This window comes from Moschus berezovskii, chromosome 4 (assembly GCF_049115385.1).
Source record: "Moschus berezovskii isolate FMDL1 chromosome 4, NW_MosBer_1.0, whole genome shotgun sequence".
In the NCBI taxonomy this organism is placed as follows: domain Eukaryota; kingdom Metazoa; phylum Chordata; class Mammalia; order Artiodactyla; family Moschidae; genus Moschus; species Moschus berezovskii.
The window spans coordinates 83,834,420-83,906,508 of NC_142463.1; the positions used below are offsets into that span (position 1 = coordinate 83,834,420).

Genomic DNA, 72,089 nt, shown 5'->3' on the forward strand with positions numbered 1-72,089 from the left:
TTACAGTAATTTTGCAGGATATAAAATCAACAAACAGAAATCCCTTGCATTCCTATACACTAATAATGAGAAAACAGAGAAATTAAGGAAACTATTCCATTCACTGTTGCAACGAAAAGAATTAAATACTTAGGAATATATCTACCTAAGGAAACAAAAGACTTGTACATAGAAAACTATAAAACACTACTGAAAGCAATCAAAGAGGACACTTATAGATGGAGAAATATACCATGTTCATGGATTGGAAGAATAAATATTGTAAAAATGAGTATACCACCCAAAGTAATTTATACATTCAATGCAATCCCTATCAAGCTACCAATGATCTTTTTCACAGAACTAGAACAAATAATCTCACAGTTTGTATGGAAATACAAAAAACCTCGAATAGCCAAAGCAATCTTGAGGAAGAAGAATGAAACTGGGGGAATCAACCTGCCGGACTTCAGGCTCTACTACAAAGCCACAGTCATCAAGACAGTATGGTACTGGCATAAAGACAGAAATATAGATCAATGGAACAAAATAGAAAGCCCAGAGATAAATCCACGCATCTATGGACACCTCATCTTTGACAAAGGAGGCAAGAATATAAAATGGAGAAAAGACAGTCTCTTTAACAAGTGGTGCTGGGAAAACTAGTCAGCCACTTGTAAAAGAATGAAACTAGAACACTTCCTGACACCATACACCAAAATAAACTCAAAATGGATTAGAGAGCTAAATGTAAGACCAGAAACTATAAAACTCCTAGAGGAGAACGTAGGCAAAACACTCTCCGACATAAATCACAGCAGGATCCTCCATGACCCACCTCCCAGAATATTGTAAATAAAAGCAAAAATAAACAAATGGGACCTAATTAAAATCAAAAGCTTCTGCACAGCAAAGGAAACTATAAGTAAGGTGAAAAGACAGCCTTCAGAATGGGAGAAAATAATAGCAAATGAAGCAACTGATAAAGGATTAATCTCCAAATTATACAAGCAGCTCCTGCAGCTCAATTCCAGAAAAATAAACGACCCAATCAAAAAATGGGCCAAAGAACTAAACAGACATTTCTCCAAAGAAGACATAAAGATGGCTAACAAACACATGAAAAAATGCTCAACATCCCTCATAATCAGAGAGATGCAAATCAAAACCACAATGAGATACCATTTCACACCAGTCAGAATGGCTGCTATCCAAAAGTCTACATGCAATAAATGCTGGAGAGGATGTGGAGAGAAAGGAACCCTCTTACACTGTTGGTGGGAATGCAAACTAGTACAGCCACTATGGAGAACAGTGTGGAGATTCCTCCAAAAATTGGAAATAGAACTGCCATATGATCCAGCAATCGCACTTCTGGGCATACACACCGAGGAAACCAGAATTGAAAGAGACACGTGTACTACAATGTTCATTGCAGCACTGTTTATAATAGCCAGGACATGGAAGCAACCTAGATGTCCATCTGCAGACGAATGGATAAGAAAGCTTTGGTACATATACACAATGGAGTATTATTCAGCCATTAAAAAGAATACATTTGAATCAGTTCTAATGACGTGGATGAAACTGCAGCCTATTATACAGAGTGAAGTAAGCCAGAAAGAAAAACACCAATACAGTATACTAACGCATATATATGGAATTTAGAAAGATGCAAATGATAACCCTGTATACGAGACAGCAAAAGAGACACAGATGTATAGAACAGTCTATGGGACTCTATGGGAGAGGGTGAGGGTGGGATGATTTGGGAGAATGGCATTGAAACACGTATGTTGTCATATGTGAAACGAATCACTAGTTCAGGGTCAATGCATGTTATAGGATGCTCGGGGCTGGCATGCGGGGATGACCCAGAGGGAGGATAAAGCGAGGAGGGAGGTGGGAGGGGGGTTGAGGAGGGGGAACTTATGTAAACCCGGGGCGAATTCATATCAATGTATGGCAAAACCAACCAATATAATATTGTAAAATAATTTGCCTCCAATAAAAAATAAATTAATTACCAAAAAAAAAAAGGAAGCTATGACAAAATACCTTAAACCAGGCAGCTTAATTTAACAACATTTGTTTTCACACATCACATATTTAAGAGCAAAGGAAAATGAATATGGTCAATTCACTGACTACCAATGAATCAGCTTTGATATTTGCAATCCTACAAAAATTTAACCAAATCACATCCAATAGTATATTAAAGAAAAAGATAAAATATAATTTGGAGATTCATTTTAAATGGAAGTTGCAACTGAACGTTGCTAATATTGAATACTTGATCATGACACATTACATGTTTTTATGATCCAAACTTCCCATAATGAACTAGATGTTATATGGCCAACCAAGATACTGAGGTAAATGTATGCAAGGTACAGTATCATGTGGAAGATACAAAAGTTATGAACAGATAGCTTATAATGTACTTGCTCCAAGTGCATTACTAACTCTCCCTCACTCAAGCAAGAAAGCAAGCAGAAAATATATTTGAACCTAGTCCCATAGATTGCAATATCATATACGAGAAGTGCATTGCATCATTATATCTCCAATCAAGGTAACAGGTATCCTCCTACTGGAAAACACTTTAAATGGTACATCTAGACACCCAGTCTATGGCAAGGAGAAATTATCGTAGGACATCGATACCTGTGTTCACTGTAGCAAGATGTTCAGACATTTAGAAATAATCAAGTTGGAAGAGTTAGAATATAAAGAAGGCTGAGGGCTGAAGAATTAGTGCTTTTGAGCTGTGGTGTTGGAGAAGACTCTTGAGAGTCCCTTGGACTGCAAGGAGATCCAACCAGTCCTTCCTAAAGGAAGTTAATTCATTGGAAGGACTGATGCTGAAGCTCCAAAACTTTGGGCACCTGATGGTAAGAGCTGACTCATTAGAAAAGACCCTGATGCTGGGAAAGATTGAAGGCAGGAGGAGAAAGGGATGACAGAGGAAGAGATAGTTGGATGGCATCGCCAACTCAATGGACATGAGTTTGAGCAAGCTCCGGGAGATGGTGATGTACAGGAAGTGTACAGGAAGTGCTGCAGTCCCTGGGGTTGCAAAGATTTGGGCACTATTGAGCAACTGAACAGCAACAAAGTTGGAAGAGTGGTAAAAAAGTAGATCTAATGGGTCATAGAAATGAGCCTCTCAAAAGTTGCTCCGAATTTAATGGATTTTAATCTAAAACAAACAAAACAAAAAGCAACAAATAAGACAAAAAAAATCTGCCTTGGCATAGCATGCTCTTACTACAGTATTCAGGCAGACAAGATTACCGTTATGTCACTGCACATTTTACTGCAGCTGAATTGCCACCTGATGGCAAAGAGAATGTGGAAGGATAATGGAAGTTTTGTAAACACCAGCAGTGATTGTTAGATATTTATCCACAGTTTTAATATATATGCATTTATGCCAATTTCATTCTCTCCCTGTCTCCTCTATCACTTTATATAAAAGTTATGTGAGTGATAGCTTTATAATATAGGCTTGAGATTGCTGTTATCAAAGAGGAATTGTAAATAAATGGAAGAATGAATCTCACCCAGAAATGAAATTACGAGTTGATATCTTTGAAGGTCTCTCCATTTTATAAGAGGGTAATGATAATCTTTTCATATTTAAGAGATGCATTTGCTCACGTTAGTTAAAGCATGCTGCTGTCTGGAAATGTATGCACAGATATTGAGTAGTTGAACAGGTCAAATATGTTGTGTATGATGAACTGACATGAAGCATCTTTTTAGTGCTCAAGTTGACCTTCTACAAAGAACAGACTGGAAAGTTGAAACTATTTTCCAAATTCCCTTTCATTTGGGTTCACTGATGAGAATTAATTTTTGCCAATTAAACCATCAGGTAGTTCCAAGTTGGATTTCAATTGGCTTCCCCAAATTTCTGTCCAATGAAAGCCAAAGTCAGACTGTTGAATGGCATAAGAGAGAAGGAACCACAGTATTTTTCCTCTCTGTGTGCTTCAGGCTATATCTTTGGCAGCAAATTAACTTTCCCACAGCTACTACTCCAAAATGGAATGTCCATGTGGTTCCTTTTTCGTGTATAGCTCTGGACTCTGATGATGTTTTCTCTTTATTTTGTCTATCGCTGGGAAAAGTAACAGTGCTTTCTTGCCCTTTAATCTTGAGAGTTGGAGAGGGAAATTACTATTCACCCCTGGCATCTAAAAACTGCCTTTATTAAATTCCCTCTCTTTTAAGTTCTGAGACTGGTTTTTGTGTTCCTGGGTAACACTGACTAAAATATTATGGACATTTGAAACAAGATCTTTGAGTTATAGATAGAAGCTCTTACACTAGACTCAGCATTCAATGTCCCAACAAAACTGTATTTGTATCAAGAGTCTGTTGAATTAAATCAGCATTTCATGGGTCTACTCACTGTTTTGTTGATGTTGAGCTGCAGATGTGGCAGTGGCTTCCTGTTGCTAATTTTCAAATATACAGATGGCAGCTAAGGCAACATGTTTTCAAACTTACCGTTTCCAGTGATGATCTGATTTTGAAAACACTTTCTCTTCTTATTTGAAAACAGAAAAAAAAGTAAAACCTAAAATGGACTATTTCCTTGTGCTGAACCCTAATTAATACAACCTGGGTATTTAAAAATATATAATTAAGGTCAGGTTAACATACATTTTACATTACATTTTAAAATAGTTTATATTTTTTCTGATCCATATTGAACTATAATTTTTAAGGAAATTATTGTTTAAATTTTAGATTATTTTCTTATAATATTAAATATTCTTCTCTTAAAAAATAGTTTCTAGCTATTCACAGCCCTTCAAGAGTTTCATAAAGCTTGGATTGATTAAGCAAATAAAAACTAAATCCTTAGTTGAAAGGCAATTTACAGGAGGTATGTTGTCATGAATTTAAAATTATATTGTTAAAACAACTTTTCTCAAGGGTATCCAATAACCTGAAATATCTAACAACACGAATGATTTAAATAAAACTCAATTTCTCTTGGGAAGCTTTTTTTCTCTGTTCTTTGGGATTTCAGAATTAAAATATTAATACACATTACAATATTTTAATTTGTATTTTAATCCAGCAAACATTTCTTTTAATCAGAGTGGTGTTACCAGTAGTACTATGTGATCTGGAAAGCTGAGCTGTATATTTGATCTGAATTAATAAATTTTTAATGCTAATTATTATCCTATCAAGAAGACTGCAAACACGACATAGTATGTATTACTAATAAAAAATAGTGAAGGACAGAGTTACAATGTGTAGAAAATAAAAATGAGGTAAGACATGGTGACTTTGAAGGAAATGGAATTAAGTTCTAAGATTTCTTTATAGGAACATATAAATATATACATATGTATATGTAAGTCTATTTATAGATTTATGAAAGAGAGGTCTATATACAAATGGATAGATATAGATACAAATAATAGCTGTAAATATAGACAAAAAAAGAACAATTCTTTAGTATTCTAGGAGTGTATATTTTATGTAAACTTAATAATGCAAAGCATATATTGACTCCATTGTAATAAGTCATTTGGCATCTTCACAAAAACTGGTAAATTTTAATTACTACAGCAATTAGGAGGATCTTAGAAAACACTTATAATGAGCTGAAGTCATATGTTTTTGTTGTCACCCTGGAGCTTTAAGTCTGCCATATGTTGTCTTTAATAAGTGCTACAGTTGTCTTCTCTATGCAACATACTTATTAAGTTACAGTAGTTTACACAATACATTCAACTGACAAATATATGTTTGAAAAATGCCTGTTTTTCTTTTCTCGTTTTATTTAAAAATACATTCCTCTTCCCTCCACGAAACAAGGATCAAAGGAATATTTAAAGAAAATAATATGGGAAATAAAGTAAGCAAACAAAAACAGCCATATTGAAGTAAGGGCCAGAAAATCTGGAAATTAAAAAGTCTTTCCCTCCGTGGTTTGTGATGTGGGAAATAACATTTAACCCGTTTCAGACTATTTATCACTTTAGTTCAAGTAAATTAATAGAGATGAATTCTTCTTATGTACTTTGAATAGAAGACAACATATAAAATGAAATATAAGTTTAAAGTATTTTAAACTTGCTTTTAAGACAGTTTTGAAATCAGACATTAATAAATTACATGATGCCTCTGATGGTCAAGAGAAATATCAGGAACATCCCTTATAATAGAACTCCAGAAGCTATGGAGAAAAAGGATGACACACCCTATTCCTTTTGTTTTCAAATTCTTCTGCCTAGGACATCTATCGGAGAAGGCAATGGCAAGCCACTCCAGTACTCTTGCCTAGGAAATCCCACGACGGAGGAGCCTGGTAGGCTGCAGTCCATGGGGTTGCGAAGAATCAGACAGGACAGAGCGACTTCACTTTCACTTTTCACTTTCATGCATTGGAGAAGGAAATGGCAACCCACTCCAGTGTTCTTGCCTGGAGAATCCCAGGGAAGGGGGAGCCTAGTGGGGTGCCGTCTATGGGGTCGCAGAGTCGGACACGACTGAAGCGACTTAGCAGCAGCAGCAGCAGGACATCTATATCTCTCCTTGCTTTTGCACTTACCCTAGGGCCTGGGATGGGTGCTAAGTTGTTTCAGTAGTGTCCAACTCTGTACGACCCTACCGACTGCAGCCTGCCAGGCTCCTCTGTCCATGGGATTCTCCAGGCAAAAATACTGGAGTGGGTTGCCATTTTCTCCTCCAGGGGATCTTCCAGCCCCAGGGATCAAACTTGTATCTTTTACATCTCCTGCATTGGCAGTCGCGTTCCTTACCACTAGCGCCACCTGGGAAGCCCATTCCAGGGCCTACCTAGATAGTAACAAAAGGAAAGAGTAAGTGGGGGATTCATTTAGAACCACTCTTGATAAAGAGTTCAAGAGTAAGCTTTAGTTTTCTTTAGGTATCAGTGACCATTTTGTGTGTGAACTGACTTGCTCAGGATCCTATTTTTCTAAAATTCTCTGAATTGTGTGGAAACAGAAGCTCCCTTCTAGTCAGAGTGAATGAAACTAAAGCCTTTAAGGAATAAATAATATATAACTGCATTTAAATTAATATGAGCCACGTCCTCTATCTAATTCTCTCCCCCAAGCCACCACGACAAAGATGAGTAAGGCAGAATTTTCCTCTGAAATTTTATGCAATTTTGTAGTTTTTCTTTAAAAACTGTTAGGATGAACTCCATCTTGAATTATTTCCGTTTTCTTTTCCTAACGCTCTTATGCATTAAAAATATCCCTCTACCTTTCAGAGATTTTAATGGACTAGTTACAATTTTTTGCCTTTCCAAGGCATCCTGAGCTTCCCTTATAGCTCAGTCAGTAAAGAATGCCAGAAACCTGGGTTCAATTCCTGGGTCGATAGAGGTTATGGCTCATATTAATTTAAATGTAATTCCATATTATTTATTCTTTAATGGCTTTAGTTTCATTCAGTCTGATTAGAAAGGAGCTTCTGGTATGTAATATATGTAATATGAATTACATTTAAATTAATATGCTTCCAGTATACACATAAGGATGTGCTATGTCTGAGATCTTTTTCTAACTATACCACTGCCCTGTTTGTATTCAGTACCTACATCCTATATATTTCTGGGCACTGAATTTCTCATGTTGCTGAACTCTGATCAGCATCATTAATATCATATTTTTGTGTGGAGTGCAGGAGAGTAACAGAGTATATACCAGGAAAGTTGTACATCGGTCTGCAAAATCATAAAATGTTGGAGAGTTTCTTTCCTCAGGGATCACCTCCTGACTGTGAGGTAAAACTGTTTTATCTAGGCAATTCTGATGCCATGTTTAGTCTGAAAAAGACAGTCACAAAACTATTCCCAAAACTGCAAGCCTTGGCAGGCAGTCTTGTATTCCATCGGTGTGATCTAGATCATAATTTTTTTAAATAATCAGGCATTGATCATTTCATTTATACTGAAATAAATAACTTTTCTCTGACACGTTTTTTATTATTTCATCCTTTTGAACACCATCAGGGAGTTAATAAGTTTTCAAAAACAACTAGTTTTAGCAGTAAAAAATCATATTTTTAAGATAACATAATTACCAAATTATATTTTAAAACATTGCAAAAGTTTTGTGCATCTGAAATTAACAATGAATTCCCATATATTATAAACTTCCAAAAAGTAATTTCCTGAAAAATTATCTTTCAATTTTAAAAGAATTATTTATCTTTAATGAAAACTTAATTTTTCCATTTTTTCCTAGGCTCATTGTTATCCAGAAGGAATGTCTGTATATGTCTAGTTAAATATTCTCATTAAATGCTATCATTTTCTAAGAGATTGTTTCATATACAAAACTGCTCTCGTACACTCAAAAAATGTTAAATTATACTAAAATTCATGAGAATATATCCTTAGAAATATAATTTGACAAAACAATATAATTTTAAAACAAAAGCAAACTTCAATATTTCTAAATAATATAATTTCATTTGAAAGGGCTTATCTTAAGGAGAGAAGAACTTTGAAGAAAGAATTTGGCTTTGAATATTTCAAGATCAGTGACACATTTTTGAGAGAGGTATTGTTGATTTTCACTTTCGGCACTCCTCAGATGTGGCAATAGATGGTTGCCAATTATACTCATTAGGTGTATTAAACCCAAAACTAATTTAGGAAACCACCAATTAAAAAAAAAATAAAGCTAACAACAATTACAGAAGTGTGACATTGGAAGAGAAAAGACAGTTTGGATAGATTCATGCCTATACCAAAGTCTAAAATATTAAAGACAAATTGTTTAACTTGTAAAACAAACTGGCTAGAATTTTATAAAAAAGAATTATAAATTTATATCCCAGTGGGAAATCATACACTGGTATTCATTCACCTGTATCAAAATTTTTAATATAAAAAAATATAAGAATTAGATGTAAAATTAGTATATATTAATCTTGAATGGTAAGTTTGTAGCTATGATATTAAAGATAAAACTTGAAATATAATAATTTTATTACATGGAAATTAAGTTCTAAAATCACATTTTGCAAGCTTAAAAGCACTATAAACTAAAACTACAAAGCAAAAACTTTTTCCATGCCCTAGTGACAGTTTTCATATACTTATTTAATATGTAAAGGTAATGGAAATATATATTAGAAAATGAAAATAGTCTTGATCCAATAAAATAATGCTTTAGACAAGTTATAAAATAAGCTTTTAACATAACCTTTTATGTTAAAAGGTTGTTACATATATTGGTAAAATACTCAAATTTGCCAATAATAAAACAATTGCAAACTAAATGGCAAGAGCAAAACAGTTTTCACTTTGCAAAACTTTATAGTAAAAACCAATACTAATAACCAATGCAAGTGACTGTATGTGGAAATAGACTGCTTGTAAAGTTTTATAAAATACAATCTTTGTAGGAAAAAAGATATCTATATCCTTAAAACTTTTCTTGCTTTTAATCCTAAATATATCTCTTGCAGAAAAACCTATCAAAATGGAGAAGTGTAAAATCAGCAGTATTATATGCAGAGTACATCATGAGGAAAGCTGGGCTGGAAAAAGCACAAGCTGGAATCAAGATTGCTGGGAGAAATATCAATAACCTCAGATATGCAGATGACACTACCCTTATGGCAGAAACTGAAGAGGAACTCAAAAGCCTCTTGATGAAAGTGAAAGAGGAGAGTGAAAAGGTTGGCTTGAAGCTCAACATTCAGAAAACAAAGATCGTGGCATCTGGTCCCATCACTTCATGGGAAATAGATGGAAAAACAGTGGAGACAGTGTCAGACTTTATTTTTTTGGGCTCCAAAATCACTGCAGATGCTGATTGCAGCCATGAAATTAAAAGACGCTTACTCCTTGGAAGGAAAGTTATGACCAACCTTGATAATATATTAAAAAGCAGAGACATTACTTTGCCAACCAAGGTCCATCTAGTCAAGGCTATGGTTTTTCCCGTGGTCATGTATGGATGTGAGAGTTGGACTGTGAAGAAAGCTGATCGCCGAAGAATCGATGCTTTTGAACTGTGGTGTTGGAGAAGACTCTTGAGAGTCCCTTGTACTGCAAGGAGATCCAACCGGTCCATTCTAGAGGAGATCAGTCCTGGGTGTTCATTGGAAGGACTGATGCTAAAGCTGAAGCTCCAATACTTTGGCCACCTCATGCGACGAGTTGACTCACTGGAAAAGATTCTGATGCTAGGAAAGGTTGGGGGCGGGAGGAGAAGGGGACGACGGAGAATGAGATGGCTGGATGGCATCACCGACTCTGTGGACATGAGTTTGAGTGAACTCCGGGAGTTGGTGATGGACAGGGAGGCCTGGCGTGCTGTGATTCATGGGGTCGCGGAGAGTCGGACACGACTGAGCGACTGAACTGAACTGATTCTAAAGGGAAGATTTTAGACATGATTTTATTCCCCAATTGCTGAGAACTTTGATGACTATCTAGTGACTCTTTGTGATCCCTTGGACTGTAGCCCACAAGGCTCCTCTGTTCATGGGATTTCCCAGGCAAAAATACTGGAGTGGGTTGTCATTCCTTTCTCCAGGGAATCTTCCCAACCCAGGGATCAAACCCTGTTCTCCTGCATTGCAGGCAGATTCTTTACCATGTGAGCCACCAGGGAAGCCCTATTTTAAAGTCTATACACATTAAGGTAAATGAGACTATGCAGGATTTAAGGAACCTTAAAATTTAATGTATATATTCAGGGAGTATAAGTTATTATATCCAATGAAGCTTACTAAATATGTGTAATAGGTTTCTGTCTCCTAAAAGCATTCAGTTCAGTTCAGTTCAGTCACTCAGCCGTGTCTGACTCCTTGCGACCCCATGAATCACAGCAGGCCAGGCCTCCCTGTCCATCACCAACTCCCAGAGTTCACTCAAACTCATGTCCATTGAGTCGGTGATGCCATCCAGCCATCTCACTCTCTGTCGTCCCTTTCTCCTCCCGCCCCCAATCCCTCCCAGCATCAGAGTCTTTTCCAGTGAGTCAACTAGTCGCATGAGGTGGCCAAAGTATTGGAGTTTCCAGCTTTAGCATCAGTCCTTTCAATGAACACCCAGGACTGATCTCCTTTAGAATGGACTGGTTGGATCTCCTTGAAGTTCAAGGGACTCTCAAGAGTCTTCTCCAGCACCACAGTTCAAAAGCATCAATTCTTCGGTGATCAGCCTTCTTCATAGTCCAACTCTCACATCCATACATGACCACTGGAAAAACCATAGCCTTGACTAAACGGACCTTTGTTGACAAAGTAATGTCTCTGCTTTTTAATATACTATCTAGGCTGGTCATAACTTTCCTTCAAAGGAGTAAGCGATTTTAATTTCATGGCTGCAATCAGCATCTGCAGTGATTTTGGAGCCCAAAAAAATAAAGTCTGACACTGTTTCCACTGTTTCCCCATCAATTTCCCATGAAGTGATGTGACCAGATGCCATGATCTTTGTTTTCTGAATGTTGAGCTTCAAGCCAACCTTTTCACTCTCTTCTTTCACTTTCATCAAGAGGCTTTTGAGTTCCTCTTCAGTTTCTGCCATAAGGGTAGTGTCATCTGCATATCTGAGGTTATTGATATTTCTCCCGGCAATCTTGATTCCAGCTTGTGCTTCTTCCAACCCAGCGTTCCTCATCATGTACTCTGCATATAAGTTAAATAAGCAAGGTGACAATATACAGCCTTGACGTACTCCTCCTATTTGGCACCAGTCTGTTGTTCCATGTCCAGTTCTAACTGTTGCTTCCTGACCTGCATACAGGTTTCTCAAGAGGCAGGTCAGGTGGTCTGGCATTCCCATCTCTTTCAGAATTTTCCACAGTTTATTGTGATCCACACAGTCAAAGACTTTGGCATAGTCAATGAAAGAGAAATAGATGTTTTTCTGGAACTCTCTTGCTTTCTCCATGATCCAGCGGATGTTTGCGATTTGATCTCTGGTGCCTCTGCCTTTTCTAAAACCTGCTTGAACATTGGAAGTTCACACTTCATATATTGCTGAAGCCTGACTTGGAGAATTTTGAGCATGACTTTACTAGCATGTGAGATGAGTGCAATTGTGCGGTAGTTTGAGCATTCTTTGGCATTACTTTTCTTTGGGATTGGAATGAAGACTGACCTTTTCCAGTCCTGTGGCCACTGCTGAGTTTTCCAAATTTGCTGGCATATTGAGTGCAGCACTTTCACAGCATCATCTTTAGGGGAATGTTAATATTATTAAAATAACCTCTGGTCCAGTCCATCAAGTTATAGTTGGGCTTGTTTGGCTTCTTTTTTTTGTTTTTGTCTCTTACCATCTCTGAGGTTCTGTGTTGCTATATGTGATATTCAGTTTCCAATATGGTCCCTAATAATTTCAACATTCCCACCCACACTTCCCTCTCTTGCTGAACTGCAATTAGTAAGAAACAACGGTGTGTGGCTTCTCATGTTACGTCATGAAAGATATATGACTTCCATCTTACTCTTTGTCTGTGGTCACTTTCTCTTGGAATAGCCACTGCCATGTTATGAGGACATTCAATCAGCCCTGTGGAGAAGTCCAGGTTAAGGAGAAACTGATCTTTCTGACAATAATTAGCCCTGACTTGGGCTTCCCCGATGGCTCAGTGGGTAAAGAATCTGTCTGCAATGCAGGAGACCCAGGAGATGCAGGTTCGATCCCTGGGTAGGGAAGATCCCCTGGAGAAGGAAATGGCAACTCACTCCAGTACTCTTGCCTGAAAAATCCCAGGAACATAGGAGCCTGGCAGGCTAAAGTCCTCGGGGTCACGAAGAGTCGGACATGACTGAGCATTGGAGTCAGAGAGAGCCCCAACTTGCCAGGTGTACAAGGGAGTCACCTTGCAAGTTAATGCTCCAGTCTCATGCAAGTCTTCACATGATTGGAGCCCAAGATGATATTTTAACTGCCACTTCAGGAGAAGTCCTAAACCAGAACTCTAAGCCACTTCTAGATGCTTGACACCATGAAAAAGTATGATACAATAAGTATAGGAAGTTCTCATATTTCTGGTTCCAATATGCACATTCACCAGTTACCATTGTTTCGTTAAATAACACTAGCTCCCTGATGATACTATTCAAATTATATAATACATTAACTATGAGTAAATATGGAACACACAAACCTGAACACACAAGCTCTTCTTTCCATAAATCTCTATGTAAATATACATGGTGCTATCATTTTCAGTGAGTAATCATGTCACTTTTTCCAAATCTGTCACTGATCGGTCACTGTACATTTGTTGCTCAGTTCATTCACAAACTACAAAGTGTGTAGTTGTGTTGCTACTATGTGTCCTAGTGATAAACCCAGACATCAGCTTATGAAAATGGAACTGATCAAAAGAGGGAACTGATGGGACTCCCTTGGTGGTCCAGTGGTTAAGACTCCATGCTTCCACTGCAGAGAGCACAGGTTTGATTTCTGGTCTGGGAACTAAGATCTTGCATGGCATGTGTTGAGACCAAAAAAAGAAAGAGGGAATTGGCCAACAAAGATGAAAAATACAGCAAATAAAAAATGTAAATATTTTGTTGCACTGCACAAATAACTGCAGGATTCAGATCAAGTATAAATGTAGTTTTAGAAGAAATTTCAGAAGAGCCCACATTTACTTTAATGACTTTGTCACAGTTTTGAAGGCCTTAATTTTTTTTCTTGAACATTTGTCTTGTCAATGAAGTCTCATAAAATAACTGAGTATACATGAGAGCAAAGGAGACACAATGTGTGCCTGCCATTTCTTGCTTAATCATTTGCAGATAGTTTTTGCATAGAACAGTATGCAAAACATACTGTATCCCATACATGCAAAACAACAGCATCCCATTTGTACAGAATTATGGTAAACCCTCTAGGTGTGGGAGGTCAAATGAAGCACAGGCATATCTCATTTTATGGTGCATCACTTTATTGTGCTCTCTATTCTTTTTTTTTTCTAAATTGCAGTCCTACACTGCATAAATCTTTTGGTACCATCTCCCATAGCATTTGCTAACTTTATGTCTCTGTGCTACATTTTGGTAATTTTTGCAATATTTCAAACTTTGTTTATTATATTTGTATGGTGACCTTTGATCAGTGACATTACCATTATAATTATTTTGGGGCATCATGAACCACACCTAAATAAAACAACAAACAATCTTATAAACGTTATGTGTTCTCCCCTCTCCCCTCTCCTCAGTCCTCCCTATTCTGTGAGACAAAACAATACTAAAATTAGGCCAGTTAATAATCTTACAACAACTTCTGTGTGTTCAAGGGAAAGCAAGAGTCACACTTCTCTCACTTTAAGTCAAAAGCTAGAAATAATTGTTTCATGAGAAAGGCCAAATGTTAGGTGACTTGCACCAAACAGTTAACCAAGTTGTGATTTCAAAGGAAAAGTTATTGAAGGAAAGTAAAAGTGCTCCACCAGTAAATATACAAATGATAAGAGACTGAGAGTCTGATTGTTGATATAAAGAAAAGTTTGAGTTGTCAAGACAGAAGATCAAACCAGCCAGAACATTCCCTTACACCAAAACTTAATTCAAAGAAAGGTCCTAAATCTCTTCAATTCTATAAAGGCTGAGATAGGTGAGGAAGCTGCAGAAGGAAAGATTAAAGCTAGCAGAGGGTGGTTCATGATGTTTAAGGGAAAACACCACCTCCATAACATAAAAATGCAAAGTGAAGCAGCAAGTGCTGATGTAGAAGCTGCAGCAAGTTATTCAGAAGATCTAATTAAGATAATCAATTAATTACATAAAACAACAGAGTTTCGGTGTAGACGAAACAGTCTTCTATTGGGAGAAGATGCCATCTTGGACTTCTGTAGCAATAAGAAGTCAATGCCTGGCTTCAAAAGACAGGCTGATTCTTATTAGGGGCTAATACAACTGGCGACTATAAGTTGAAACTAGTACTCATTTACCATTCTGACAATCCTAAGGCCCTTAAGAATTATGCTAAACCTACTCTGCCGATGCTCTATAAATGAACAAGGAAGCCTGAATGACAGAACATCTATTTACAAACTGTTTACTTAATATTTTAAGCCCTCTGGGAAAAAGATTTCTTTCAAAATATTACTGCTCAAGGACCGTGTACTCTGCCATCCAAAAGTTCTGATGAAGATGTACACAATTAAGGTTATTTTCATGTCTGCTGGCACAATATCCATTCTGTAGTCCATGGATTGAGGAGTAAATTTCAACTTTCAAGTCTTATTATTTCAGAAATACAAGTCATAAGACTATAGCTGAAAGGCTATGGTTTTTCCCGTGGTCATGTATGGATGTGAGAGTTGGACTGTGAAGAAAGCTGATCGCCGAAGAATTGATGCTTTTGAACTGTGGTGCTGGAGAAGACTCTTGAGAGTCCCTTGGACTGCAGGGAGATCCAACCAGTCCATTCTAGAGAAGATCAATCCTGGGTGTTCACTGGAAGGACTGATGCTAAAACTGAAACTCCAGTACTTCAGACATCTCATGCGACAAGCTGACTCACTGAAAAAGAGTCTGATGCTGGGAGGGATTGGGGGTGGGAGGAGACGGGGACGACAGAGACTGAGATGGCTGGATGGCATCACCCACTCGATGGACATGAGTTTGAGTGAACTCCGGGAGTTGGTGATGGACCGGGAGGCCTGGCGTGCTGTGATTCATGGGGTCGCAAAGAGTCGGACACAATTGAGCGACTGAACTGACTGACTGACTGATAGCTGCCAGATATAGTGAACCTTCTGATGGTGTCAGGAAAAATAAGTTGAAAATATCCTGAAAGCTATTCACATTGTAAATACAATTAAGAACATATGTGAGTCACTGGAAGAGAGCAAACAGTGTTTACAGGAATTTGGAAGAAGTTAATTTCAATCCTCAGGAATTACTTTTAGGGATTCAAGACTTCAGTGGAAAAAGTAAGGACAGCTGTGGTAGAAATAGCAAGAGAACTGGAATTACAAGTGGAACACGAAGATGTGACTGAATTGTTGCATCTCATGATAAAACTACCCACTCCAGTGTTCTTGCCTGGAGAATCCCAGGGGCAGTGGAGCCTGGTGGGCTGCCATCTATGGGGTCACACAGAGTCGGACACGACTGAAGCGACTTAGCAGAAGCAACAGCAGCAGCATGATAAAACTTAAATGAATGAGGAGTTGCTTCTCATGAGCAAAGAAAGTGGTGTATTGAAATGCAGTCAATACTTGGTGAAGATGCTGTGAAGACTGTTTAAAGTACAACAAACTATTTAAAACATTGCATACACTCAATTGATAAAGCAGTGACAGGTTTGAGAGGATTGATTCCAGTTTTGAAAGATGTCCTATTGTGGGTAAAACACTTTTAAACAGTGTTGCATGCTACAGGTATATTACTGGTGAAGAAACAACTGATGTGGCAAGTTGTATTGTTGTCTTACTGAAGAAACTGCCACAGTCACCCCAACATTTATTAAACATGAATAAGTTTTGTGAAGTATTCTACTCTTCTAGTAGGAATAAAATACATATGCATATATTAGCTATGAAATATGGACTGTACAATTTCTGTTATTCCTCATACACACGAAATGCCCTTACATTTGCTTTTAAAACTGGTATTGAACAAAATAAATATGAACAGTACAATTCATGTTAATAATTAAAATTTTAATTTTCTTTACTTAGAACTATGTTAATTAGCAACACAATAATGTGATAAGTTGAGACAGAAAAAGAAAAGAAAACACAATAAATTAATAACTTCAATATAGATTTTTCCCTCTTTTTTAAAACACATCCTTTCCCCCAACATCCCTGCACAGAAATGATGTAGCTGGACCTGATTGAAGATATAGTTACATAGTTAAAGAATGCAATGAAGTCTAGGATATATAGACTGTTTGGGTAGTCTCATGCCTCAGAAAAACTAGAGATACAATTTTAATTAAGAAATAGCATTCACCTGCTGTCTAGCACTTCTGTCAATCCCTGGTGGCACCTGGCTGGTGAAGAATTAGCCGGTGCATGTGTGCAGGCCGTGGGATTCGGTGTCCTCAGAGCACCTTGTCCACAAGGCCCTGTGTGTGTGTTGATGGGGGTGGAAGGGGGTGCCTGGCAGGGTGAGCTTACTCCTAGTACCAGTATCTGCCCCTCCTGACACTGTGAGGCAGCTTGCAAGGAGCCTAGGGCAGGTTGTATAGGGGGCAAGACAGCTTCGCTGAGGTAAAACAGGATGGCCAGGGTGGGCACTCACCTCTAGCGGCTCAAACTGGACCCCAGTCTGATAAAATGTATGCTGACCCCAAAGCCCTGCAGCTCAGGGTTGAACAGACTGTGACCCCTGCCATTGGAGGTCCACAGCCCTGGGGACCAGCCCCTTCCATCTCGCTCCACAGTCCATCTAGCGTCATCTGCCAGTCACAGGGCAGTGAATTCTAGAGGTAGGAACCTGAGGATTCCATCACTTCCCACAACTGGAGTAGCATCACAAATGCAGCCAGATGTCTGCTACCCAATCATGGCCTGAGGGCCAGGGTACAAATACGCTGGGCAGGCACCATCTAACCATCAGCTTCTCTGTTCCCTGTCATTCACGATAGCCCCAAGCTAGGTTCTGCGCCCCCATCCACTCACCAGACAGGTCCCCGGAGTCCAGTCACATCCGTCATCATCAAACCCTCAAGGACTACCAGCAGTCCCTGCACACCAGCTGCCGTTTTCACTGACTTGTGACCTCATCTTGGCTCCCCACCCGGTCACCACCCCTCCATGTTCAGGGCTCCTTACTGCACCTCCCCCACCCTCAAGTCCCATTTCATTTCTCTGAAGCCTCCTGTTTTCGATGGTCTCAAGCCGGGTGGCACTGCCCACTCTGGCCTTACCTATGAGGCCCCTACAGCTTCCCCAATTTAGGGCTCGTCGCCTGTCTGCAGCCCAAAGCTCTCAAGCCAGACAAGCGTTTCCTGTACCACGCACAGAAAGCCAAGTGGCCAATGACTGAAAACACCTTATTTTTACAAAACCAGCAATGCAGAGTAGGGGAAAGTGTACAGGGACGTGCAAAAAGGAGTAGGGAGATGGGAACAGAGGCCTGGACTTACCTGGAACCACCTCCAGATGACTGCTGTTGGGCCAGGGTGGAGAGAGTGTGCGCTGCGCAGCACCTCGCCGAGCAGTGGAGGAGGAGCAACCTGCGCCAGTGCTGGAGTCCACGCCCTAATGCATGCTGGGAGCCTGCAGGTGAACCTGCACCAACACCCCACCACCGTCGGTAGGTGGCTCTCTGCAAAGACACCCAGGAAGGAGGGAGGGATATATTTTTAGCGTAGATCATTGATACAGAGCTAGACCTGTGGGGCTCCTGGGCATAAAAACCTTGCTGTGATCCCCATTTCTTTGATTATAGGAAACTGGCTTCTTTCAGCCTCCTTGACCTGCTATAAGTTCCAACCAGCAGGTTCAAGCAGTTGTTAATTAGGGAAGGGAGGGGATGAGAGAAGAGAGAAAGAGAGTCTAGAGAAACAATGGCCCTGGTTTCCCATCAAGGGAACTATATCTTTGAGCTGTTTTGCAGATACTAAAGCTCCCACCAGGTGAGAGAAGTTACAGGCCAGCTGGAACCTGAAAGTTGATAATGCTGACTCCCACTTACCTCACCACCAACCAGTCAGAAAAATGTCCAGGAGCTGATCCTGCCCTCTTTGAATCATTAATATAAAACTTCTCACTACCTCTCTCTGTTGGGACACACAATTTTGAGGGCACTAGTCCATTGTGGCCCCCTTTGCCTGGCAAAGCAACCAAGCTATTCTTTTCTGCTTCACCCCAAAACTCTGTTTCCAAGATTTAATTCAGTGTTGGATACTGAAGCCAAATTCAGCTTCAATCATTAAAGAGCAGTAGTTCAGTTCAGTCACACAGTCATGTCCAACTCTTTGTGACCCCATGGACTACAGTACCCCAGGCTTCCCTTTCCATCACCAACTCCCAGAGTTTACTCAAACTCATGTCCATTGAATCGGTGATATCATCCAACCATCTCACCCTCTGTCAGATTCATTCTAAAAAGTCATGTGCTCACCACGAGATTTCTCTTATAATTTTCCCTGAAAATAGAATATTAAAGTTTTGTAATTGGACAGATGGAATAGTATCACAATGCTACCATGCTAATATACACTGTTTCCTCTTCCAGTGGAAGCAGGCTATTGTAAATCCACAGGTAAGTGGGATGCATAAGGAATAGTTGGACTTCCACACACATTGTTCTATGAGTGCAGTTTTGTTTATAGATTGTATAAATAGAGAATCTCAGCTGCATCATTCAAACTAAATGCTAAAGACTTTTTCTAACCCACTTCCTCCATTCAGGCAAGTATTAGAGTCACCCTAAATCAAGTGTCACACTTCCTTTCATCTTTTTTTCCTTAAAAATCAGTTTTCACACATACAAAAATTTCCAGAAATTCACTGGGATTTATGCTCAGGTGCTATTTTCCAGGTATTTCCATTTTTAAACAATTGAGGTTGGTCTCAACTGAGAAAAGAAAAGAAAGAAAGAAATGCATTCAGGAAATGGCAAACAAAATGTTCAAAGAAATGAGTGTCTTATACAAGTATTCACATATACACACATGTATTAGGTGAGAAAATTTCATATTTATTGAATACAGAATTTTTACCTTCTTTATACTATAGCGTCATTTAAATTATTCTTTTAGCCTAATATCGTAAGAGACATTCCAATTCCCAAAGCTTTGACATCTGTGCTCTTTGCAAACCTTTGCCCAATGTTTTTATTAACTCAATTTAATGGAACCTTTTCTATGGTGACCTTAAGAATTTAATAACTTCTCAATGCAAGGACAATACCACCTGCAGGTTCCACTGGGATTAAACCGTGGTAGTTCAATATGTCTGCTGGAACACACTGAAGACAGAAAGGAGTGGGGGAAGCAGCCACACAAATCAGTCACTTCCCTCTAACCAACAAGTACTGCTACTATTCATGATGGTCAGTCCCAGACACATGTAGAAAATGTCTCCAGTTGCTAAGGCAATACGCAGCTCCCTTGCAGCTCTTAACTAATATTAATCTAACTTTGATCATGTCAGATAGGCTAGGATCTTCAATTCCAAAGTGTCTCTATTCCTGACAGACACTGTGCATATCTTATAGATACGATCAATATGTTATTAGTCAACAACCTGACGCTAGCCCATGAATTAATCCCTTTCTGTCAACCTGACAGTTTCTAGTCTTTCGTAACCTCATCCTCTCAGAATGGATGGGACCCAGCTTAATCCAATTAAAATAAAATTAAACTTTTTTTCTGTGGTAATCTCCATCTATGTTAATTCAAATCTCTGAGGACAGCTGCTCCAAGCAAATAATTTTATGCTTGACCTTTTATGTGCAACATTAAAGTAGCTTTTAGATGTATGCACAGGACATCAATAAGCTGTCTCCTTTCACCCTCCCTTAACATCTTAGTAGTGCTGGAAAAAAATTCAACTGAACACTAAGGATTGCTAAATGACAGTGATATATTTATTTGGGTTGAAAAAAGGGCTCTATCACTTCAGCTTTGTGTATAGTATACACGGTACCTTTGTCTTTTTGAAAAGTAAATTAATAATAAGTGGTGATAGTACTATGGGCAGTATGTGGTTTGAAGAGCAAAAATGTAATATGCAAAACAAATCATTTATATTCCTTGTCCTTATGTGACACTATCTGCTAAGAAATACAGCACTGATTGGAAAGATCAACTTTTCCTAAATTGAGGCATTAACATTAGGCATTCTATCATTTGACCAATGTAAAGATTATATTAGGATAGTGTTGCAAGCTTTATTCTTAAGAACGCAGAAAGCTCAGCTTTAAACCTCAGTGACTATCATATTTTAAAGACTGCAGATCTAGTAATCCCCAGGCCAACATTTGAAAGGAGTTTGTCTCCTGGGCAAAATTATTTCCATTTAATATCCCTTCCTTCCTCTTCTAGTGCACCCTACTCTCAACCCTTAGCTGACTTTGGTTTCCATCTAACCTCTTTTAAGGCATTTAGGGAAATCTTGCTTTCCTTTCCAGAATAACCTGTTCTGAGGGAAAGATAAATGACAAGTCATTTCCACTTCTGTGTGAGTTTAAAAATACATTGCCTCCTCCAGCTCTGTGAGAATAAGAGTCTTTGACCCTGCTACTGAGAAGTGAAATATTGATAAGGAAGCAATGAAAATAGTTTTACTTCAACAAACTCTGGATATTAGTTTTTGTTCACAAGTGATTATTGCATAGGAAGCAAAAAGATTCTAAAAATTGAAAATGGTCTAAAAAAAGATTCTAAAAATTGAAGACTAATGAAATAGTAATTCATTTTGCAGTTTCTATCACCTGAAAAATCCATGTGTGTGTATATATATATATACACACACACATATCAGTTCAGTTGCTCAGTCATGTCCAACTCTTTGCGACCCATATATATATATATATATATACATATATATTAATATATATAACCTATATGTTTAGTAGAAAGTGTTTTGATAAGATAGAAAATATCTATATACTTTGGCTATCTACATTTTTGTAAATGACATTTGCTATTGTTTATTCTGCTTGAAATTCTTTGGGATGCTCAAATATTAAAAATTTTCTCATCAGTTCTGGATTATTCTGTCATTTCCCCTGTAGACAGAGAATTCCCCCATCCTCTAACTTTTTTCTTCAAAATTCCATGTGTGTTAAGGATTTACAATTTTTCAAGTCCCTTAGTTTATTTTTCACTTTTTTCTATCTCCTTTTTGCCTCTAGACACTCTACATGTGCTTCTACTATGTGCAGAGGATCTCTACAAGAAAATGCATCCTGTGCTGGGGCTCAGAGGCCCCAGGTTCAGCTTTTGGGGGGGTCAGAGGGTAGAGCTATGCTCAGGGAAGCAGGTCCAGGACATTTGCTGCCCTCCCAGCTATCCCATACATGGACACTTTTTCATGACATTTTATTTCTTATATTTTATCTTTAAAACAGCTACTTTGTTTCTTCAAACAGAGTAAACACACTTATTTCCAATAAACTGCAATATATTAATTTTGTGTGTATTTGCTGCCTGCTGTTTCTGCTGGTTAACTCTCATGGCTTTTTGCTTCCTTGTGTGCTTTGTGATTCTAGAGCTCATGGGCCTGTGAGATTTACTTTTTGATTGCTGTAGGAAGGAATGAATCTTTAATAAAGAATTATTTCTGTTCCTCCAGAAATGAATTTGTGTTTCACCAGGTTTCAACCACAAATTCAAATGAGTCGTAAAATTATGAATCACCAGCAAAGACTTTCCCCATTCCTCCAAAGGCCAGTTAAGACACATTTTTTGTTCCTCTGTTATGTATGTCCAGTGTACTTCTACTTCATATTTAAGAAGATAATGTAACATGTAGGTTCCAGCTAAATGTAAATTGTTTCCTATTAGATTCCCCACAAATCTGCCTAGCCCAAGACTTTCCATGCTGCTGCTGCTGCGTCACTTCAGTCGTGTCCGACTCTGTGTGACCCCATAGACAGAAACCCACCAGGGTCCCCCGTCCCTGGGATTCTCCAGGCAAGAACACTGGAGTGGGTTGCCATTTCCTTCTCCAATGTGTGAAAGTGAAAAGTGAAAGTGAAGTCGCTCAGTCGTGTCCGACCCTTAGCGACCCCACGGACTGCAGCCTACCAGGCTCCTCCATCCATGGGATTTTCTAGGCAAGAGTACTGGAGTGGCTTGCCATTGCCTTCTCCGAAGACTTTCCATAGTCCTCTAAAATCACAACTCCTTAAGTATAGAATTGATCTCAGCTAATCTGTAGCAAACTCAAGTTTATTTCCAGGAATGCTTGGAGCCTTGGTATGTCTCTTGGTCAAAACTTGACTAATTTGTACTGAATAATGATTAGTGTATTCTTGTGCTAGGATTTGAGACAAACCAGAAGGCAAGTTCCACCAGCTTATCAGGAGTGTTTATAGAAAAATGAACAGGTTGATAGTTTGCACTTCATTTCTGTTCTCTTGCATTCCACTATTTAACACAGTAATACAGGGGAGTTTTTGCTACACTAACAGAAGAATATAAAAAGACCTCCTCCTTCAATGAGATAAAGATGCCCCTAAGACCTAGGGGACGACAGAAGATGAGATGGTTGGATGGCATCACCGACTCAATGAACATGAGTTTGAGTAAACTCCGGGAGCTGGCAATGGACAGGGAGGCTCGGCGTGCTGCAGTCCATGGGGTAGCAAAGAGTCGGACATGACTGAGTGACTGAACTGAACTGAACTGAAGACCTAGGTACAGTCTGTCTCCCCATCATGTAGTGACTAACAATCTGATGACAAACTGTGAATTATGTAACTAAGAAAGGATCTGGGAGCTGTATATGTAAGTCTTGGACCTGTCTGATATTTGCCTGTGCTTTTCTTTCTCCTGCTGTACCGTATATTTTACCTTAGTGAGTATATATCCCATGGAGTATTATAAGTCCTTTCAATCACCTGACCCTGCATAATTGCTGCTCAACCATTTGGCAGTACCCTCAGGGCAAAGCCTTCAGAACATTCTCACCTCCTGCTCAAGTCCCAGGATTCCCGCTGTCTTTGTTTTTATCCTCCTAGAATTTCATATTTTCTTGCCAGATCAGCTTTCCATTTTTAAATATTTTAAAAATATTTTATTGAGCGGTTTTAGTTGCTTTCAGTGAGTAGGTCATTTAGGATGTCTGATATGTCATGCTGACAGAAATGTAAGTCAGTGAAAATTCATATAGAGAGAAACTGTAACTAAAGGAGGCACCACCTAGTATTTCCTCATCAGAATATTAAGAATTGCTTTGACTGAAATAAATTGCCAAATGCTCATTTTGCATACCACTATTACCATCACTATTATATACACATGCACACACACACAACTACTTAGCATTATGTATGTAGGTATGCAATTTATGTATAGAATAAATTAATAATTTTAAATGTTGTGGAATTTACAATGTTTCCAAAATATTTTTCAACTTCGTTGGTGTAGTGGAATAATCCATTATTAGTATGCTTTCAATTCAGTTCAGTTCAGTCGCTCAGTCATGACCGACTCTTTGCGACCCCATGAATCACAGCATGCCAGGCCTCCCTGTCCATCACCAACTCCCAGAGTTCACTCAAACTCATGTCCATCGAGTCGGTGATGCCATCCAGCCATCTCACTCTCTGTCGTCCCCTTCTCCTCCCGCCCCCAATCCCTCCCAGCATCAGACTCTTTTCCAGTGAGTCAACTCTTCACATGAGGTGGCCAAAGTATTGGAGTTTCAGCTTTAGCATCAGTCCTTCCAATGAACACCCAGGATTGATCTCCTTTAGAATGGACTGGTTGGATCTCCTTGCAGTCCAAGGGACTCTCAAGAGTCTTCTCCAGCACCAGCTTTCTTAACAGTCCAACTCTCACATCCATACATGACCACTGGAAAAACCATAGCCTTGACTAGACAGATCTTTGTTGGCAAAGTAATGTCTCTGCTTTTTAATATACTATCTAGGTTGGTCATAACTTTCCTTCCAAGGAGTAAGCGTCTTTTAATTTCATGGCTGCAATCAGCATCCACAGTGATTTTGGAGCCCAAAAAAAACAAAGTCTGACACTGTTTCCACTGTTTCCCCATCTATTTCCCATGAGTGATGGGACCAGATGCCATGATCTTAGTTTTCTGAATGCTGAGCTTCAAGCCAAACTTTAACCTAAATATTATCCCATAGAAAATGACAACTTACCATGAAAGAGACTAAGCCTTGTACATAATTTTCATCCTAACGTGAATGAATGAATATATCATCTTTTTATTGATTACAGTTTATAATGAGAAAGGAAGGGGGAAATGGGTTCATTGGTAACCTGGAAGAAGTCTTATGGGAACAGAGATGTATGCTGGTTCAGAAAAGGAGAAATAAGAAGAATCTAGGGAACAAAAGGCAAAGTTGGTCACACGTGCTTAGTTCTGGGCCAAAATCTTCTGACAACCCATGAAGATGTGCTGTAGTTTCACCTAAAAAGCTTCAGTTGGCTAGGTTGTATCTATTTCACAACGTAAAGGAAAGAGATACCTCACTGCTTTATGTGTCTACCCACTTGGCTTCCTTTTAATTGGTACCTGCCCCCTGTCTGAGTGGTGGGTGGCAGAGCCTCAGTGAGTGTTCTGCAGCTGAGCACCTATGTTGAGTCAGCCTCCTTCAAAAAGATTCTAAGCTTAATTTTTGAGCTTTGGAGATTTTAGTTGGTTTCATTTGTAGAAAATCTACAAATAAACCTTTCACCTGAAAAAAGATGAAAGACATTTCACATAGAGAAATCATCCAGGGACCCAAACAAGGAGACAGCTGGAGATAGACTATTTAAAAATCTGTTCTGCTCGTTCTGATAACTTAAAAGAAGGATAAAAATGTCTGTAAAGAGCTGAGAGGGGGAAATAAGGCACACAGTTTAGTGGCTTCCTTCCATTGGCTTTTTGTCCTTCTAGTTAGCTGAAGAGGTTATTTTCTTCTACAAGAAACACACTGCTGTGATTTTTTTTTTTTTAGTAAATAATAATGTTTCAAGAGCAATAGTCAATCCTTAATTGAATGACTCGTAAAATACTAGATCTGTCAAAATATTTTTTAGGGTTCAGATGAAACTAGACAACATTTTAATTTAAAATAGAAAACAATTAACACCCTTGTTTCCAGTTAAAGTTTAATGCTGAAATGGGAATGAAGGTTATCTATCAGTGGATATTTACAAGTGACAGTTACTTTAAACTATTCTTATAACTTCAGTAAACAAAAGTCAATACTTATAACAATAATAACAGCTTTCCTCCCCTCGTTTTTAGGAGATGGGTAGTAGAAGGCTTAGGAACATAAGAAGATTTTATGTTCAGATTTGTTCCCATTCCCCCATAACAGTCTATAACTATAAAGTACACACTCTCTGGAGCCAAAATATTCACATTATCTGCCTACTAGCTCTGCAATGACAACCAAAGTATTTAAACTTTATAAGCCTCATATTCTGTATCTGTGAAATGGAGAATTCACAGAGTTCTTGTACTAATACATAGTTGAATAAATGAGTTTATGTAAAATAACTACAGTGATTAACCAAAGTTAATCCTAAATATTAGTACTAAGTATTAGCAATAATTATCACTAAATATTGGAAAGCTCTTTATTAACTTTTGATCAATTGATAAAGAAGATCAGGAAGAACATAAAAAATTTGATTTTGTAAACATAAACCTTTAGATAAAAGAAAATTTCATTTTCTGACCATGGGAAATTAAGGACAACCTCTTGAACTACTGGGGAAAATAGGCAATTTTCGTATTTTGTTTCCACAGGTAGTAAAAATATGTATTTTATTACTTACCCAGATTGAGATGCTGAGGAAAAATAATACTGTAACTGTAACGGGAAAGTGGTAGAACATGGTGACTATATTGTAAGGATTCAAATGCATAACAATGAAAATTCATAAGGTCATCACTACTTGTTTCTATTGTTAGACTTATTTTTTAAACCACACAGATCTAGAAAACATTTTTTTTCTTATTTTAAAAGGTATCATAAATTATAGTTGTGCAGTGTCTGTTTTATACTAAATGCCCATTAAGTGACAAAGTTATCATTTTTTTATTATCATCCTTGTCATTATTACTATTATTAGTACAAATTGTATTTGAAAACCCAGATCTTGTTTATTTTTTGAAATAACACTTAAATAAGAAATCAAAGTAATAAGAAGTAAAACACACAGTAATGGCCACCCACAGAATACTGACATTAAGCAACATTTTGTGCAGCCTTTTACTCCATAGATGAATAAGAATAGACAAAAAGCTCTTTTTCATAAAATAAGTATTGGGTACCTTTATTTTACTTTATTGTTAGCTTGTTTAAACAAACTTTGTGGAATATTTCCAGAAATTCTGTTTTCAAATGTCATCCTCAAAGGTAAAAATAAATCTATTTGTCAGTAAGGATTGTTCCCTTTCCTGTACGTGTATATTACCATCCTTACTGTGAATACTCAGAAAGCCGTAGGCATGCTGCTAGAAAATGTTACAATACACAAGATAGTCCACTCTTTCTGCATTAAACACAAAATTGAATACTTAAATTTAAAGAGAGGAGAAACTACAAATGATGTGTGAGCATATATACATAAGTCTCTCCCTCCATCTGCCCACCTCCAAAAAATAATTTGAAACTACATCAAGGGACTTACCTGGTGGTACAGTGGTAAGACTTTGTGCTCCCAATGCAGGGGGCCTGGGTTCAATCCCTGGTCAGGGAACTAGATCCCACATGCCACAACTAAGACCCAAGCAGCCAAATAAATTTAAAAAAAATTTTTTTTTAAGAAATCATATCAAGCAGTGAGGAGCCAATTATTGCACAATATGTCTTAGCATTAATCACTCTATTTATTATATAACGCTTGTTCAGATGACTTTAAAATGTGAACTTTAAAATTTTTAGAAACATAATTCCTCAACATATATCAAGATGGATTTTAATGCCATTTCTGACCTGCTGTATTTAAGTATAATTTTTATCATATATACTGATAAATTGTTAACTTATCCAACTTGAAAATCTTACTATTAATTTGTTCCTGTTTTCAACAATTCCATTCCTTTCAAAGTATGTACACTTGTTTCTACTCGTGCTGTAATAATAGGATTATATAAACTAAAGGGTAGTTAGCAGTTGGATAGTTGACAAAGATGGCTGAGGAGCCCCTTACAAATGCCATGCTCCATTCCCCTTGTATCAAGAAACCACTGTGAACTCTAAGAGTAACACATTGTACAATCCTCCAGGTCATAAAATAATATATATCTTCCATTTTACATGTAATGTGTCAAACCCTCACTTTTGTAGCATTTTTAGCTGTCATGGTAAATTTAACAGGAGAATGAATGAAAATATGTACACTGAAAACTCTAGGACATTATGAGAGTAATGAAGAAGGCACAAATAACTGGAAAGATATCCATGTTATGGATTGGAAAAATTAATATGTTTAAAATGACCATACTACCCAAAGCAATCTATAGATCCAAGATCATATCTATCAAAATTCTAATGCTTTTTTTTTCCACAGTAAAAGGGAAAAAATCCTAAAATTTGTATGGAACTAAAAAAGACCTCAGTCATCTAAAGCATTTTGGGGAAAAAAGAATTAAGCTAGCAGTATCACACTTCTTGATTTCAAAGTATATTACAAAGTTATAGTATTCAAAACAATATGATATTGGCATAAAAATAGACATATAGACAAACAGAACAGAATCAAGAGCCCAAAAATAAATCTATGCATATACAGTTCACTATTATTTAACAAAGAAGCCAAAAATACTCAGTGGAATAAAGACAGTCTCTTCAATAAATGATGCTAGTAAAATTGGATATTCACACATAAAAAAATTAACTAGACTCCTATCTTGTACCACTCATAAAAATTAACTATAATTGGATTAAAGGCTGAAATGTAAGACCTGAAATCATAAAACTCCTATAAAAAGTGGGGGGAAGATTCATGACACTGGTCTTGGTGAAGAGTTCTTGGAAGTGAGGCCAAGTATACAAGAAACAACAACAAAAACAAAAAAGTGGGACTACATCAAACTAAAAAACTTCTGCACAGAAAAAAATCAGTAAGATGAAAAGGTAACCTATGGAATGGGAAAAAATATTTCAAACCATCTGTCAGATAATATCAAAAATATGAGGAACTCATACACTTCAATATCAAAGACTAAACAATCTGATTTTAAAATGGGCACAGAACCTGAATAAACATTGTTCCAAAAAAGACACACAAGTGGCCAAAATGCATGAACATCACAAGTCACAGCAGGGAAATACAAATCAAAATCATAATGAGAACTACTGCACACTTGTTAGGATGGCTATTATCAAAGAGAAGAGGCAATAAATGCGGGCAATGATATGGTGGAAAGGGAACTTTGTGCATTGTTGGTCGGAATGTAAATTGATTCAGCTTCCATGGAAAACAGCATAGATGTTCCTCAAAAATTAAAAAATAGAGCTACAGTGGGATCAGCAATACTACTTCTGGGAATACATCTGAAGGAAATGAAATTACTATCTTGAAAAGATATGTGCATACCTATGTTCATTGCAGCATTATTCACAATAGCCAAGACGTGGAAACAACCTAAGAAACTATTGATAAACAAATGGATAAAGAAATGTTTGTGCATAATTATAGATATATGTAATATAATATTATATAGCCCTAAAAGAGGAAAATCCTGCCATTTGTGATGTGGATGAAACTTAAAGGTATTACACTAAAAATGAAATAAGTCAGAGATAAACAAGTACTGCATACTCTTACTTATATGTGAAAACATTTTTTTAAATACAGAAACATAATAGACTGATGGTTGCCTGGGGCAGGGCATAGGTAAGGGAAATGGGAAGTTGTTGGTCAAATGGTATGAACTTTCAGTTATAAGTCGAATAAATTCCAGGATCTAATACACAACATGATGGCTAGTTTACAATGTTGTGTTGTATACATAAAATTTATTAAGAGAGTAAATCTCAGATATTCCCGCGGTACACAAAAGTTAACTATATGAGGTTACCTTTGATGTGACTTATGTGTTAACTAACATTATTGTGATAATCACTTCAAAATATATAAGTATATCAAATCATCCACACTGTACACTGTAAACTCATACAATGTTATTTTTTTTAAGTTTATCTCAATAAAGATGAAAAAAAAGGAAGTCAATCTTCACAAAGAGAAATATATTAACTATGATTGAGGTCCTATATAACTAAAGCCCTAGCATTAAAAACTGATGATTAAAAATGCAATCACTGTCCAAATCTTCATCTGGAAGTATGTAACAAGGGTAACTAACATTAGATCACTCAGGTTTTAAATTCTTAAATATAGATTGAAGGTATAATCACATTTTTATGAATTAGACAAATGAGAAGTTAGTTTTAGAGTAGATGAAGTTCAGTGGGCACTCAGATATCTAGAGTTCTCTCCAAGTTCAAAGATAACATACCTATATAAGATTAATTTTGGATCCCCTGGACATCTAATATCCTAATTTCTATGTTTGTGTCACTCAAGGCTTCACTGATGTTAACCTGGTGGGAGATACTATGAGAAATTTAAAATAAGCAGAACTTGAAATAGAAGGAATTAGCACAACCATTTCTTCTATTTCAAGTTCTGCTCATTTTTAATCTAAAATAGAAGGAATTCACACAACCATGGGCTTCCTGGTGGCTTAGATGGTAAAGAATCTGCCTGCAACATGGGAGACCTGGGTTCAATCCCTGGATCGGAAAGTCCCTTGGAGGAGGGCACAGCAATCCACTCCAAAATTCTTGCCTGTAGAATCCTCATGGACAGAGGAGCTTGGCTGGCTACAGTCCCTGGGGTCGCAAAGAGTAGGACATGACTGAGCGACTAAGCACAGTACAACCATAGGTGACTGAGATTCATGAACAGTATTACATGAGTTAGAAAGACAGAATATCAATATCAGGCCTGTAATGGTAAAAATCAGTATAGTCAGGTTCTGACTTTTTAATGTTGAGCTAATGGAGAAGGAAATGGCAACCCACTCCAGTACTGTTGCCTGGAGAATCCCACGGACGGAGGAGCTGGTAGGCTACAGTCCACGGGGTCGCAAAGAGTCAGACACGCCTGAGCGACCTCACTTTTTCACTTAAGTTCACAGTAGTAAATAGCAGGAGTTGTAACAGATGACTATCAGAAGAGGTCAGCAAAGAGCTATCTGGGCTGGAGAAAGCATTCCATTTGAAAAGGGGAGGAGGGAACTATTTTAACATGGATTAAGTTACATGGAAAATGCTATTCTAAACCAGTATCAAATGGCACCCAAGGTGACCTCTAACCTTCTGCATGTTATTTTCTCCTGGTTTCCTCCCAGTCTCTCTGAACATTTCTTCTCGGTTTCCTTCCCTGGGTCTTTTTTTTTCTCCTATTTATTGTTTCGCTGCTAAGTCATGTCCAACTCTTTTGTGACCCCATGGACTGTAGCCTGCCAGATTCCTCTGTCCTTGGGATTTCCTAGCAAAAATATTGGAGTGAGTTGCTTTTTTTCCCCCAGGGGATTTTCCCAACCCAGGGATCAAACTCATGTCTCCTGCATTGGCATGAACTTCTTTACCACTGAGCCCCCTGGGAATACCAATATAGGGATTCAGTTCAGTTCAGTTCAGTTCATTCGCTCAGTCGTGACATTCAGTTCAGTTCAGTTCAGTTCAGTCACTCAGTCGTGTCCGACTCTCTGCGACCCCATGAATCACAGCACGCCAGGCCTCCCTGTCCATCACCAACTCCTGGAGTTCACTCAAACTCACGTCCATAGAGTCGGTGATGCCATCCAGCCATCTCATTCTCGGTCGTCCCCTTCGCCTCCCGCCCCCAACCTTACGCAGCATCAGAGTCTTTTCCAGTGAGTCAACTCATTGCATGAGGTGGCCAAAGTATTGCAGTTTCAGCTTTAGCATCAGTCCTTCCAATGAACACCCAGGATTGATCTCCTTTAGAATGGACTAGTTGGATCTCCTTGCATTCCAAGGGACTCTCAAGAGTCTTCTCCAGCACCACAGTTCAAAAACATCAATTCTTTGGCGATCAGCCTTCTTCATTGTCCAACTCTCACATCCATACATGACCACGGGAAAAACCATAGCCTTGACTAGATGGACCTTGGTTGGCAAAGTAATGTCTCTGCTTTTTAATAGACTATCTAGGTTGGTCATAACTTTTCTTCCAAGGAGTAAGCGTCTTTTAATTTCATGGCTGCAATCAGCATCTGCAGTGATTTTGGAGCCCAAAAAAATAAAGTCTGACACTGTCTCCACTGTTTTTCCATCTATTTCCCATGAAGCGATGGGACCAGATGCCGTGATCTTTGTTTTCTGAATGTTGAGCTTCAAGCCAACCTTTTCACTCTCCTCTTTCACTTTCATCAAGAGGCTTTTGAGTTCCTCTTCACTTTCTGCCATAAGGGTGGTGTCATCTGCATATCTCAGGGTATTGATATTTCTCCCGGCAATCTTGATTCCAGCTTGTGCTTCTTCCAGCCCAGAGTTCCTCATGATGTACTCTGCATAGAAGTTAAATAAGCAAGGTGACAATATACAGCCTTGACGTACTCCTTTTCCTATTTGGAACCAGTCTGTTGTTCCATGTAGAGTTCTGACTGTTTCTTCATGATCTGCATACAGGTTTCTCAAGAGGCAGGTCAGATGGTCTGGTATTCCCATCTCTTTCAGAATTTTCCACAGTTTATTGTGATCCACCCAGTCAAAGGCTTTGGCATCGTCAATGAAGCAGAAATAGATGGTTTTCTGGAACTCTCTCGCTTTCTCCATTTACATTTGGTTAAATCTCATTGACAGGATTTCTGAGAGTGTGATTACAGAGATGGATCACTGGGATCAGTCAGTTCCCTCCCTAGCTGAATCATCAGATTCCCACCATGCTTCTCTCAGGTTGAGGATGCTCAGAAGACACATCATCCACGTGCTCACATAAAGCATGTCCTCCCCTTCCTTCCCACCCCTCCAGACAATAAAATCTGCAAATTAGTTGTGATTTTCTGGTGTTTTCACTGGAAACCATAAGTCTGAGTGGGCTTATTCAATGTGAGGGTCACAATGAGAGAAAGTGGATCGTTTTATTTTTCTGTGTGCACCCCGTAAATATTGATTTTCCAGAGTTCTGGCCTTGGTCTGCCTTATTCCTACTTTTCATCTTCTCCATCTCTTTATTTCAATCTATATCCTTTCATCAACACCACAGTGATAATTATGAACACTATGCCAACAGACCCTCTGTTAGCATGTGAGGCAGCCTTAGTGCCAATGTGCCTTTTCTTGACAGATGGATTTCAAATAGCTATCCCTATGTCTTCAACACAAAAAGGCTTCTTTTTCTCCAGACTTCTACAATCCCATTCTTTAGGGTTAAGAATGTCTTGATCAAACTAATGCCTACTTTTGTTATTTTTTCACATACTCTCAGCAAAGCCACATGTTGCAAACAATAAAAACCAGTCTTTATATATCAAGAATTCACAAACCTCCATCACTAACCATTCTTTCAACACCGAGACTCCAATACTATCTTTCAATCAAACATTTCCAAGGAAAATACAGTTTCTTCTCTTTGCTATTTCCAGCGCACACTTTCTAGTCCTTATCTTGTATTTTCAATATTTGAAAATGCTCACCTTTTATTCCTCAAAATGTTTTTTTTTTAATTTTAATTGGAGGCTAATCACGTTACAATATTGTATTGGTTTTGCCATACATTGACATCCTTTACTATTTTTCAGCTATGGGGTTTGTGTGAGTTGTGTGGTTTCTATATTGATTTGACAATAAATAAACATTGGTTTTCAGGAGGAAGTCAGCTCTCAGTCTTGCTACTTTTTTCCTGCATTCTTTACATAGATGCTGGAAAATCCATGGCTTTAAGAGCTTTCTATATTTGAAGACTCCCCAGATTTGTACTTATATCCACAAATGTGATATCTTCTCTTAGAGATCTCTTGGGCACCTAAAAATAAGCATAAACAAAACAAAAATGTAATCTTTTCCCCTAACCATGATATTTCTTGGGCTGCACCCATAACTAATAGGAACAGAATCAAGTACCCATTTACACAAGCCTGAATATTCATGGAGTCGCAGAGTAGGGCACGACTGAGTGACTGAACTGAACTGAACTGAACTGAATATCAAAACTCATTCTTAATTCTTTCCTCTACCTTACCATCTGTCATCTCCCACAAAAAAGTCAATACCTTTCACTAATTTATCTTCCAAAATACAGATACCTTCTCCCAATGTTCTATGTTGCTGTTAGAATTATTGTCTCTTTCTTAGATTGCTACAATAAAACTTCTAATAATCAGTTCTAGTCTATTTTTGTCTAGTCCACCACAATCTTCTACAGTGTAAGTGTGGTCAGTTCACTGCTGCTACTGCAGCTACTAAGTCACTTCATTCATGTCCAACTCTGTGCAACCCCATAGACGTCAGCCCACCAGGTTCCCCTGTCCCTGGGATTCTCCAGGCAAGAACACTGACGTGGGTTGCCATTTCCTTCTCCAATGCATGAAAGTGAAAAGTGAAGTTCCTCAGTCGTGTCTGACTCTTAGCGACCCCATGGACTGCAGCCTACCAGGCTCCTCCATCCATGGGATTTTCCAGGCAAGAGTACTGGAGTGGGGTGCCATTGCCTTCTCCGGGTCAGTTCACTACTCTATGCATTTCCTTTTAGCTGTTTTCAAAATCTGTGTAGAAATGTCCATTATTCTTAAAGTCTGTTATTTACTCTTCAACTATTGCTCTAGCTAGAACTCTAAGTTCTCTGTCTCCCATGTGCTCTAGCAGTAGAAATAAAATAATTTTAATAAAAATAAAGCCATAATAGCAGCAAATATTTACCAGGCATTTTCTATGTGCCAAATATTGCAGTTTCCTAAATATAGGAAACTCTCTTGTCTCCTGTCTTTGTGCTGGATAGGCTTTCTTTCTAGAATGACTTTGCATTCTGTTTATTCACCAATGCTTGTCCTTCAAACCAGGCACCAATTTTCCCTAAATAAGGTGCCTCTTGTCTGTGCTCTCACAGTATACAATTTACAATGTTTTAAAATCACAAAGATATACTACCAAAACCATGATATGGAATTCAAAATAGTTCCAAAAGTTTTTTTAAAATGTTTTTGTTTTTGAACACACCAAATGCACACTGTAGTTCATGTATGAGAGAAAGTGTGGGTCTGGATGGAAGGGCAGGGAGAGATTGGGCTAGGGTGTACTGAGGAAGGGGAGGCTCAGAGGAAGTCACAATCAGGGTCAAAGCATGGATACCCTGACCGTTTTTCCTGGAAGAAGGCGGATCTAGAGAGAACTCGGTAGTTCTATGAGCCAGCAAAGAAGTCTTAGAATGAAAAACACCTGGGTGCCAGGGGCCCTTTGTCCCAAACTGGGAGTCTGCATCACATTACCTATCAAACCAACCCCAATTTGATTCCTCAGTTAGAGTCACAGTGCAGCAGTGTCTCCCCCAGGGGATCCAGCCAGGTGTGAGGGTTCAGGATCTGTTACAAGTGCTATGAAGGAGCATGCCCTCCCACAGATCAGAAACAGGGAAGTTTGAATGCCTGGGCAGGAAGTCAAATGCTTGCCGAAAGTCCAAAAACCCAGGGCAGCAACACAGGCTTCTGGAGTGGCCCCTAGGTTAAAGATTTAATGAGAAACCATCTGTTTACAAATAATGCAGCCAAAGCATTGTATGTTGCTGCTGCTGCTGCTAAGTCACTTCAGTCGTGTCCGACTCTGTGCGACCCCATAGACGGCAGCCAACCAGGCTCCCCCGTCCCTGGGATTCTCCAGGCAAGAACACTGAGTGGGTCGCCATTTCCTTCTCCAAGCATTGTATACACAACATCATATCATTTCTGGAGTAGGAAATGGCAACCCACTCCAGGGTTTTTTGCCTGAAATTTTCCATTGACAGAGGAGCTTGGTGGGCTAGAGTCCATGGGGTCCCAAGAATCAGATAATGACTAACTTTCATTTTATATCGTTTACATTTGGCACATAAACTTAAAGGCTTTTAAATTAACTGAGACTTAAATATCTAGATAATTAATGAGAAATTGAGGTTTTTTACTTTAGAGACTTGGTCTTAATTATATTCATGGTTGTTTTAGCAATGCAGCAATAAATTCTACACTTAACATTTTCAGTTCAGTTCAGTCGCTCAGTCGTGTCCAACTCTTTGCAACCCCATGGACTGCAGCACACCAGGCCTCCCCGTCCATCACCAACTCCCAGAGTCCACTCAAACTCATGTCCATCGAGTTGGTGATGTCATCCAACCATCTCATCTTCTGTCATCCCTTCCTCCTCCTGCCTTCAATCTTTCCCAGCATCAGGGTCTTTTCCAATGACTCGTTTCTTAGCATCAGGTGGCCAAAGTATCAGAGTTTCAGCTTCAGCATCAGTCCTTCTAATGAATATTAGGGACTGATTTCCTTTAGGACTGACTGGTTGGATCTCCTTACAGTCCAAGGGACTCTTAAGAGTCTTCTCCAACACCACAGTTCAAAAGCATCAATTCTTCGGTGCTCAGCTTTCCTTATAGTCCAACTCTCACATCCATACATGACCACTGGAGAAACCATAGCTTTGACTACATAGACTTATTTTGGCAAAGTAATGTCTCTGCTTTTTAACATGCTGTCTAGATTGGTCATAACTTTTCTTCCAAGGGGCAAGTATCTTTTAATTTCATGGCTTCAGTCACCATCTGAAGTGATTTTTGAGCAACCTAAAATAAAGTTTCCCACTGTTTCCATTGTTTCCCCAACTATTTGCCATGAAGTGATGGGACCAGATGCCATGATCTTAGTTTTCTGAATGTTGAGTTTTAAGCCAACTTTTTCACTCTCCTCTTTCACTTTCATCAAGAGGCTCTTTAGTTTTTCTTCGCTTTCTGCCATAAGGGTGGTGTCATCTGCATAGCTGAGATTATTGATATTTCTCCCAGCAATCTTGATTCCAGCTTGTGCTTCATCCAGGCAAGCATTTCACATGATGTACTCTGTATATAAGTTAAATAAGCAGGGCGACAATATATAGCCTTGAAATACTCCTTTTCGTATTTTCTGTTGTTCTATGTCCAGTTTGAATTGTTGCTTCTAGACCAGTATACATATTTCTCAGGAAGCAGGTCAGGTGGTCTGGTATTCCCATCTCTTGAAGAATTTTCCACAGTCAAAGGCTTTGGCATGTCGATATAGCATAAGTAGATGTTTTTCTGGAACTCTCTTACTTTTTTGATGATCCAATGGATGTTGCAATTTGATATCTGGTTCCTCTGCCTTTTCTAAATCCAGCTTGAACATCTGGAAGATCACTGTTCACATTCTGTTGAAGCCTGGCTTGGAGAATTTTGAGCAGTACTTTGCTAGCATGGAAGATGAGTGCAATTGTGCTATAGTTTGAACATTCTTTGGCACTTAACATTTTGATAAAATTAAATATGTATTCACTCTATTATTTCTGAGAATGTTATTGACATCTTGGAACCAGGTATTATTGGAATCAAGATATCAGTTTTGAGTCAACAGTTGTCCTGACAACGTTTGTTCACTAATTATTTTTAAAATGAAATATAAATCCTAGCTTTTACTCTAGTCAGCTCCACTTTAAATGTCAAATTATATTTAGAACAATATGCCTAACTCTTAAGCATGTGATTCAGTTATCATTCTAGAATCAATACCACAAGCAGATTTTCTCAACTTCATATGGAGAAATGATATGATACCTCAAGATCTTGTCTTAAAATTTCTCTAACATTGAAGTGAAGTGTTAGTTGTTCAGTCAAGTCTGACTTTGCAATCCCATGAACTGTAGCTTGCCAGGCTCCTCTGTCCATGGGATTTCCCAGGCAACAATACTGGAGTGGGTAGCCATCCCCTTCTCCAGAAGATCTTCCTGACCCAGGGATGAACACAGGCCTCCTGCATTAGAGGCAGATGCTTTGCCATCTGAGTCACCAGGGAAGCCCTCTAAGATTGAAACATGCAACAATCAAAGCAAAAGACAGAAGTTATTAATCACTTTCATTTTGAGCTGGAAGGTCTGAATACAGAAGTCTCTCTAACTTTTCTCCAAATGCTTTTTTTTTTTTTTTGAGAGCCTAATATATCTCTTTTATTTCCTTGTTTTATTTTTTTAAATTTATTTATTTTAATTGTAGGCTAATTACTTTACATTATTGTATTGGTTCTGCCATAAGATTCTCCATATGCTTTAAACCTTTAATATTGTGTAACCCGATTTCAAGCAGGTTCAAGTTACTCCAGAATATGGTTTCAACAGCTGATTTTCTTTTGAGGAAAAGTAATCTAAGTATCTGGAGAAGGCAATGGCAAGCCACTCCAGTACTATTGCTTAGAAAATCCCATGGATGGAGGAGCCTGGTAGGCTGCAGTCCGTGGGGTCGCTAAGGGTCGGACACGACTGAGCGACTTCACTTTCACTTTTTACTTTCACATTGGAGAAGGAAATGGCAACCCACTCCAGTGTTCTTGCCTGGAGAATCCCAGGGACGGGGGAGCCTGGTGGGCTTCCGTCTATGGGGTCACACAGAGTCGGACACGACTGAAGTGACTTAGCAGCAGCAGCAATCTAAGTATCTGAATATAGTAGGACAAAATATATCAACTTCATCCAAAGGAACTAAACAGAAACCCACTCTCTATTCCATCAAGAGTATTTAATTTCCAGTTTATATGCCTTTTACTTTATTTCTAACATATATTTATTTGTCTGATTTTTCTACCATGTTTCAGTTCAACTTCCAGGTATTATCCTTAACTTCCAGTCATACTGTGTTGTGTCAAATATAGAGATCTTTTACTTATAATCCAGAAATTAAAGGAATTCACTTTCAAATCACACAAAGAAATCAACTTTGTTAACAAAATTCATTAAGAATGTATCTGCTTTCATTTTTAAAGGATAATATTGAAAAATTTTTAAATCACATTTAGAAATGAATAGATTATATTCATTTATTCCATTAGCCAGAACTAATGAATAACTTGCCCTCAGGGAAGCTGAGGCTAACGTTTACTGAGGATTGTTTGTTTTGTTTTTGTTCTAATGCACCATTCGTCACAGAGCAAAACCAAATTGTGTGATCTGTTGAATCAGTTACACACTATCAATCCACACATTTCTATAAAAGAAAGTTGTAATGCCTCCAGACGAGTTTTAGGAGGTTAAAGAACACAAAATAAACTACTAATATAACATGTCATTCCTATCTTGGTCAAGAGCTGGTAAAATCTTTGATAGCACAAAGCTACCACAGATTAGCTGCAAGTTAACAGTATTGTACACACTCCTCTTTCCCTGGACATTGGAGGTTGAATTGCACTTCAGGTTTTTTCTATGTGTAAGTGCCAGAGTACTGAGTAAGGTAAAGGAAAAGGCTCCTCTTTGATAGGAACATTTTATCTTACTGACAGATGAAGGGCATTATAAAGGTTTAATCAAATAATTTGTGCACATGCATACACAATGGTACAGGGGAAATAAATATTCTCTACAGTGATATGAGTGTCCTGGTCACTTATTTTCTAATATATTAGAGACTATATAGGAGGATCTAATTCAACCAGTTCCTCTGTTTCAATATCATGCTCCCTGAGTCCGGTGACTTACTAATTGGATTCTTAAACCACTAAATGTTGAAGCAGGTGTCATCCAATTTGAAACTATGGAAAGAAGCATATCTAATAAAATTAATCTTAATACTCAAATACCCTTCTGGATTACAGATCAATCTGATTATTCTTAGGTGAGCTATTAAACTTGAGTCCAGGACCTACCTCCTGTTGTCTCCCAAGAATCTGTCTGAGCAGCTGACCACCTACTTCTACAGATCAGAATTCTAACAACACTGCATATGAGCGGAAATAATACTATCTTAACTCACAATTCATTTCAGTATGTAAGCTGATAGTCTAACTCATACTTTAATTCCTTTTGGTGAAAAAGTAAAAACATGAAATTAACTTGGAATTATATGTGTTTGCAAATTTCAAATATATGTATTTTTTGAAAAACACAGAAAACAATTTTAGAAGACTAATGTACAAGTCCTGTAAACAAAGTAAACTAGAAAGGATATTGCATGGTAGGTGCATTTAAGTCATTCACGTGTTTTAGAGCATAGTTTTATATATATGAAAAAAGCATTTATTTTCCTTCAGTGTTCTTTAGTCTAAAATGTGTTGGGACCACTTTTTGTTTTATAGCTGGAATGATTTCTCTAGGCAGTAGTATACATTTCTGTATTTGAATTCAAATAAAGTATTTTATGACAGCTGCAAGCTGAAATAATATAATCAAAATTAATCATGGTAATGATAGAAAAAATATATTGGTGGGAGATGTTCATATGAAATAATTTTTGGTGCTAGTATCTTAAAAATATTAAGCAAAATGCAATGTTACAATAAAATTTTCCAGTATGTACTGAATTTCACAAAATAAAGAATTTTATATAGCTTCTTTTCTGATTTTGTATGTTTTTCATTTGGAATTTTTATAAGATTATACATCTGCTTAACCAAGTAAAATTTTTGCCACATACCCCTTAATTTTATAGTCATAGCCCTTCTCCCTATGCCTTTTCCTGTTCATCAGGGAATAGCCCATGGTTTCCTATGAGCCACTAAAATGGGACTTTTGTTAGCAGGATACAATTGCTTCAGAAACAACCAGAGGGTTGGGATGGGGAGGGAGATGGAAGGGGGGTTCAAGATGGGGAACACATGTACACCTGGGGCAGATTCATGTCACTGTATGGCAAAACCAATACAATAATGTAAATAAATAAATAAAAAGAAATAAAATCACTTTATGAGGTAAGAAGCATGTAAAAATCTGTCCGTATCTCAGTGTGGAGAGAAACTGTAATGAATAAAAACATCAGTAAAAGAAGGAATTCTTCATGCATTACCAAAGGTCCTACTTTTCCTGTTTTCCTATAAGTCAAATTACTGAAACTTGTGAGTTAGAATATTAATTGCTTTAAGAAAACTGAAAACTCTTCCTACTCTTTCAAAGCTATATTTATTCAGGTCATATAATTGACTTCATGATAAAGTTATATCCTGCTAATGTAGATGCTAGAAAGTATGTGATCTTGATTGATATTTGTATTCTAAATTCTTTCAGAAAAACTGCGTCCCCTAAACTTTTCTGCCCTTAGATTGTCTACGATAGTTTTAGTCCCTGTTGATGTTCACAGTGGTTTAATGATGGTGATGAGAGATTTATTTTTTAAAGTCCTTTTGACATATAAGGATGCAAAGTGAAAGAGGAAGAATGTTCACTTGTCCCACATGGGACACAAGGCTGAAAGGTTCAAACTGTATTGATATTCATGAAGCAAAACAACCAACTTCCTTTTTTGAAACACTGAACATAAGAATGTTCCACTTTACATTTCAGAGAGATTATTAGCTAAGTGATTAATTTACTAAAATGCATTCAGACTGTAAAACAATGGCCAGGAGAAGGTTGATTTAAGAAAATACCTATTGATGCTTTAACATAGGCCAACTTTGCTGAAAATATCCAGCTCCTTAGATGGATATGATTTCCAGATGTCTTCTCTTGAAGGGATTTGTAAAACTAGGGAGCTACAAAATAGGTTTTTCTTTCTCTTTGAGGATTAATTTGATAAGAATTTTTAAAACTGTAGATGTTCATAGTTTAATGCTCAGATATATATATTTTAAATTTTTGTTTACTTTAGTCCCACTATCACTCCAATGTCTAAACTCTCTTCTCCCTAATATTTCAGATCTTGCAGTAACTACATCTATCAAACCAAACTCTTTCTGAAACGCATCTCCTGCCTTAATTCCAGTTATTTTAGATTATTGGGCTTCATTTGTTCATCATATGATTGTCTTCTCTTCTTGAGTGTAAACTCATCTATCCTTCTTGCTTCTTTATTCCCTGACCAGCCCTCTGTATAGAGACACACTTAATCTGTGCTCCTGTAGTAACTGACTATGCATTTAAATTCTTATTGTATTTATTCATTCTATCCCCAGATTATAAATTCCTTGATAACAAAATGATCATGCATCACTGAACTGGGATTTCCTCAGGAATTAACATAATGCCTGGCATATAGGATATGCTCACAAAATGATTAGCTGGTTAATAAAGTGCATCTACCTTATCTGCTTACACAAATCTCACCTGTCCTACTAGAAATGTATAACCACCATTGCCAAGAAAAACCGTCATACATCTTTGTCTCCTTTAACTCATTCAACTCCTGGATAGATTAGCATATCAAAACTGAAAGCGATACTACTATAAACACTAACATTAACAAAACTATACTAAAATAGATAATAGTAATATAACTTTGGGCATTTATTGAATGCTTAACAAGTATTATACAGTGTGTTAAGTGTGAGAAAATATGTGACCTGTCCTAAGCAATACAGCTTGGGCTGAGGTACATCAGAGAGTGAATACAAGGCCTGCTTGAATTGAAAGTCCATTATAGTTTTGAATATTTTAAGGTATAGGCTTTATAAAGCATTTTGTATTTGAACAATATAAATATTTCAATAAATATCAGTTATTATTTTGTCGTCAACTTTATCTTTCATTGCTGTCCAGTTGGTTTATTTATGCAAAACTTTGGTCTTCCCTGGTGGCTCAGACAGTAAAGCATCAGCCCACAATGCGGGAAACCCGGGTTCAATCCCTGGGTCAGGAAGAGCTCCTGGAGAAGGAAATGGCAACCCACTCCAGTATTCTTGCCTGGAAAATCCCAGGACTGGAGAAGCCTGGTAGGCTACAGTCTATGGGGTCGCAGAGTCCACGGGGACACGACTGAGCGACTTCACTTTCACTTTCTTTCCACGATGCCAAGCACATACTTTCTCGCATAACTGTAAGTTAGGAGTGACACCTTCAGTTCAGTCGCTCAATCATGTCCGACTCTGCGACCCCATGAATCACAGCACGCCAGGCCTCCTTGTCCATAACCAACTCCCAGAGTTCACCCAAACTCATGTGCATCGTGTTGGTGATGCCATCCAGCCATTTCATCCTCTGTTGTCCCCTTCTCCCCCTGCCCCCAATCTCTCCCAGCATCAGGGTCTTTTCCAGTGAGTCAATTCTTCACATGAGGTGGCCAAAGTATAGGAGTTTCAGCCTCAGCATCAGTCCTTCCAATGAACACCCAGGACTGATCTCTTTTAGGATGGACTGGTTGAATCTCCTTGCATTCCAAGGGACTCTCAAGAGTCTTCTCCAACACCACAGTTCAAAAGCATCAATTCTTCGACGCTCAGCCTTCTTCTCAGTCCAACTCTCACATCCATACATGACCACTGGAAAAACCATAGCCTTGACTAGATGGACCTTGGTTGGCAAAGTAATGTCTCTGCTTTTAAATATGGTATCTATGTTGGTCATAACTTTCCTTCCAAGGAGTAAGTGTCTTTTAACTTCCTGGCTGCAATCAGCATCTGCAGTGATTTTGGAGCCCCCAAAAATAAAGTCTGACACTGTTTCCACTGTTTCCCCATCTATTTTCCATGAAGTGATGGGACCAGATGCCATGATTTTAGTTTTCTGAATGTTGAGCTTTAAGCCAACTTTTTCACTCTCCTCTTTCACTTTCATCAAGAGGCTATTTAGTTCCTCTTCACTTTCTGCCATAAGGGTGGTGTCATCTGCATATCTGAGGTTATTGATATTTCTATTTATCAAATACCAATGGAATTGAACTGGCCCCAAAACAAAACAAAGCCATAGACATCAGTACATGTGAAAAAGGTATGGATGCTGTATAGTGTTAAATGCTAAATACTTGTTATATTAAGATTATTATGAGCCTCAGTTATCTAAATGCAAGTTAGAATGAATTTCTAAGTAGATATAAAATAATGTATATTCTGTAATGTAAGTCTCTGCAACAGTTTTAAAAGTTGAACTTTGTGTCTAAAAAATATGTCTTTCAACTATTCAAGTTTTAAATTCCATTATATTTCTTGCCTGAAACATCAAAGCTACATGCTTGAAAAGTTATTTATAGAACCATCCCATTTATGAAATAAGGAGAATAATGTTCCTTCATTGACAGTAAGACTATGGCAAGTGTAAATGTATTCATTTCACTTTAAATTTGTGTTTCCATCATTTTCCCAGTGCCTATAAGTCTAATCATTCTCCTAATCACACTGTAGAAATTGTAGTCATTTCTTCCCCCTGACATGGCTTTTCAATTATATTAACTCTTTAATCTCTGATTTAATTTAAGTTAGAGAAAAAATAATATTTCTAGTGCATGTAAGTTAAAGTTAATGCTGCAAAAATTAAAACTGTAAGCATAAACACAAAAGTTCATCAAAATTTCTGGATTTATAGGCTCCCTTCTTTTTGGGATCAAATCAAAGATATCAACAATACCAATATATCAGACCATCCACTTAGTATTCAGTTCAACTCAGGTTAGTCACTCAGTCGTGTCTGACTTTTTGGCAACCCCTTGGACCACAGCACGCCAGGCCTCCCTGTCCATCACCAACTCCTGGAATTTACTCAAACTCATGTCCGTTGAGTCAGTGATGCCGTCCAACCATCTCATCCTCTGTCCTCCCCTTCTCCTCCTGCCTTCAATCTTTCCTAGCATCAGGGTCTTTTCAAATGAGTCAGTTCTTCACATCAGGTGGCCAAAGTATTGGTGTTTCTTTTATTAGTATACTTCTCACCTCACCATAACTGCAAACAAAGAATAATACAGTCTTCCCTGGGTCACTCACATGGAAAATCTATTCTCTATACTTTAACGGCACAGAATAGAGAATGATTACAAAAAGTAGTGTCTATATTTTGGAAACTTCTTTAAAATGGATTTTCCATTTAAGTGTTGGTTCCTGCTTGCCTGTATGCTCAGTCGCTTCAGCTGTGTCCAACTCTTTTGCAACTCAGTGTATTGTAGCCAGACAGGCTCCTCTGTCCATGAGTTCTCCAGGCATGCGTGGGTTCCCATGCCCTCCTGGGGTATCTTCCTCATCCAGGGATACAACCAGCATCCCTTATGGGCAGATGGGTTCTTAACCACTAGTGCTACCTACGGAGCCCAAGTATTTCACCTTCTTTTAAAAACTTCAGTATTTGTGATAAGATATGATCAACATTCAGAAAACAAAGATCATGGCATCTGGTCTCATCACTTCATGGGAAATAGATGGGGAAACAGTGGAAACAGTGTCAGAGTTTATTTTTGGGGGCTCCAAAATCACTGCAGATGCTGGTTGCAGCCAGGAAATTAAAAGACGCTTACTCCTTGGAAGGAAAGTTATGATCAACCTTGATAATATATTAAAAAGCAGAGACGTTACTTTGCCAACAAAGGTCTGTCTAGTCAAGGCTATGGTTTTTCCCATGGTCATGTATGGATGTGAGAGTTGGACTGTGAAGAAAGCGGATCGCCGAAGAATTGATGCTTTTGAACTGTGGTGTTGGAGAAGACTCTTGAGAGTCCCTTGGACTGCAAGGAGATCCAACCAGTCCATTCTAAAGGAGATCAATCCTGGGTGTTCATTGGAAGGACTGATGCTAAAGCTGAAACTGCAATACTTTGGCCACTTCATGCGTCGAGTTGACTCACTGGAAAAGAATCTGATGCTAGGAAGGATTGGGGGTGGGAGGAGACGGGGACAACAGAGAATGAGATGGCTGGATGGCATCACCGACTCGATGGACATGAGTTTGAGTGAACTCCGGGAGATGGTGATGGACAGGGAGGCCTGGCGTGCTGTGATTCATGGGGTCGCAAAGAGTTGGACGTGACTGAGCGACTGAACTGAACTGAATTGATGATTAACACAACAAAGAAGGTCAGAACTGTTGATAAATATGGGACCCATTATAGTGCCTCACTCAGGAAAATGCTGAAGAAAATTGAAATTAACCAGCATGCTGCATACACTTGCTCCTTCTGTGGGAAATCCATGATGAAGAGACAAGCTATGGGCATCTGGCATTGTGATTCCTTCATGAAAATGGCAGCTGGTGGTGCCTGGACCTACAACACTGTTTCTGCTGTCACAGTATAGTCTGCCACCAAAAGACTGAAGAAATTGAAGGACCAGTAGAAGTGCCACCATTTGAAATATTTCTAGAGTATAATAATAGGTTAATTTATAATAACAAAAAATTAATATCTGCAACACTTAAAAATTAAAAAAACACTAAAAACTGGGTAATTATAGGAAAAGATAAACTTACCAAAAGTTTCAAGCAACTCCCAAATTTACTTCTGTTTAACTAATTCTGTGTAACTTTAAGTTTTAAAGTTTAAATAATATATTCATTTTATAATCTACTCTATTTTTCAGAAATAACAAGGCTTCTATAAATCATACACAAGAAAAGAGACACAATTTAATAAGAAAAAGTAATTCAAGTAAAATTAGCTACTTATTACTTATGAAAAAAGTAACAAATTTTAGGATTTTATTGTGTAAGTTCAAAAATTAAAAAAGTCTACAACAAATGCAATGTGAAAATATCATATTCAACTAAATTTATTATGAACATTTCATTTATGATTAAACATAAACATTATTCTGCTAAAATAGTAATAAATATCACCAGTTTAAAGAATTATGTGTCATTAAACCACATTTGAGATTCATTATTATTTCATCTATAAGGAAATTGTGCTATTTCATAGACCACGCACTTTTCCTCATCATGACTTACCAGGGATGGCCAAAAAAATATCAATTACCAGCCATTCTTCATGTTAGACACTGAGATATCACAGAGGGTGAGCTGTGAAAGGTTTAACACTGGCCCATCAAAGATGTTCACATCCTTATTCCCCATACCTATAAATACCGTACCTTCCATGGCAAAAGGAACCTTGTGGATGTGATAAAGTTAAGGATCTTGAGATGGGAACCTTGTTCTGGATTATCTGGGTGAGGTCAATTTAATCACAAGGGTCTTTATAAAAAGGCAATAAGAGGGTCAGACACAGATAGTATTGTGGTAACAGTAGAGATTTGACGATGCTGTATTTCTGTCATTGAAGATGGAGAACGAGGCCATGAACAAGGGAATACAGGTGGCCTTCAAGAGCTATAAAAGGCAGGAAAACCAATTCTCCCCTAGACCCTTCAGAAAGAATGTAGCCCTTCTGATCCACTTTAGAACTTCTCCTCTTAGGAACTACAAGAAATATATATATATATATATATATATATATATATATATATGAATAATAGCATAAGGGGATTTCAAGCAAATAGATCGTGAAACAATGGAAACAGTGACAGACTTTATTTTTGAGGGCTCCAAAATCAATGCAGATGGTGATTGCAGACATGAAATTAAAAGACATTTGCTCCTTGGATGAAAAGGTATGACCAAACTAGACAGCATATTAAAAAACAGAGACATTACCACTTGCTGACAAAGGTCCGTCTAGTCAGTTCACTTCAGTTCAGTTCAGTCTCTCAGTCGTGTCCGACTCTCCATGACCCCATGAATCACAGCACGCCAGGCCTCCCTATCCATCACCAACTCCCGGAGTTCACTCAAACTCATGTCCACAGAGTCGGTGATGCCATCCAGCCATCTCATTCTCCGTCGTCCCCTTCTCCTCCCGCCCCCAACCCTTCCCAGCATCAGAGTCTTTTCCAGTGAGTCAACTCGTCGCATGAGGTGGCCAAAGTATTGCAGTTTCAGCTTTAGCATCAGTCCTTCCAATGAACACCCAGGATTGATCTCCTTTAGAATGGACTGATTGGATCTCCTTGCGGTACAAGGGACTCTCAAGAGTCTTCTCCAACACCACAGTTCAAAAGCATCAATTCTTTGGCAATCAGCTTTCTTCACAGTCCAACTCTCACATCCATACATGACCACAGGAAAAACCATTGCCTTGACTAGACGGACCTTTGTTGGCAAAGTAATGTCTCTGCTTTTTAATATACTAAGGCTATGGTTTTTCCAGTAGTTGAAAGCTGAGCACCAAAGAATTAATGCTTTTGAACTGTGGTGTTGGAGAAGAATCTTGAGAGTCCCTTGGATGGCAAGGAGGTCCAACCAGTCCATCCTAAAGGAAATCAGTCCTGACTATTCATTGGAAGCACTGATGCTGAAGCTGAAACTCCAATATTTTGGCCACCTGATGCAAAAAACTGACTCATTTGGAAAGACACTGATGTTGGGAAAGATTTAGGCCAGGAAGAGATGGGGTGACAGAGGATGATGTAGTTGAATGGCATCACCGACTCAATGGACATAAGCCTAAGCAAATTTCAGGAGTTGGTGATAGAAAGGGAAGCCTGGTGTGCTGCAATCCATGGGGTTGCAAAAAATTTGATATGACAGATGTCTGAACTGAACAAAGCTGAACTGATATAAGAATAAACTTGTGTTGTTTTAAGCCAATAAGTTTATGGTAATTTGTTATGGCAGCCATAGGAAACCAGTACATCTTCCTTCTACAAAAGACTACTTCCAACCATCTTGATGTTTAAGGTATTCCTACTATGTTCCTGATTCAAAATTAGTTTCCTAGGAAATCTGAAAATTAGCAATGCTTTGAGGAAGTCAAATCTCATGTGGAGCTTTCCCAGGTGGAACACATAACAAGTGTACATAGTGATGTTTTCCCATTACTTCAGCAATGATAACTATGACCTTATGTTTAGTTAACCATGCATTTGAAAAATAAGCATTTTAAGTATTTCAACGATGTAGTATCCAACTCGACATTGATATACATAGACTCATAGTTCTTCGAAGTCCTTTAATATAGATAGATGGAGGATGCATGGAAACCAGGTAATTAAAGGAGACAATTCAATTACAACTCTACAATGGATTCATTTGGGACACAAACTGTAAATGTATCATTGGAAGAGACATATTTGATAATTATCTTAACCCCTATGGTTGAGTCCTTTACCAGGGGAAAAAGAGCTAGTACAGTAGAAACTGGCAGGAAAACACTTTTGCAACTGAATTGTTGGCCAAGAGAATGTAATACAACCTATTTTTGTATCATTGCCCATGTATTAGCACTCAGTTTTCAGATTCATTTATATTCCAGAAGATAAATCCCCCCTCAGGGATTTGCTTATATTACAGGGTGGTAAGGATGAAGTCTCACTCTAGAAGGAAAGATGATCAGGTTTGCCAATTCTTCTTTATAAGAGTGGACGATTTCGAAGTTTGCTATTTCTCAGTCATGATACAGTTCAGCTGTGTGCACAGCACCCACCTGGACCTCTCTCCACATTGCCCCAGTGGAATTTGTGGGTCAAAGGGAACATTTGTCATCTGCTACATCATGAGTAGTAAAGTGTCTAAATTTATTTGACTTCTCTCCTTACCAGGGCTTCCCAGGTGGCACAAGTGGTAAAGAATCTGTCGACCAATGCAGGAGATGCAGGTTCAATCTCTGGGTCAAGAAGATTCCCTGCCAAAGGAAGTGACAACCATTCTGGTATTCTTGCCTGGGAAATCCCATGGACAGAGGAGCCTGTTGGGGTAGAGTTTATGGGGTTACAGAGTCAGACACAACTGAGAGACTTAGCACAGCCTTACCAGTTGAATCTAAGGAAGTGTGACTAACCATCCTAGCAGCTTCCACCACACTTTTATTTAGGGACTGTATGATCATTTTGCAGTAGTCTAACACATATTCCAGTGATAGTTTGCCTTTTCTGCTTGTAAGAACTTAATTAGCACCATTAACCAAAGACCCATAGAAAGCTCTATCCACTGACAGAGACTCCTTTATAATATTCCCTGTTACACAAGGTCTCTCATAATGTAAAAGACCTATTTTTCAGAAAAAAAAAAAATAAAAGGTCACACAGAGTCGGACACGACTGAAGTGACTTAGCAGCAGCAGCAGCAGTAGACATATGAATCTGGGATTTGTTCATTCTATTAGTCAGAACCCAACGGTGATTGAAGGGTCAACTGAGCTGTCCTTTTGGAGATGATGCCATGTAAATAAAGATAGAGTGCTATTCTCCAGGATATGGTATACAGTCTGAATTAATGATAATGATATGACGATATTTCCCCAGGAAACAGGCAGTAAGGATTGGAGTAGGATTGTCTCTGTTTATCATCATACTCAGAAATCTGTTTCAGGGAATGTGTGCTTTATATCACTGCAACAATGAACTCTGGTGATTTAGAGATTTCAATCCCAGATAAAGAATTATTCCACCAGGAGCACAGCAAGCAACCCTCTAAGTTTTAAGCTTTCATTTGATCATTACAAGCAAGGGGGGAAAATTACCATCTTTGCAGGCAGGCTTTTACTACACAATGTTGTTATTTAGTTGTTCAGTTGCTCAGCCACGTCCAACTCTGCAACCCCATGGACTGCAGCATACCATGCTTCCTTGTCCTTCACCATCTCTCGGAGCTTGTTCAAATTCATGTCCGTTGAGTCAGTGATGCCATCCAACCATCTTGCTCTCTGTTGCCCCCTTCTCCTCCTGCCTTCAAGCTGTCCCAGCATTAGAGTCTTTTCTAATGAGTCAGCTCTTCACATCAGGTAGACAAAGTATTGGAGCTTCAACTTCAGCATCAGTTTTTCCAATGAGTGTTCAGGATTGATTTCCAGAGATCAGTGGTTTGATCTCCTTGCAGTCCAAGGAACTCTCAAGAGTCTTCTCCAACACCACAGTTCAAAAGCATCAATTCTTTGGTGCTCAACCTTCTTTATGGTCCATCTCCCACATCCTTCCATTACTACTGGAAAAACCATAGCTTTGACTTCATGGACTTCCATTGGCAAAGTGATGTCTCTGCTTTTTAGTATGCTGCCTAGGTTTGTCATAGCTTTTCATCCAAGGAGCAAGCGTCTTTTAATTTCATGGCTGTAGTCACCATCTGCAGTGATTTTGGAGTCCAGGATCCAAAAATGACTATTACTACACAATAGGGGCAGGGGAAACTTTGGTATTCTGTCAATGTATTTATCTCTTGGAATGCCTTCATCTTATATCCACAGTAAATGAACAAGTGTTTTAGCTCTGGTCTGAGTAGGGTCTAATAATCAGAGGTTCAGACTGTTCAAGGGGTGAGGTTCTGAAGTTAGGGAAGTCACCTAAACCAGCGGCAGTGTTGGCCTATGGTAGAGAGATTTTAAAATGGATAATACAAGAGGCAGACAAAAAAATCCTATGTGTGGCCTTGAGAACAGGTTTAGAGGTATAGGTCTCTTTCTCCTTGTAGGTTTATTCAGGAAAATAGACTGACCAGAATATTGGAGAAAATATTTCCAGGACTTCTTATATGAAGAAAATGAATTAATGAATCACAAAACTTGGACTGAAGTTGATGCATTGGTGTGCCACCCAGAAACTCCCTCTGGTATTAAGATACTCACTTCCCCAGCTGTTTAGAGTGAGTGATGCTAATATCCCTCAGCCAAGTCCCTACATAAATACTGTCTTTAGCAGAAGAGAGCTGCTTTACCCCATGCCACACTCCTTTCTCAAAAGCTGCTTCATCCAAAGACTGATGCTTGTAACATATGAAGCTTAGAATGATTCCCTCAGAGATGGACAACTACAAAATGCCACACTAGCTCTAGAACTCCCTATGCTATCTGTGAGGTCTTTTTTGCAATGTTTCCCAGTTCTGCTCTTCTCTCTACTCAACCCACCCACATTAGTGACTCTGTATGTGTTGATCCCACAGGTACTTTCAGTAGGATTTCTACACATAAAGCTCTATCTCTGGACACTCTCTAGAGAATCTGATCTAAGACAAATATAAGAAGCATGTGAAAGCCATAAGATAATTTTTCAGGATATCAAATGATATTTATTACAAATTTTATGGTATGTTCTCTATTTCTTAATGATTACCTATTTATATATCAGAGACTCTTGTTTGAAGCACCAGTGGTTTTCTGGATTAGCCATTAGTATGACAACTACTGCCACAAATTCCATTCTTCCTCTGAGCAAATTACCTGTCCTTCTATAGCAGCAGCCCACAGAATTGAAGTGTAAAACTGACAAACCAATTTTTCAAATGAATTTCAGACACTCCAGCCAAAAGTAGACAGAGGTAGAAGGAATATTGTTCACACAAGAGATATAGATTTTTTGCTTTGACTGCTTACAAGAACTTGAGATGATAAATGAACTGATAGCAACAGCATCTGTATTTTCAGGGAAATGTCTTTATGTTTCATTTATCTGGTTATTGAAATACACAGAATATTTGAATAGTATTCAAGAACCCACATGTAAAAAACTGGTAATGTTTCATCCATCCTACCTATATTCCACAAATAATATGTGATATAATGCAGAATCTCATAAGTACATTCTAATATTTAATTAAAGATATTTTATCCTTCATTCTTGACATATTTGTATCCTTATAGGATTTTTTTCCTTAATATCTTTTCCCTATAGAATTATTCATTTTTTATTTTCTGATTTTCATTTGTCTTTTTGTTAATTGTCAATATGTGTATTTTGTTGTTTATAATTATAAGGTTCATAATATTTTTTTCATGATACTATTACTTAAGCAAAGAAGACAAGATTTTTTTTTTAAAAAATTGGGCCCTGGCATTTCATTTAACACTGGTAACTTGGTGATTTGGATTATTTCTTGCTTACTTCACGCATCTACACAGTATGGAAGTTCTGTGCTTTTGTTCTCATCTTCCACTTGAAATTTTTCTTCAATGGCCCTAAAATTCATGCCTGCTTTTCAGGTATGGTTTCTTTCCAAGAACTTATTGACACATCTACATTGTACACTTTATTATATATAAATAAAATAAATCCTCTTTCAACAACTTTCCACCAACATGTTTGCAATTATACTTTTTTACTCTCTGTTACTTTTTCCTTTAAAAAAACATAGAGCAGATAATAAAACCTATCTGGTCAAATTGTTTCTATTTTCCTTTATAATTGATATCATTTCTAATTTTTAATACTCCTTCACCCAAGAATTTGAGACATATAGCATTCTATTTGCTATTTTAAAATGTAACCTTCAATTAAATTTTATTTTTAAAAGATATGAAATAATTATTTAAGTTAACTCACTTATTTCAAATTTAAAGACACTATTTCCAATATTATTTTTAAAATATTATCTTTCACTCCCATTAATTTGGTATTTCTACTTTATTGTTTGTTTAATTCTTTTATATTGAGTTGGTTCAAAATTTGGTATCATCTTACAGAAAAACCTTAATGAACCTTTTGGCCAACCCAATATTTTAAAATCTGTTTGAGGGAAATTTTTGTTCAATTCCTCTGTTTACGTTATCAAATTTTTTAAAAAATCATGTGTTTTATTACAAATCACCTTGAGATGACTTTAAAGAGCTATTATTGGCATGATCAAGTTTTCTCTTCTATAAAATGTGATAACAATATGATTAAATCTTACTGTAAGAATGAAATGTAAGCTTATATCATACCCATCATTAGAATCTGCAAATGATAATTCATTACTGTTCATCAATTTATGTATTTGTTTAACAAATACAAATTAATTTAGGTTCTACTTTATTTCTGCACTATGCTGGCATTGGAATATATTCAGTTCAGTTCAGTCTAATATGTACTTAGTGAGTGTCACAGTACTTCAGTTCAGTTGCTCAGTCGTGTCCGATTCTTTGCCACCCCATGGACTGCAGCATGCCAGGCCTCCTTGTCTGTCACCAACTCCCGGACTTTATTCAAATTCATGTCCATTAAATCAGTGATGCCATCCAACCGTCTCATCCTCTTCTCCTCCTTCCCTCAATCTTTCCCAGCATCAGGGTCTTTTCAAATGAGTCAGTTTGTCACATCAGGTGGCCAAATTATTAGAGCTTCAGCTTCAACATCAGTCCTTCCAATGACTATTCAGGACTGATCTCCTTTAGGATGGACTGGTTGGATCTCCTTGCAGTCCAAGGGACTCTCAAGAATCTTCTCCAACACCACAGTTGAAAACCATCAATTCTTTGGTGCTCAGCTTTCTTTATACTCCAACTCTCACATCCGTATATGACTACTGGAAAAACTGTAGCCTTGACTAGATGGACTTTTGTTGGTAAAGTAATGTCTCTGCCTTTTAATATGCTGTCTAGGTTGGTCTTATCTTTTCTTCCAAGGAGTAAGTGGAATATATTAGTGAGAGTAATTTTTGAAACAAATAGGCTTTGCTTCCCAAGATGTCAGTGTGTTTTGATAAATGAGGACAAATAGAGACATGTTACTGTTGGATACATGCTAAAATAGGTGCATATTTGTGTGCTAAATTAAAGAAAAGGAATCCAGATAACCCAATTTGTGGATCTCCAAAATGATGTGACTAAAAAGAGGTGGTGCTTGAGTTGAGACATGTATATTCTCAAGAGTACACTGTTAACCTAGGGGGCCAAACTTTAAGGCATACTGTCAATGCTCTGAGAGTAAATCTTAGATGTATTCCTATGGGGAAAAAAAAAAAGTCCTGGTTTCTGAAACATGTAGTTCACAATTGTCTTTGGATCTAGTGATCAATTAACATTATCCTTCTTTATTGTCGTCAGTCTTCTATACGTACCATTTCTACTAAATCTTAAGACAGCATCTCAGCCATTGCACTGAAACTACCTGCTAGCAGCAGCTAGGATGGCCAGTATTCTGTCAGGTTTTCACAGTTTGGTAGAAAATGGTAAAAATTATTTTTCAAAGATTTTTTTGCTATCTTTTCCTGTTCTGTTTTCTATTTGCATTTGCTAATAGTTAATATCCAACATGGAGTTTTATTGCAACTGCTTTAATGTCTAATTTAGTATGAGGTGATATCTTTATAATGTTCAATCTTCTCATTCTAGAAATCTCTTTATTGCTTTATTCAAGTCTTTGTATTTTCCAGGAAATATTTGTGGGTTAACTATTTGAGTATCATACATTTTATGCATGCATGCTAAGTTGCTTCAGTTGTGTCCAAATCCGTGAGACTCTTAAGACTGCAGCCTGCCAGGTTCCTCTGTCCAAGGTCTTCTCCAGGCAAGAATACTGGAGTAGGTTGCCATGCCTCCCTCCAGGTGATCTTCCCAACCCAGGAACTGAATCTGTGTCTCTTATGTCTCTTGCATTGGCAGGCAGTTTTTTTACCACTAGCACCACCAGGGAAGCCCCTAAATATTTTATATGATAATGTTTTTAAAGTATGTAAGCTTTTTTATTATTGTTGTTTTGAGTAGAATCTGTTTCAACATAATCTACTTCCTAATGGGGATTGGTTGTAAGTTGCAATGATACAAGAGGCTGAATTACTAATGATCAGTGAGAAATAAAAATCATACACGCACAGATATATAAGCATCTGCTTTGGGAAGGCTCCAAACTGTCAAATGAAACTTCGAAAAGCCACTTTTTGTGCATTGGGACACATTTTGAATTTGTAGTACAAGATATTCTAACAGTAGGGCAAGCTCAGAGAACATACTTAAGGTTGGGAATCATAGTTTACATTTTCAGTTTTCACAATGCTCTCTCTGATAAGTCTACATATTCCTGGTTATTCACAGTAAGCAACCCAAATAGATTAAATATATCTTGCTAAAAATATTTTCTTAAGAACTCCCTCAAGTATCTTACTGCTATCATATCACATCCAAATGTTCATGAGGGAGTCTGAAAGTGGTGTCTCTCTTTTAATTAAATTGTTAATAACTATATGCTTCCATCACTCAGAAAATAAAAACTTATGACTTTGCACAGTACTTCTGTTTCATTTATTTTAGCATATTCCTTAAGAAATAATTTTAATATTTGTTGTAATTTTACTCTATATTGATCAATTATTAATTTATCTATTTATAAAATGGAAATAGCATAAGGTTTACATTATTCATTTTCTTTTCTACCCTTTCAATTCTGCTTCTCTGCCTTCTCTTTGAATTTTAATTCTTATGTGTAATTTCTTTGCAATCTTCAAGAAATGGTTTCCCTTTCCATCTCTAATGTGTTCTTATCTCCTGAACATTTGCTTTGTCTTATTTTACGTATTATTTCTAGGTCTCCAGTTTGAGAACACTATTTTGTTTGTTCTAGAAAACTGTATTTTTGTAAAAAACAGAAAAAGAGATTTTTTTCCTTCAATTGTTCAAATTGATGATCACTATATTTACTTTTTTGGGGGGGGTCAGTTCAGTTGACTCTCCCCGACCCCATGAATCACAGCGCGCCAGGCCTCTGTCCATCACCAACTCCCAGAGTTCACTCAAACTCACTTCCACAGAGTCAGTGATGCCATCCAGCCATCTCATTCTCGGTCGTCCCCTTCTCCCCCTGCCCCCAACCTTTCCCAGCATCAGAGTCTTTTCCAGTGAGTCAACTCGTCGCATGAGGTGGCCAAAGTATTGCAGTTTCAGCTTTAGCATCAGTCCTTCCAATGAACATCCAAGATCGATCTCCCTTAGAATGGACTGGTTGGATCTCCTTGCAGTCCAAGGGACTCTCAAGAGTCTTCTCCAACACCACAGTTCAAAAGCATCAATTCTTCAGCGATCAGCTTTCTTCACAGTCCAACTCTCACATCCATACATGACCACGGGAAAAACCATAGCCTTGACTAGACGGACCTTTGTTGGCAAAGAAACGTCTCTGCTTTTTAATATATTATCAAGGTTGGTCATAACTTTCCTTCCAAGGAGTAAGCGTTTTTTAATTTCATGGCTGCAATCAGCATCTGCAGTGATTTTGGAGCCCCCAAAAATAAAGTCTGACACTATTTCCACTGTTTTTCCATCTATTTCCCATGAAGTGATGAGACCAGATGTCATGATCTTTGTTTTCTGAATGTTGAGCTTCAAGCCAACCTTTTCACTCTCCTCTTTCACTTTCATCAAGAGGCTTTTGAGTTCCTCTTCACTTTCTGCCATAAGGGTAGTGTCATCTGCATATCTGAGATTATTGATATTTCTCCCAGCAATCTTGATTCCAGCTTGTGCTTCTTCCAGCCCAGCGTTCCTCATGATGTACTCTGCATATAAGTTAAATAAGCATGGTGACAGTATACAGCCTTGACGCACTCCTTTTCCTATTTGGAACCAGTCGGTTGTTCCATGTACAGTTCTGACTGTTGCTTCCTGACCTGCATACAGGTTTCTCAAGAGGCAGGTCAGGTGGTCTGGGATTCCCATCTCTTTCAGAATTGTCCACAGTTTATTGTGATCGACACAGTCAAAGGTTTGGCATAGTCAATGAAGCAGAAATAGATGTTTTTCTGGAACTCTCTTGCTTTCTCCATGACCCAGCGGATGTTGGCAATTTGATCTCTGGTACCTCTGCCTTTTCTAAAACTTGCTTGAACATCTGGGAGTTCACGGTTCACATATTGCTGAAGCCTGGCTTGGAAAATTTTGACCATGACTTTACTAGTGTGTGAGATGAGTGCAATTGTGTGGTAGTTTGAGCATTCTTTGGCATTCCCTTTCTTTGGGATTGGAATGAAGACTCACTTTTTCCAGTCCTGTGGCCACGGCTGAGTTTTCCAAATTTGCTGGCATATTGAGTGAGCACTTTCACAGTATCATCTTTCAAGATTTGAAATAGCTCAACTGGAATTCCATCACCCCCTCTAGTTTTGTTCATAGTGATGCTTTCTAAGGCCCACTTGACTTTACATTCCAAGATGTCTGGCTCTAGGTCAGTGATCACGTTATCGTGACTATCTTGCTCATGAAGATCTTTTTTGTACAGTTCTTCTGAGTATTCTTGCCACCACTTCTTAATATCTTCTGCTTCTGTTAGGTCCCTACCATTTCTGTCCTTTATCGAGCCCATCTTTGCATGAAATGTTCCCTTGGAATCTCTAATTTTCTTGAAGAGATCTCTTGTTTTTCCTATTCTGTTGTTTTCCTCTATTTCTTTGCATTGATCACTGAGGAAGGCTTTCTTATCTCTCCATGCTATTCTTTGGGACTCTGCATTCAGATGCTTATATCTTTCCTTTTCTCCTTTGCTTTTCACTTCTCTTCTTTTCACAGCTATTTGTAAGGCCTCCTCAGACAGCCATTTTGCTTTTTTGCATTTCTTTTCCATGGGGATGGTCTTGGTCCCTGTCTCCTTTACAATGTCACGAACCTTCGTGCAGAGTTCATCAGGCACTCTATCTATCAGATCTAGTCCCTTAAATCTATTCCTCACTTCCACTGTATAACCATAAGGGATTTGATTTAGGTCATACCTGAATGGTCTAGTGGTTTTCCCTACTTTCTTCAATTTAAGTCTGAATTTGGCAATAAGGAGTTCATGACCTGAGCCACAGTCAGCTCCTGGTTTTGTTTTTGCTAACTTTATACAGCTTCTCCATCTTTGGCTGCAAAGAATATAATCAATCTGATTTCGGTGTTGACCATCTGGTGATGTCCATGTGTAGAGTCTTCTCTTGTGTTGTTGGAAGAGGGTGTTTGCTATCACCAGTGCGTTCTCTTGACAAAACTCTATTAGCCTTTGCCCTGCTTCATTCCGTGCTCCAAGGCCAAATTTGCCAGTTACTCCAGGTGTTTCTTGACTTCCTACTTTTGCATTCCAGTCCCCTATAATGAAAAGGACATCTTTTTTGGGTTAGTTCTAAAAGGTCTTGTAGGTCTTCATACAACCATTCACCTTCGGCTTCTTCAGCGTTACTGGTTGGGGCATAGGCCTGGATTACTGTAATATTGAATGGTTTGCCTTGGAAACGAACAGAAATCATTCTGTCACTTTTAAGATTGCATCAAAGTACTGCATTTCGGACTCTTTTGTTGACCATAATGGCTACTCCATTTCTTCTAAGGGATTCCTGCCTACAGAAATAGATATAATGGTCATCTGAGTTAAATTCACCCATTCCAGTCCATTTTAATTCACCGATTCCTAGAATGTCTATGTTCACTCTTGCCATCTCCTGTTTGACCACTTCCAATTTGCCTTGATTCATGGACCTAACATTCCAGGTTCCTATGCAATATTGCTCTTTACAGCACCGGACCTTGCTTCTATCACCGGTCACATCCACAACTGGGTATTGGTTTTGCTTTTGCTCCATCCCTTCCTTCCTTCTAGAGTTATTTCTCCACTGATTTCCAGTAGCATACTGGGCACCTACCGACCTGGGCAATTCCTCATTCAGTATCCTATCATTTTGCCCTTTGTTACTGTTCATGGGGTTCTCAAGGCAAGTATACTGAAGTGGTTTGCCATTCCCTTCTCCAGTGGACCACATTCAGCTGTGGTCCATGTGATCAGATCGACTAGTTTCCTGTGATTATGATTTCAGTGTGTCTGCCCTCTGATGCCCCCTCACAATACCTACCGTCTTATTTGGGTTTCTCTTACCTTGGTCGTGGAAAATCTCTTCACAGCCGCTCCAGCAAAGTGCAGCCGCTGTACCTTACCTTGGATGAGGGGTATCTCCTCAAGGCCGCCCCTGACCTTGAACGTGGGGCAGCTCCTCTCGGTCGCTGGCCCTGGTCTCAGACGTGGGGTAGCTCCTCTCAGCTGCACATCTTTGCCTGGTCGGTTGCGCCACCGAGCCGGCGTCTCTGGCGTCTGCGCCGCCGGGGGCCGGTGTCTCTGGCGTCTGCACTGCCGTGGCCGGCGAATATAAACTCACAATTAATTCCTATAAATTTACTAATGATTTTTTTAAAAACATATATGCAGAATCAGTGTTTTCCAGACAGTTTGCAGTGGTTGTGCTTGTGCTATCTCCTAAACCCTTCCAAGTCCTCTAGGATGATCAAAGAATTGGTCCCATGGGTATCTTCAGTCTATACATATTAATTACCAACACTGACAATAGATTGTTCAACACTGACTTTAGCAAGTCCTGATTTCTGCTGCCATGATGGACTGAGACGAAAACATTTCCTTGTTCCCAGCATCTATTTTTCTGAAAATAAGAAATCTAATTTTATTTTTTAAACCTGAGTCTATCACTTATTTAGAGACAAAACAAACCAAAAGCAAATAAGCTTTGTTTCATTTACCATAACATATTCCACATAATGGAAAATACAGAAAATAACAGTTAACCATCCACTGAATTTCAGCTTATTAAAATTGTGCCATCGTTCTTCAGATTTCTCTCTTTTAAAGGAAAAATATATTACAGATATATTAAACACTCTCCTACAATTGTTGCATGTCATTCTCAATGATAATTATGTACTTTTCCTACTTACGTTTTTCATCTTTGTAACCATTAATAGTGTGAAAATACATCAATTGTTTGTTTCTAAAATTTGTGCAATTAGCATCATACTGTGCATTTTTTAACCTTCATAAAAAGGACAGATTCACCTGGTCTTTTTCAATCATTTATTTATATATGTTAAAAAGCAAAGTGAGAAATGGATGCTTAAAAGCACTGTTGCAATTATGAGTGAAAAACTAAGATTCTCAGATACAGCAGCTTTTTGATAACATTGAGTTACTGAATTTACTCCACATTTTTGAGAGAAAAGTAAACCCCAACTTGTTTAAGACACTCTTTATCAAGTTTTCTCTTACTTTGAGCCAAAAGTAAATGCTACCTGAAATGCTCTTTACTGTGTAATTCCTGCTACATTTAAAACTCTCCTTTCAATACTTGAGTCAGGATTTGTACACCTTCTGTTCTGCGTGTGTGTGTTTCTGTGTGTCTGTGTGTGTATGTGTGTATTCAGCCCACTCCATAATCTTTGTGATCAACATGGTTGCTATGGCTACTAAAAGCTCTAACCTTTTAGTTCCCCTTGACCTTTGTTCGCATTCAGTCTCAAACCAGGATCAGTAATTATTTGGATAATGTGACAATATTATATTCCATGAGCCACCTGTGTTTACTTCCCACAAGCAAGTAGAATCTTGGTCCATTCAAAATAGATAAATGACATGTAACAGTAAGAAGTTGTTATTGTCCTTAGAGTTAAAGGAACAAGGGAAAACTAGTATTATGGAGTCTAGAAAGAACTGCTCTTTCAGAAAAGAGGCCATCAAATAGAAAATATGCCAATAGTGGAGCACAGCTACTTCCAGAATGACAATCAGATATGAAGAATCCAGGGTTAAAAAAATGTAGGACTTCATTCCTTTCACTGTGTTTTCCTCTTAGTGACTCCCATTGGCAGAAACCAACAGGTTGCCAAATGCACAGTGTCTTTGGTGAAGCAATCTGTAAAGAGTACTATTGCATAGGAACCTGGAATGTTAGGTCCAGGAATCAAGGTAAATTGGAAGTGGTCAAACAGGAGATGGCAAGAGTGAATATTGACATTCTAGGAATCAGTGAATTAAGATGGACTGGAATGGGTGAATTTAACTCAGATGACCATTATATCTACTACTGTGGGCAGGAATTCCTTATGTGAAATGGAGCAGCCATCATATTCAACAAAAGAGTCCAAAATGTAGTACTTGGATGCAAGTTCAAAAACAACAGAATGATCTCTGTTTGTTTCCAAGGCAAACCATTCAATATTACAGTAATCCAAGTCTATGCCCCAACCAGTAACACTGAAGAAGCTGAAGTTGAACAGTTCTATGAAGACCTCCAAGACCTTCTAGAACTAACACCCAAAAAAGATGTCCTTTTCATTATATGGGACTGGAATGCAAAAGTAGGAAGTCAAGAAACACCTGGAGTAACAGGCAAATTTGGCCTTGGAGTACAGAATGAAGTAGGGCAAAGGCTAATAGAGAGTTCTGCCAAGAGAACGCACTGGTGGTCATAGCAAACACCCTCTTCCAAAAACACAAGTGAAGACTCTACACATGGACATCACTAGATGGCCAACACTGAAATCAGATTGACTATATTCTTTGCAGCCAAAGATGAAGAGGCTCTATACAGTCAACAAAAGCAAGACAGGGAGCTGACTGTGGCTCAGATCATGAACTCCTTATAGCCAAATACAGAATTAAATTAAAGAAAGTAGGGAAAATCATAGACCATTCATTTCAGTTCAATTCACTCATTTAGTCATCTCTGATTCTTTGTGACCACATGAACCACAGCATGTCAGGCCTCCCTATCCATCACCAACTCCTGGAGTTCACCCAAACCCATGTCCATCGAGTTGGTGATGCCATGCAACCATCTCATCCTCTGTTGTCCCCTTCTCCTCCTGCCCTCAATCTTTCCCAGCATTAGGATATTTTCAAATGAGTCAGCTCTTCGCATCAGGTGGCCAAATGTAGTTTCAGCTTCAACAACAGTCCTTCCAATGAACACCCAGGATTGATCTCCTTTAGGATGGACTGGTTGGATCTCCTTGCAGTCCAACGGACTCTCAACAGTCTTCTCCAACATCACAATTCAAAAACATCAATTCTTCAGCGCTCAGGTTTCTTTTAGTCTAACTCTCACATTCATACATAACTACTGGAAAAACAATAGCCTTGACTAGACAGACCTTTGTTGGCAAAGTAAAGTAAAGTAATGCTCAATATTCTCCAAGCCAGGCTTCAACAGTACATGAACCAAGAACTTCCAGATATTCAAGTTGGTTTTAGAAAATGCAGAAGAACCAGAGATCAAATTGCCAACATCTGCTGGATCATTGAAAAAGCAAGAGAATTCCAGGAAAACATCAATTTCTGCTTTTTTGACTATGCCAAAGACTTTGTGTGGATCACAATAAACTGTGGAAAATTCTGAAAGAGATGGGAATACCAGACCACCTGATCTGCCTCTTGAGAAACCTGTATGCAGGTAAGGAAGCAACAGTTAGAATTGGACATGGAACAACAAACAAATAGAAAAGGAGTATGTCAAGGCTGTATATTGTCACCCCACTTATTTAACTTATATGAAGAGTACATCATGAGGAACGCTGGGCTGGAAGAAGCACAAGCTGGAATCAAGATTGCCGGGAGAACTATCAATAACCTCAGATATGCAGATGACACCACCTTTATGGCAGAAAGCGAAGAACTAAAGAGCCTCTTGATGAAAGTGAAGGAGGAGAGTGAAAAAGTTGGTTTAAAGCTCAACATTCAGAAAACTAGATCATGGCATACAGTCCCAACACCTCATGGAAAATAGATGGGGAAACAATGGAAACAATGGCTGACTTTATTTTGGGGGGCTCCAAAATCACTGCAGATGGTGACTGTAGCCATGAAATTAAAAGACACTTACTCCTTGGAGGGAAAGTTATAACCAACCTAGACAACATATTAAAAAACAGAAATATTACTTTGTCAACAAAGGTCCGTCTAATCAAGGCTATGTTTTTTCCAGTGGATGTCAGAGTTGGAATATAAAGAAAGCGGAGCGCCAAAGAATTGATGGTTTTGAACTGTGGTGTTGGAGAAGACTCTTGAGAATCCCTTGGACTGCAAGGAGATCCAAACAGTCCATCCTAAAGGAGATCAGTCCTGGGTTTCATTGGAAGGACTTTTGTTGAAGCTGAAACTCCAATAGTTTGGCCACCTGATGCAAAGAGCTGACTCATTTGAAAAGACCCTGATGTTGGGGACGATTGAGGGCAGGAGGAGAAGGGGACTACAAGAATGAGATTGTTGCATGGCATCACCAACTCAATCAACGTGGGTTTTTGGTGGACTCCAGGAATTGGTGATGGACAGGGAGGCCTTGCACGCTGCGGTTCATGAGGTTCAAAAAGTTGGACATGACTGAGCAACTGAACTGAACTGAAATTTTCAGGAATTTTTGTAAAAGTAATAACTTTAAGCTCCACAAATCATTAAAAAATATAATATGTAAGTTCAGATATGTTGGTAGCTGTTTTTCCTCAGTGTAATTCATTTATACTTTCTGGCATGCTTTCCAGAATCCACAATGTTCTGATTATTACTCCAGTGATGTTTATCTCTAGGGAGATTGACCTAGAGAGTTGTGACAGAGCAGAAGATTCTAGGTTACAACAGAGAAAAAAAGCTTTTACCTGTCTTCTCTTGCATGTACTACATGACTTGGAAGCCCTAAGACAACATCAAAGATTCTCAGCTACCCTGAACCTTTCTGCAGAAAAGTTAATTTGGAGAGATTATTACAAGTTACTGAAAGATGCTGGACACTCGTAGTTATTCCAAATCCTAGCTGTCCAGACATAAGACATGTGATAACAAATAATTTGGGATAGACAACATTTCACTAAACTTAAACTGCAGTATTCCAAAGGCCCTGCAAAAGACTAGAAGGCTTGCCAAAAATTTCACAGATAGATCTGGGAAATTTGATAGACATAGTCAGCTTTGATAAGCTCTCATATATTGACATATCCCTGGTATTCTGGGAAGCTGTGCACATGCAGTATGGTACACATATACTCACGAGTCTTCATAAAAGTCAGGAGCTTCCTCTGATTTTTGACTAAATAAGAGATACTGCACACATAGAAACTGAAAGCCAAGGGAGACTTGTACACTCTTGGAAACTCGAATACATACCATTTTTTTCAAAAAGGGTTATTGACAAAGGATAGAACCCTTACTGGCTCAAGCTGTTTAAGCACAAGTTCTGGGCTGACTGATGCATAAACTATTTTGACCTAGGAGTGCTACTTAGAAATCTAGGCTTAGCAAATAGAAATAAAAACAGGATTCTTTTTTAAAAGAGAATATTCCCAAAATACATGAAAGCAATTATGGAATGATGGATAGGAAAAATGACTAATTCAATAAAAATAAAAGTAAAATTCAAAGTGCCATTTATAACAATATATAGGACAATTAGATAGAAAGTCAGTAGCAATATAAAAGACTTAAACAACACTATCAACCAAGTTGACTTGTCTGGTGCTCCTAAAACATAGAATATCAGTAACATGCACATTTTGTTCAAGCATACATGAAACATTTTCTAGGATATATCATATATTAAGTCAGACATTTAAAAGGCCTTAATCTGTACAAAAAAATTGTTTAAAACCCAAATAGAATCAAATTAGAAATTATTAAAAGATGAATAAAAGTAACTTTTTAAATATTTGGAAAATAAAAATACATTTCTAAAAAATCCAAAGAAGAAATTGCAAGTGGATTTAGGAGATACTATGAATCAAATGAAAATGCAAACAAAAAGTTAAAATGTATAGATGCAGTTAAAATCAGTGCATATACAAAAATTTATAGGTGAAAATACATCTACTGGCAAATAAAAAAGATCTTGAATCAAAAAAGTTAGCTTTCACCTTAAGAACAAGAAAAAAATAAACTAAATCCAAAGAAAACAAAAGGAAATAGTACAGATTAGAATAGAAATCAACAACATAGAAGCAATAAAGCAATACTGAATGTGAATAAAACCAACAGTTAATATTTGGAAAGATAAAACCGACAAGTTAGCTAAACTGACCAAGAAATTTTTAGAAGAACAAGACAGTACAAGTTATCAAAATCAGCAAAAATAAGTGACATCACAAGGAAATTTAAAATATGCTATAGGAATAGTGTGAATAACTTTATACAAACAAATTGCACAAATTAGATAAAATGGAAAAATTCTTCAAATGAAAAAAATTAAAACTGATTGAAGAATAAATAGAATGTTCAGCTGACATAAATAAATTTTTAATAATTTAAAATGTTTCTACAGAGAAAACTGTAAACAAAAGTTGCTTTATTGTTGAATTTAATTATACGTTTAAAGTAGAAATATTACCAACCCTTCATAAATTCTATATTTATGGGTATACAAGTGTATGGAAACACACTCATTTTAGGAGGCTAGTAATACTTTAATGCCAAAGCCAGGCAAAGATATGATAAGAAAAGAAAATAATGTCCAATATCTATTATAAATAAAGAGATAAAAGTCATCAACAAAAATTAGCCATTCAAATCCAACAGCACATAAAAAAGATCATGCATCTGAACAAAACTGTAGAATAAAGAAAAGAAATACATGATCAACTCAATAGATGCACAAAAAGATTCTGATTCAATCCAATACTTATTTGTAATAGAACTTCTCAAAAACCACTAATAACCTCAACTTATCTACAATAAATCTACAATCAAATTTTACTTAATTTTGAAAGAATATTTTTCAGAACTAAGAAGTACAAGCAAGAATGAATGAATGAAAAAATAAATAGCATTACAACTGGAGTAAAAGAGAAGAAAGTCTATATTTGATAAAAATATTCTGCATGTAGAAAATTATGAAGGATCTGCAGGAAAATGACTATAATATTTGAATATTAAAAGGATTCAAAATTCAAGACTAAGATACAAAAATCTATTTTATTTTTATATGCCAGTATACAAACTCAAAATAAGTTTAAGAAAAGATTTTATTTCACCATAGCTTTGTAATATATTTTGAAGCCAGAGTATATAATGACTTCAATTTTGTTCTCCATTCTCAAGATTGCTTTGGTTATTTGGGGGTCCCTGTGGTTACATATGAATTTTAAGATTATTTTTAGTAGGTAAATAATGTGATATTCTATGAAATTTTAGTCAGCAATTTAAAACAAAAACTAGATTAATATAACTAAATGCTACACAATGGATGAAAATCTAAAGCAAGATGCTATGTGAAAAAAACCAGTCTCAAAAGAGTGAGTATAGTATGATTTCATTTATCGACATGTTCAGAAAAAAGAAAATTTCTAGAGACAAGGGTGTATTTTCAGGGGATATTAGAGTGATGGAAATGTTTTAGGTGTGATGGAAGTGGTCTAAAATAGTTTAAGTGTTTCCATACAAATTGTGAGATTATTTGTTCTAGTTCTGTGAAAAATATCATTGGTAGCTTGATAGGGATTGCATTGAATGTATAAATTACTTTGGGTAATATACTCATTTTCACAATATTTATTCTTCCAATTCACGAACACGGTATCTGGAGGAATTAACCTGCCGGACTTCAGGCTCTACTACAAAGCCACAGTCATCAAGACAGTATGGTACTGGCATAAAAACAGAAATATAGATCAATGGAACAAAATAGAAAGCCCAGAGATAAATCCACGCACCTATGGACACTTTATATTTGACAAAGGAGGCAAGAATATAAAATGGAGGAATAGACAGTCCGTTTAACAAGTGGTGTTGGGAAAACTGGTCAGCCACTTGTAAAAGAATGAAACTAGAACACTTCCTAACACCACACACCAAAATAAACTCAAAATGGATTAGAGAGCTAAATGTAAGACCAGAAACTATAAAACTCCTAGAGGAGAATGTAGGCAAAACACTCTCTGACATAAATCACAGCAGGATCCTCCATGACCCACCTCCCAGAATATTGTAAATAAAAGCAAAAATAAACAAATGGAACCTATTTAAAATTAAAAGTTTCTACACAGCAAAGGAAACTATAAGCAAGGTGAAAAGACAGCCTTCAGAATGGGAGAAAATAATAGCAAATGAAGTAACTGACAAAGAATTAACCTCAAAAATATACAAGCAGCTCCTGCAGCTCAATTTCAGAAAAATAAATTACCCAATCAAAAAATGGGCCGAAGAACTAAACAGACATTTCTCCAAAGAAGACATAAAGATGGCTAACAAACACATGAAAAGATGCTCAACATCACTCATAATCAGAGAAATGCAAATCAAAACCACAATGAGGTACCATTTCACGCCAATCAGAATGGCTGCTATCCAAAAGTCTGCTACTGCTGCTAAGTCGCTTCAGTCGTGTCCGACTCTGTGCGATCCCATAGACGGCAGCCCACCAGGCTCCCCCATCGCTGGGATTCTCCAGGCGAGAATACTGGAGTGGGTTGCCATTTCCTTCTCCAAAAGTCTACAAGCAATAAATGCTGGAGAGGGTGTGGATAAAAGGGAACACTCTTACACTGTTGGTGGGAATGCAAACTAGTAGAGCCACTATGGAGAACAGTGTGGAGATTCCTCAAAAAACTGGAAATAGAACTGCCATACAACCCAGCAATCCCACTTCTGGGCATACACACCGAGGAAACCAGAATTGAAAGAGAAACATTGAATTTTACACATGAGCCAGGTGAATGATATAATATGGAAACATATTTCAATTTAACTGATGTGAATTTTTGAATTCTTATAGTACTCCATCCTCTATAATAGTGATTCTTAGTCAGGAAATCATATAGGCATCCCGACAAGCTACTTCAACAAAATATACAATAGAGTTCTCATCCAATAACCAAGGGGCTAGTATATGGAATTTACAATTTAAGAAATGTACCCTTTCTAGGTTATTTTCCTGAGCAATCCTAGACAAGTAAGGCAGTTTTTTTTTTAAAGTAGCTTCTAACTAAAGATGCCTCTGCTTGCAAATGATAAGTGTGTTTGCGAGGATGTCTGAGATTATTTATGAGGGAGTTTGGGCAAGCCACCTTTTCTGTTTCCAATGGTAAAGAGAGAGACTGTATTACAGGTTGGCTCCAAAATCTTTCTTACTCATTATGTACTCAGACATAATATATATATATGCTTATAACTTAAGAGCTGATCCCATTTGGAAAACTGTGTCACCTAAGACAATATACTCTAGACACAGTTGAGCCTTGAGTATTTGCCTATTGAAATGTATATTGTTCTACTATAAATTACTTTTTAAAAAATTCTCTATTATTGTCATCTTTGGGAATTATACTTTCATTATTTTAAAGTACCTGTGTAGGAAGTTTCACTGTTAATTTAATTTAAAGAAAGTAAAAAGAGTGTTAGAAATTATTTGTCCTAAAAACGGATGTGCATTGTGTCTGATATGGATGAGAACTACTCTCATCCTTTGCAAATGCTCTCTTCTTTGTGAGCAATGCCCTTCCCATCTCTCACACTGTCCTTCATAAAACTTTCTAGTCTGTTTTCACGTATTTGTGCAACTTTAAATAAAAGGTGTTCATCCTTTAAGTGCCTCCTCGATGAAACTGTTCATAATTTAGTTCATCAGACATTGATGCTTTCTTATGTTCTCCTGAATTTGGTAAATGCTTATATTGCTGGATTATCACTCTGTAGTATACTTTTTGGATGTTCATCTTTCCACTGGAAATCCAAGAACCCATAAAATAAGGAGGAGGCAGGCATTTTACTCTTATTTTTTATTGCATATCTAATAAGTACTTAGTGAGTATCATAGTACTTCAGTTCAGTTCAGTTGCTCAGTCATGTCCAACTTTTTGCAACCCCATGGACTGCAGCACTCCAGGCCTCCCTGTCCATCACCAACTCTTGGAGCTTACCCAAACTGATGGACATCGAGTCAGTGATGCCATCCAAACATCTCATCCTCTGCTGTCCCCTTCTCTTCCTGCCTTCGATCTTTCCCAGCATCAGGGAAAGTCAGTACCTGATTACTGAAGAAAGAATAGCTTTGACTAGAAAGACCTTTGTTGGCAAAGTAATGTCTCTGCTTTTCAATATGTTGTCTAGACATTACTTTGTCAACCAAGTTCTGTCTAGTCAAGTCTATTGTTTTTCCAGTGGTCATGTATGGATGTGAGAGTTGGACTGTGAAGAAGGCTGAGCGCCAAAGAATTGATGCTTTTGAACTGTGGTGTTGGAGAAGACTCTTGAGAGCCCCTTAGACTGCAAGGAGACCCAACCAGTCCATTCTAAAGGAAATCAGTCCTGGGTGTTCATTGGAAGGACTGATACTAAAGCTGAAACTGCAATATTTTGGCCACCTCATGCGAAGAGTTGACTCATTGGAAAAGACCCTGATGCTGGGAGGGATTGGGGGCAGGAGGAGAAGGGGACGACAGAGAATGAGATGGCTGGATGGCATCACCAACTCGATGGACATGAGTTTGAGTAAACTCCAGGAGTTGGTGATGGACAGGGAGGCCTGGAGTGATGCGATTCATGGTGTCACAAAGAGTTGGACATGACTGAGCGACTGAACTGAACCAAACTGAACTGAACTGAGTTTTCTCACAGCTTTTCATCCAAGGAGCAAGCATCTTTTAATTTCATGGCTACAGTCACCATCTTCAGTGATTTTTGGAGCCCAAGAAAATAAAGTCTCTCACAGTTTCCATGGTTTCCCCATCTATTTGCCATGACTAGATGTCACAGTACTTAGTGATAAGTAAATACAAGTTAAATACATTATATTTGATAAAAATATTTATTTAATAGATATAAATATTCTTTGTAGGATTTATTACACATTGTGAAATATAAATGTCTTTTGATATATTAAAAAAACTCCAAAATATATTGAAAATATGTTTTCTTATATTTGGATAATAATGATTCATTACATCTAAGGAATTAGGATAAGATATCTTTACACATAAAAGCAGACCTTAGTCACACAGTCCTCCTAATCTTAGTTCTTAGGTATTCTAAAACTCTTGACATGTAATAATATTCAGTGTAAAACAATTATCAAAGTGATAACTAGAGGAATCTTTGTTCCCGTATCCATGGGTGTGTGCTCAGTGGCTCAGTTTCTCAGTTCAGTTCAGTTCAGTCGCTCAGTCGTGTCCGACTCTCCGCGACCCCATGAACCACAGCACGCCAGGCCTCCCTGTCCATCACCAACTCCCGGAGTTCACTCAAACTCATGTCCACAGAGTCGGTGATGCCATCCAGCCATCTCATTCTCTGTCGTCCCCTTCTCCTCCCGCCCCCAACCTTTCCCAGCATCAGAGTCTTTTCCAGTGAGTCAACTCGTCGCATGAGGTGGCCAAAGTATTGCAGTTTCAGCTTTAGCATCAGTCCCTCCAATGAACATCCAGGATTGATCTCCTTTAGAATGGACTGGTTGGATCTCCTTGCAGTCTAAGGGACTCTCAAGAGTCTTCTCCAACACCACAGTTCAAAAGCATCGATTCTTCGGCGATCAGCTTTCTTCACAGTCCAACTCTCACATCCATACATGACCACGGGAAAAACCATTGCCTTGACTAGACGGACCTTGGTTGGCAAAGTAATGTCTCTGCTTTTTAATATAGCATCAAGGTTGGTCATAACTTTCCTTCCAAGGAGCAAGCGTCTTTTAATTTCATGGCTGCAATCAGCATCTGCAGTGATTTTGGAGCCCAAAAAAATAAAGTCTGACACTGTTTCCACTGTTTTTCCATTGATTTCCCATGAAGTGATGGGACCAGATGCCATGATCTTTGTTTTCTGAATGTTGAGCTTCAAGCCAACCTTTTCACTCTCCTCTTTCACTTTCATCAAGAGGCTTTTGAGTTCCTCTTCACTTTCTGCCATAAGGGTGGTGTCATCTCCATATCTGAGGTTATTGATATTTCTCCCAGCAATCTTGATTCCAGCTTGTGCTTCTTCCAGCCCAGCATTCCTCATGATGTACTCTGCATATAAGTTAAATAAGCAAGGTGACAATATACAACCTTGAAGAAGCCGAACTTAATCGGTTCTATGAAGACCTACAAGACCTTTTAGAACTAACACCCCAAAAAAATGTCCTTTTCATTATAGGAGACTGGAATGCAAAAGTAGGAAGTCAAGAAACACCTGGAGTAACTGGCAAATTTGGCCTTGGAGCACGGAATGAAGCAGGGCAAAGGCTAATAGAGTTTTGTCAAGAGAACGCACTGGTCATAACAAACACCCTCTTCCAACAACACAAGAGAAGACTCTACACATGGACATCACCAGATGGTCAACACCGAAATCAGATTGATTATATTCTTTGCAACCAAAGATGGAGAAGCTGTATACAGTTAGCGAAAACAAGACCAGGAGCTGACTGTGGCTCAGGTCATGAACTCCTTATTGCAAAATTCAGACTTAAATTGAAGAAAGTGGGGAAAATATTCAGATATGACCTCAATAAAATCCCTTATGATTATACAGTGGAAGTGAGAAATAGATTTAAGGGACTAGATCTGATTGATAGAGTGCCTGATGAACTCTGGACGGAGGTTCGTGACATTGTAGAGGAGACAGGGACCAAGACCATCCCCATGGAAAAGAAATGCAGAAGAGCGAAATGGCTGTCTGAGGAGGCCTTACAAATAGCTGTGAAAAGAAGAGAAGCGAAAAGCAAAGGAGAAAAGGAAAGATATAAGCTCAGTTTCTCAGTCATGTCCAATTCTTCGTGACCCTATAGACCTTAGCTCACCAGGCTCCTCTGTTCATGGGTTTTCTCAGGCAAGAATACTGGAGCAGGTTGTCATGGCCTCCTCCATTGGATCTTCCTGACCCAGGGATCGAACCCACATCTCTTATGCTTCATGTATTTGCCCACGTGTTCTTTACCACTAGTGCCACCTAGGAAGCACTCTCATTTCCATGCATTTACACATATACAAGTGTTATGTATTCAACTTGAAGTAAAAATGTCATCTTTCACACATATCCAAGCTGATTTTTTCATACTGATAATTTATATTTCATAGTTTTTAAGTTTTTAAAATTAAGGGCTTTTTTCAGTACAATTGGGGCTTCCCTGGGGGCTCAGATGGTAAAAGAATCTGCATGAAATGCAGAAGACCCTGATTTGATCCCTGGGTCAGG

The 72,089-nt window shown here is 38.0% G+C and overlaps 1 pseudogene; it reads left to right on the forward strand.

Annotated features, from left to right (window-relative positions):
• Window positions 1–45,530: 45,530 nt before the first annotated feature.
• On the forward strand, window positions 45,531–45,809 carry LOC148778073 (large ribosomal subunit protein eL43 pseudogene; annotated as a pseudogene).
• Window positions 45,810–72,089: the final 26,280 nt, after the last annotated feature.